We start from the raw sequence: 72,089 nt of genomic DNA, 5'->3' as shown, positions 1-72,089 counted from the left end.
TGAGTACCTTATTATAAGTATTTAAAATGAAGTTATTTTTTATATAAAGTGTTTTGATTATTTTTTTGCTTTTGAAGAAGCTTTGCAAATCATCATAGATCGCGTTTGTTTGTAGAGTTGCGTAATATAAAATGCCCCAAATATGAGACGGATATCTGCACCAGCATCACCAAGCAGCCTAGGATAGCTGAGCCAACTTCGATGATGACTTCTACTAGGCATCATCGTCATCTGGATATTTCCGTTTAGTAATTGATGAGTGGCATGGTGTTTTATTTTTGGTCACCGATCATGTCACAGTTCAGAGAAGTCGGCTGATAAAATACATTGAATGTAACATCTACTTGTAGACCTCGTTTGTGGTAGAACTACGTTACTGGTCGTGAATGTGTTAATTTTCGCTTTAGAGAAGAATTCAGTGGATTGTATAATTGCTTCGCGTCGATCGATATTCGTACAAAGCTTTCGCCGCGCGTAATTTTGTACATCAATTACGTGCAAATAGTTATTCGAACCAGCGAACAAAGGGGTAATATATTATATCCTGCTCGTAGTTTCTTCCGTGGATCATCCTTGCTCGTTATAGAGTCAGGCCGTATTTCTTCTTCTCGTTTCACGTCGTAAAATAAAGGAGCCAGTTTTCCTCGATTCTCCTAACTTGACGCGATGCACTTGGAGCAGCAGGAAGTAGTTAGAACGCTGCGTGACGGCGTATCAGGGCTGCTTCCGCGGAAGCAATTTTCTAAACCCCCCTCAATTACTCCAACTCGATCGAGGGAATTTACTTTCGACTATAAGTTCAAATTTTAGGACGGCACTGCCATAGATTCGATATTTTTCCCCTGCGAACCTCTATCTTAAGAAAATTTCCGATCGTGTCCGTCTTTCGTCCGATAAAATAACATATTTTATTTTATGACCTCAAGGTCGATTTCAAAGACGCCATCAAGTGCATCACTCTAAACTGTACAACTCTGGCTCTAGTACTTTTTTCAGAAACTGTATCCTTTAAGAAATAATTAGCCACAAACGTTTCCATCTCCAGAGGTTGAGGGGTGCTTTCTACCCTTAAAAAGCGCATTGAGCCGAAACAAAAAAACACGTATTTAATATTTTTCGGTGTTTAATAAGTACGTTAAATTTCATTCAAATCAGTGAGTATCAGTTGGGTAGTGTTACTTGTAAGAATGGTGTACCATGGTTGACCGATCAAAGGAATATTTGATCGATGGGAATAAAATTGTTGTTGACGCATGGTTCGTTTCTGCTTTTCGCGACAGCGGCTCCGGCACGAGGGGGAGGGTGGGGGGCCACCTTTAGCAAACGATAGTGGCTTTGTATTCTTCAATTTCGCGTAAATATCGTTGAAGCGCGAGATTTGTGACTGAAATGGAAGAGAAATCAATCGAACTTTCTCAGCGTGCATATTTGAATGGGAAAACCGAGGCAGGCATCGAGGACCGTGGGAAAAATCACGGCGATTCTATCAACGAAATATCGGCTTAGATTCCGTTTGCTCCACACCCCCGTTCAGCAACGCCGTTATTTTTTCTCCTCGATTTTCTTCCGCGCACTTTTCACTGAAATCTCGCTTTTGGTCGTTTTGTCTTTCGCGTGTACCCGATTGTCGACCGTGCGCAACGTACCAACGGCGCGTGTTTTTGTTTCGTTGGTTGCACGCGCGACACGCAACTCGATATCGGCAAACGTAAATGGGATTGCATTCAAAAATACGGTAGTAGGAAGCGAGAACGCGACCGAACGTCGCTCGCCTCGAGTGCGTGGATGCGGTATAATGTTGTTCGAAAGACTCCTCCGTGTGGTATAGCGTGCCCGTATTCATTCCGACCGGTGGAACATTCGAAGCACCCGGAAATGATCCGACCATATTTCTTTCATATGCCTTTTGTGTCACCAGCGAAATTAAAACTCGCGCTTCCAAGAATATTCAACCGTAACGCGCCACGGATCATTCCAAGCCGAATCGATTATTTTTCTACTCGATGAAAGGATATTTTTAGAAAGGACCCCGCACAGATCTTATGGAAAATGGCCCCCGATTAAATTAGCTGAACTTTTCATACGATGTAGTTCATGATGTCTTGATGAAATGTTCCAATAGGCCTAAGCCCGTAAATTGAACAGTTTCCGAGATACGGGGGATCAAAAGTCAATAATAGTGCGCCTTATTCTAGACTACCACGTTTGAGCATATTTGAGTGTAAGAAACACTGTTGTACACTGTCTTTTTATTTGACCCCTTAAAACTCAATAGTAGTACTGTGGGTCTTTAAATATTACCCCTTGACCCCTTTACCCTCTGACTCCTCTTCAGGAGTCAAAATAACAAAAATGCCAAAAAGGTAAAAAATGGTTCCCTTTCTCAATGTACAAACATGATGCACCGTCGACATTTGCATTACCCAGTGTGCACCACGAAGAGGTTGCTCCATCGGATTTTGCACACCATGTGGCCCTGAAAAGGGCCGTTTTTATAGTTCTCTCTATTCGGCCATAAGAATTTCAACATTCATATTGTCTCGATGCCCTCTGTTAGCGGCATCTCTGGTCGTATTTAGAAGATTGCCATCCGAATATTGGGCATGCCTTTGATGACGAGCAAATCCTAAAAACCTTAAAACACTTGCAATATTTGCGCATGTACCCAATGTTTTGGCATCAGATTGACAGGTGCAGTAGTAACCATTTATTACTTTCTCTTCTAGTGCCAGTTCATTTTCGGGAATGTGAGAAATAAGAACTTGATGTTAGGTACAATTCCGAAATTGTGAATAAACTTTTAGTCTTGTAAGGCTGCTATCTTCCAAAGGAGTGTCAATCTGTAATTCATCATCATCTTTTTGCAGCAGAGGGTCAGGGGGTCAAGGGGTAATATTTAAGGGCCCACAGTGCTACTATTGAGTTTTAAGGGGTGAAATAAATGGACAATGTACAACAGTGCTTCTTACACTCAAATATGCTCAAACGTGGTAGTCTAGAATAAGGCGCACTATTATCGACTTTTAATCCCCCGTATCTCGGAAACTGTTCAATTTCGTTCAAACTGTTCAAGACGTCATTAACTAATACATCATATCAAAAGTTCAGCTAATTTAATCGGGGGCCATTTTCCATAAGATCTGTGCGGGGTCCTTTCAATACGTTGCCGTCCAAAATCAAAGATGTTTTTTTCGACTCGCATCATTGTATAGTTCGATCGACTTTGGAAAAAGATATTTCGACCAAGTTGCATTTTATAACATTTAAAGTCCCTTTGTTCCCATATGGACCGCGACGTAGATTTCAATTTGAACAAAATCCCTGGTATTGAGTACAAAAGTGATCGATTTGGTGCGGAATGACCCGCGCGCGTTAACAGCGGATGCGTTACGAAGCGCGAGGAGGACCGTACACGCCCAATAATATTGAATCGATCCAGTTTGACAATAATATTATCAGTCCACTTCAATGCTTTTTACGTCCACACACGATCAATATTATCGACAAGATTTTGAGTTCAATTTCCTTCAAAACGTCACGTTGCGCGCAACGTTGCTACCATTTAGCTATTATAATCTCCCATTAGATTTAAAATGTTACGCGTTAAGCAAAACATGTACACTAGGATTACTGTTTAGAAATGTTTCTTTTTTGCTGTTTGTTCGAAAAGTAAAATATATTGGATTGATTTTGATAAGTTGAAACGTGCATTGTCCGTTTCGTTCGATCGATCGCTGTTATATGTTCCAACGTAAAAAGTTTGACGTTGAGAGCGAATCAGTTATTGCCACCATTCTGTAGTTTCTATCAGCGGGAGTGGTTTTAAGCGACCGACTGCGGTTCTGTTTTAATGGGAAATAGCATTTCAGATTTTATATGTAGCCATCGAAATAGTACAAATACTTTTTAACATAATGTTAATAGACGAATACGTACCGAGACGCAATAGTTTGATCAACCCTGGGAAAAATTTTAATGGTAGATTCTAGAGGCCAAAATAAGACGGAAAACAAAAGGACTAATTTGTTGATTGAGGCTTCGTTAAAAAGTTATTAACGTTTAGAGTTTCGCCTGTAAAACGGCAATCTGCGAATTTTTTTTCTCGAAAGTACATAGGATTTCGGGGGCATGTCTATTGACCAAAAATTATTGTAATTGATCCTTGCAACCGAAAATCATTTTTCCAGGCTGATTTGAAATTTTTTAATTTAATTTTTTAATAACTTTTTAACGAAGCTTCAATCGAGAAATTGATATTCTTGATTTTCATCTTATTTAGGCCTCTAGAATCTTCCATTAAAATTTTTCCCCGGGGTGGCTGAACACCCTGTATAATTATTTTCTATTTACTCGAGTGCATCGTTGCAATCTCCCTTTTTCTCCTTCTAGCTTCGCGACGTCGTCCTAGCTGTTATTTATTAACCGACAAGCTAATCCCCAATACGTATGACTCTTGTCCTCGATACGAATGGAACCCGTTAAAAGTATACACCTCGAAGCATCGCAATCTCCAGAAATTCATAAATCCGGCGCGAACAGCTCCGACATCGAACGAATTCGTTATTGTTTATGATCGACCATTTATTTGGCTAAACCGTTTACCCCGACGGAGGGTGTCGATCGGTTTTCCAACTATAAATTACGATCCCGCAAATTCCCTTGTAAACCGGGCACATTGGCCCGGTTCACCGTCGACGAACCGCGAGAGGAACGAACAGAACGATGGGGGACAAAGTTGAAGCCTCATCAAGTGTTCGATTCCGATGGACCGATGATACCGGCGCGGCTTAATAAGCTTAACGTTGTTATGCAAATGTTACGCTACACGAGTTCCCAAACAATTTAGTATATTACGCAACACGTGAATGGCTTCCGTGCCTACGTACTTACCGCTTACGTCGCGTCGTAATAAGTTTAACATAGTTTCTCTACCCTGTATACGTACAAATACAAAGTTTCGCGTGCTACGAGTGCTGCTTAACGCCCTTTGAAGTCCCGGATGTCAGATATTTTGGTTATCGGATCCATTGGCTTCGAAATTTATCCGTCGTTAACAAAACGGATCGTTTTCTACATCGAGTCGTAACGTACGACAAAAAATAGATCGTGTACAGTGTGGTGGTAGTAGCTTGAAAGACTGGAAATTATGGGGCCCACGGGCGACCGGTTCCCCAGGCCTGATGTACGATAATCGAAAACGATCTGCTTGTAGGTTAAACTTTGATGAAGCCCCGAAACATACCGTATAATCTTATCTTAAAGTATAGTCCTGTCGAAACGAAACAATTAACGCGGAACGATATTAACGATACACTTTTATCTCGGAGTTGAACGCGGCGAGTTAAAATGCAAAGTTTCGAGGATGAATTATATATGGTATTTAGAGAATGAAAGCGGAACACGGTCGTTTCGTAGGCTGGGAGAATCGCGACGAAACTTTCGAATAAGTTGTTGCAGCTGGTTCAACTCGCGTAGAGAAAGGCGAAAATTGTGTGCCTTCCGAATGATTCCTTGGTAGTTTCCGGTTTCATTAGCTTTTCCTATAATTTTAAAAAAATTATCAAGAATAATTTCTTTGGTACATTGTTACGAAAACGCGTTCCATTCATCTTACCGGCTCTATGCCTCGTCACTGATTGAGATGGTTCAACGAAACGTTAGTCAGCTATACCTTTCCAAGTAAATTTCCGTTTCTCTATTATTCGATTCGGGTCAGATTTGACCCAGTATTGTCTACGGACTGACAAGTAAGGTTCACTGAGGAACCGGTAGGAGCAATAATTTGTTTTGACCGAAGGCTGTAACTTCTCGCACGCCTGGAAGCACGGGCTAAGCTTGGCGACAGATGGCGTTCACCAAGAATCCTCGGATTTCCACGAGCCGTGATATAATCGCTCGGCACGACGACTCCAGGCCGCAAATACAAAGCAGCTGCGTTTACACGCTTAAGTTGCAACCGAACGCGGTAATGCGGATGCCGTTGCAGTAACTCGTGGCATCGGGATGCTTTGCGCGAAACCCCTTCCGCGGGTCTGCCTTTTCTGAGCAAATCGAATAACCCGACCCGGGAAGATAATACGGAAGAACGAAAAAATACTTGCGTTCCATAACTTTAAGAAGTTGTTGGAAATGCGGTAACCCGAAACTGAGGCAACGCGAACGATAGAGCTCTTGAAGTAACGGTTATCCTGACACAGGATCGATGCAATGTACACTAATTTTCAGGCGCAGCAATGCAATAAATACGTAAGGTAGAATATCTCGGAGTTGTAACATTCGTGACTTTTATTATCATTAAACACACGCAGAATTAACCCAGAAATTAGTAACCGTATATGCTTACTGTTTACGTAGAAACAGCCACGGTCGCGTTGCATACAATTTCATTAAAGGCACGCTACTTGAATACACGACCGTAGAAAGGTGATTAATCACAAAGAACAACGTTAATTGCGAGGCCCACCCCTTCGCGGGGCGCAACCGTTGAGAATAATCCGGGCACACGGTGTTTGAATAAGAAGTAAATATCGAGCGTTACGAGTTTTCATGCGGCGGCGGTGTAGTTCGCATTCCTTATTTTCTCGTTACGGCCTCGCGACGTGCCGCATAAAAATGAAAATGAAAATGAAAGATGAAAGGTAAAGGTCTGTTCAGGCGCATCGCGGGAAGAGAAATGACAGTGTCCGGAAAAAGAGGACGGAGGGAACAGGAAAGTAGCTCGTTTTCTTTGTAAATGGATTAGGTTACTATTGTCCAGGTGCTCGAAGATAATCCTATGCATACCGTGTCGTGATCCAGCAGTCACAGCCGGAGAATAAATCCCTCGCCGTTCTAAATGCTAATGAGCCTCGCGTGAGCGATCCTTTCACATCGTTTTCGGGTAAACCGATGAAACGGATAGTAATAGCAACTCATTAAATTCATCTTTATACAATTTCTTTCCTTCTCTTTTCTCGACGAACTTGACTCGTCGAGCGCACCGCCAACGAACGATAAACTCTATTCTTTGTATTTTGCGTGAAACGTATAACGCAATTATCATGGAGAACCGATCGGGACTTCTCTCGTTGTCGCTTCAGGATTCTCGTACGCTTGAATCTCGCGTTTCTCACCACCTAGGAAATTTTCCGACCCGCGGACTGCTAAACTTAGGAATAGTCGAGTCACGGACACGGAGACGACGCGTCCCGTTCTTAGATAAGAGCGTTAACAGGCTAGAGAGTTGTGATCCTCGATCTTGGCGAGTTGTAGGCCCGCGTAAGCCTGCAGTAGTTAATCTCGCGAAGACTGTCTGCTAATTCCTCGTCAGCGACCGTGCCGGCCGCGAAACTTTTCCTCCTGCCCATTCTGTTCCCTAAGCGCTAATGCGCTTAATTGTTGTCGCATGCTGTTCGTAAACTACTTTAACCGAACGCCACGTCAGATTCTTTGAGGAATTACTTACCGAAATAGGATTGCGCGGTTTGTGCTTCCGGCTAATATGAAAGTCACAGAGAAAATCGAAAAGCACTCGAAGCTGCTTAATCGGATTCGTTTTAAAACTTTGGTCGGTGGATCATAAATTTGAGTTGAAATTGATGTCGAGGCAAGCGAGCGTGACAATTCGCGTGGAACTTTGTCCATAATGATAAAACAATAACAAAATTGTGATGGTATAAAAATTAAGTGATCGGAAAGAAATCGTTAATAACTGGTAGAAGAAAAGTTCGCTGGCGCTTAGAGAGTTCGCGGCGAGATATACGTTCTTACCGAGATCTAAATTTTCTGAAAATGTATGCGAACCAGAGCTCGAGGAAGAGAACTATGAAATATTCTTTACGGTTAAACGAGGTCATCGCAAAGTAATGAGCATCGTTTTAAGAAATTATTAAAGAGATAGCCTACTTTTCGTATACGTACAGCGAAACGCACGAAGAATTACGACATTGCACTACACCGCAGAACTGTAATGCTATAAATAGAAGAACATTGCCAAACGCGCTAATAAAGTCTCGTTTCTCGTCAGTGCGCGATATTAAAAGCGGTAAGCTAACTTCAACTTCGCGCAACTTTCCACCGATACAAGAGAAGCTTCGAAGCGATTTATTTGCAATCTGCCCTGTGCTGCTAAGTAAATCCTTCCAAGACTTAACTGTGACCGATAATGAGCTCAGTTTAATCTCAATTTAGAGATTGAACGGTCTTGGTATTTATGAACTCACCGTCCACGCAGTGCGCCATAAACGAAAATTCAGGCCAGTCGAGTAATCTCTGAACGCGACAATGATCGATAATCACGGGAATCGTGTACTTTTTGCGACGATTTACGCCCTTCGTGAAATATTCCATCGAATGGCGCCATTACGAAATTTAACGCTCGACGTGATCCAACTATTTCATTGGTAAAAAATCAGAAAATTATTCGGACAATAATTCAAAACGCTTCGCCTGCTGTTGGCGATATTCGTGGCTCTTCTATTTGCCGCATGTATTATTTAGTATTGTTCGGATAAAACGGACGCGCGTCGATCATGATTTGTATAAAGGACCCCGTACAGATCTTATGGAAAATGGCCCCCGGTTAAATAAGCTGAACTTTTGATATGATGTATTAGTTAATGACGTCTTGATGAAAAGTTCCAATGGGCCTAAGCCCGTAAATTGAACAGTTTCCGAGATGCGGGGGATCAAAAGTCAATAATAGTGCGCCTTATTCTAGACTACCACGTTTGAGCATATTTGAGTGTAAGAACCAGTGTTGTACACTGTCCATTTATTTGACCCCTGAAACCTCAATAGTAACACTGTGGCCCCTTAAATATTAACTCTTGACCCCTTAACCCTCTGACTCCTCTTCAGGAGTCAAAATAAAAAACGCCAAAAAGGTAAAAAATGGTTCTCTTTTTCAATGAGGGAATGTTACATAGTAGGTGCGCGCGGGAGCGCGTATGCTGTGTGTGTGCGTGAGGACAGTGGACGATCGTCCTGTTCGTCCGCGACGAGTCAGTCGCTAAGGTGGAGTCAAAGAAAAAGCACGTGTGAAGTCCATCAGATTACCTATTGTATTCTCATTAAATATTGTTCCTCATTTAAGTGGTTAGATTACCGTCTTTTCGTCACCCCTCTCTACCACATCCTACATCAATGTACAAACATGATGCACCGTCGACATTAGCATTACCCAGTATGCACCACGAAAAGGTTGCTCGATCGGTTTTTGCACACTATGTGGCCCTGAAAAGGGCCGTTTTTATAGTTCTCTCTATTCGGCCATAAGAATTTCAACATTCATATTGTCTCGATGCCCTCTATTAGCGGCATCTCTGGTCGTATTTAGAAGATTGCCATCCAAATATTGGGCATGCTTTTGATGACGAGCAAATCCTAAGAACCTTAAAACACTTGCAATATTTGCGCATGTACCCAATATTTTGGCACCAGATTGACAGGTGCAGTAGTAACCATTTATTACTTTCTCTTCTAGTTCCAGTTCATTTTCGGGAATGTGAGAAATAAGAACTTGATGTTAGGTACAATTCCGAAATTGTGAATAAACTTTTAGTCTTGTAAGGCTGCTATCTACCAAAGGAGTGTCAATCTGTAATTCATCATCATCTTTTTGCAGCAGAGGGTCAGGGGGTCAAGGGGTAATATTTAAGGGCCCACAGTGCTACTATTGAGTTTTAAGGGGTGAAATAAATGGACAATGTACAACAGTGCTTCTTACACTCATATATGCTCAAACGTGGTAGTCTAGAATAAGGCGCACTATTATTGACTTCTAATACCCCCCTATCTAGGAAACTGTTCAATTTACGGGCTTAGGCCCATTGGAACTTTTCATCAAGACATAATGAACTACATCGTATAAAAAATTCAGCTAATTTAACCGTGGGCCATTTTCCATAAGATCTGTGCGAGGTCCTTTTATACGAATACCAGAATCGTTACTTAAGAAACATGCCTAAACAGGAAATGAACGGAGCTATTATGAAGTTGTTTAATGCATATTAAATTTATTTTACTTTAAGATCAGTTTCATGGATTTCTCTCGTTTCAAACATATTTTATAGGATTGGAGACTTTAAACGCGCGCACTTGGTGAAAATTAATATTGTGAATGTCGCTGGAACTGTTTGCGTGCGAATTTAATAACCGTTCCGTAAAATTATCGTTTCCATGATACCTTCTAATCCTGGATTTCCAAAGGAAAGTTTCCTCGTAATCATTCGCGACGATATTCTGAAGTGAATAGAAGTTTTAACTCAGACGAAACGTCCAGCCGTGTTCTCTCGACTTTGTGCAATCATTAACCGTGTATTACGAGCTGCCTTTAATACGTTTGGGGTTTACAAAGTTATAATATCGTTTTAGACGGATACGAAATTTGTATAATCAACTTATCCATTCTATAATTAGCAATGTGGTTTTGGTGTATTTTAATCTCTTGTCGTGTATAATTAGGTTCAAATTTTAAAAGGTTTTAACGGTCGAATAGCATCGTTAAACTCGGTTGTTCCGTTCTGAGGGTTTGTTCATCTTCGCGTCGCTACAGCGATATCACGTTTTACTATTATCGTAGTGGCTGTGCCGTGCATCGACCAGCCTTGTTACGCCACGAAAGTGCGGTGAACAATAACAATAGGAGACACAAGGTAGATCGAACCAGTAATAGCGCGTGACATCGACTACTGGCTATGATCTTCCTCAAAGTGGCCAGGATTGCGGCAATGACACTGAGGCCGTACGATTCCCAGTCGATAACTGCCTGCAAAGCGAGAAGGTTATTCCAGAGAACACTAGGCTACGTATCGAAAGCGATAAAACGTGGCCGACTTTGCCTCGCGCTACCTACAATTTCAATATCGCTATCGAAACGCGAACCGGCGTATTATAAAAATATGAAAATTTTCTTATACGTTCGGTCCGAGAAACTTGACCGTTCTGAACCGTTCTCTCGAAATGTCTGTCTACGTTACGATTGTTTTCATTGACAATGTACCGCGAGACTCACTCTTCGGTTGCAGTTTCGCTCTTCGTACGCTTCGGACATGGATTATTCGTTGAAAGGTTTTAATACGAGTTCTCAACACTTAATTGTTCGTTAAAATATTATCTCCTGTGCTCATTATCGTATTTCAATGTTTAAAAAAGTTCAATTTCTTTCGACTCTTTATTCTTCGACAAACTATTTTACCTATTCTCTTGCGAGTTAACAATCGATTTTAATAGAGTTATCGCCCAAGTTGCACATCGATCTCGCAGCACTCTTAATCCATCGTGCATACACACGTCGAACACTCGTACCACGTATTTCCTTATGCCCGTAACTCCTCGTGCATCCCGAACTGAAACCCATTGGGATATAGACTTGGTACTTAACTGATCCGGAAACTCGAACAGCCACTCGATCTTTGCCGCACACTGCCAAATAGTTGTCGTGCGCGTCTAATTCGAGACGTTAATCCAAGATTTATCCGGAGAATCTTGGTCAATTGGATCTTCAAGTAATTCAGGAAACTCGTATTGATTGATTTTGAATTTGAAATTTCCCATTTCGTATAGAATGTCAATAAGCTGTAAGAAGTTTTCGAAAGATCCGAGAAGACGTTGAATTTTCACCAGGTTTTGGGGGTTTTCGAACGGCTGTGCATCGGCGCGAGGAATAAGACGGTAGCTCGCAGAGGGGATCTTGGGGAATAGTATCGGCGAGTATCGGGTCCTGCGACGGGAACGCGTAATCGTAACAGGCAATCGCGCTATCGAATTTAACAGGCAACGGAGGCGTCGATCACCGCAATAATAATACAACCGCTATCGACTGCCGTTAGCGGCACCGTTGGCATTGCTGGCAGAGTTGCTGGGAAGGGTGCGGGCGGACGTGGGGCGTCGAGCGTTGGGCGTCGAGCGGGAAGCGGCGGCGGGGGCGGCACGGAGCAGAGTAAATCGCGTCGCGGAGGGCGGAGGACAGAGGTAGCAAGAGTCGAGGGTCGTCGGGGGCTGATATCTGGCTAAGCGCGGGCGCAGTTGGATCGCGGTCTCCAGCACAGCAGCATTTCCCTCGACGGTCTGTTCGCGCAGCGCCCGTCTCTCTCGATCGCTGCTCGCCTCCTCTTCCCTCTTGTTCGGCTCGCGTCTCCTTCCGGCCGTCTACTTATCCACCTATCCATCTTACCGACCCTCCGCGATCTTTTTCATCCTTTCCGCGTTCTCCGTTCTCGTTCGATCCGTCGCGCTCTCGCTCTCCGTTCGTCGGGTTCGTCACGTTTCAGTTTCCCGTTCGGCGCTGCTCGCGATAACCGGCCATGCGTGGGTGCACGCGACGAGTCGTGTCCACGCGACCGAGTGTGCGTGCCGAATGACGAACGAGTGGCAGTTAAGGAAAACGGAAACGGCCAGGGTGATCGCGGGCTGCGCGAGTCGCCGCGAGTCGGATGCATCCGTCGGTACATCGGCGCGCTGGATGCGCCTACCTGTCACGTGGAAATTCGATCCGATCTGTGCTCCCACGACGTCCACGACGAATCGCCCAAGAGGTGTCCGCGAACAACTTGATCCCAACGTTTCCATCCAGTGATTTAGGACGACCGTACCGCCCAAGTCTCGGCTTTGCAATCTCTACGCGATCGAACCTCGTGTTACCTAACTATGAAGTTATTGATAAAAGTTGCGCCCAGGCCAAACTTTTCGTTCCTCTTCTCGATCCGCTCGCGTCTTCGCTCGTACTTTTGTGAGTTTGCCAGTTGAATAGATCTGGACCATTCGCGCATAACGCGCATCCGAACAAATTCATTAAAATGTCGAATGTCAATTGTCTCGTCAACGACCGTTGATCCACGCAACTGGAAAAAGCTGTGCCCCTAAAATCACGCTTTAAAATATTTGTATACACGAGTCTCCGCCTAATAAGGATCAGTGTTAGAGTAACTTTCTCGTTGACAACTCTTTGCATTTAGAAATATAGCTTTTCCCAGTTGCATGGGGCACCCTGTATATGTATACGTATATTCTCGACTAGGAAATTGTATAGATTGTAATCCGATTCTTGATAGAAATTCGCGATCACCTTTTCATTGATCTTTATCACTGTGCGGGCGTCCTGTCGGCAGTCATGTTGGACATCGCGCGAGTAACTCGTACGCGTAGTGTTTCATTGACCAAGTGAAAGGAAAGAGTAATTAGACGAATATAATAATGATAACCGAGGTGTCTCGAGGTGGAAGGTGATTGGGCCGAGACGGTGAACGTGGTGAAGTTACGCGAGAATGGACGGTTTCGCGCAGAGTTCCGCAAATTGCGTAAAAGTTGGAGAGATATTTAGGGGAATGCACCGAAGAGGAATGAGACACGTGGCCCGAACGCGGACGCAATAGACGCGGTTTATCGGTGACAGTGAGTCAACAACAACGGTCCCGCGGTAACAGTACATTTTTTGCGATAAAAACACGCGAAATAGAAAACAGGGTGGCTGGCCTTTCCCGTGGTTCGTTCGTTGTCCAGCGACACCGTTCCCGTACACATGTATTGCATTTGCATTCGCGTTTGCATAAATTCCAGTAAATTTTCGACAAGAATTACTCGTCCATGCTCGAGCGGAATATCGTTAGCTTGCTAATTGAAACCCAAATCTCGTTCGATATCGATCGTTTCGAAGAAACGATCCGTTTCGTATATTAATGTTTAACATACATTTCTTCTGTTTTTCTTTCGACCATATTACTTTCTTTGCCAAAGGATACGGCCCGTATAAATGAATTAAATTAAATTAGAATTACAGTATTAGACTCGAGAGTTGTATAAATTTAGCAATAAGTTCTTCGTTTCAGATTCTTCATTTTCAGGTTGTCCAAAATAAGTAATTTATATGATAATTCGACTGAAATTTATTCCGAGACAAATTGCACAGGCGACCCTGTAAGTCAGCTTAGGACGAGGGTCATTTATTAATGAATAATCGACGTTTGATTACAGCTTCAGAGGGTTTCAAGGATTTTTGACGAACGATTTTATCGTCGAGCAATTTTAGACATTTGAATAACGTATGACCAAATGCGAGTCGAGCTTCAAAGTAACGCTCCTTTGTGTGTACGCTGCTAGTTTAATTGTTTCTTTAATTTTTTTTTACAGATACCCCCAAATTCGAAACATTATAAAAAATTGTTCGTGCACTTTGCTCCGATAGATTTGCCGCGCACGTAGTATGTATTATATAACGCGAGTATATTGATCGATCGGAGGGGTACAAGATGCATTTACCAATTCTCGTTGAATCATCCATATCCGTGTAAAGAGAGGAATCAATAGGCCGCGATAAGTTCGCCACTCATTCGCTACTATTTATTCGACACCAGCGAACAAATACGATCCATAGAGCGTTCAAGTTCCGGACGCTGAAGGTACGGCCGGAAGCGTACCGACAAGTGAAATTAATATTTCGATCATCGTATTGTGCACGATCGCAATTAATCGGCTCGATTGTGCAGGTTGTTTCGTTATCGGCGAATGCATGTTAGATTTCAGCGAAGGCTGATGGACATTCGTTGTAAATGGTAGCTTATATACTTAATGCATAATAATTAAATCGTAAATATTATTCCTTGCAGCAGGTAATAAAAAAGCACCCTCGTAAGGAGCAAATTACTTTACACAAGTGGATACCTGTAGTAAGAAGTAACCAATTATTTGATCTTATAGCACAGGTATTTGTTTGTAAGTGAAAATGTGGTAGGTATGAGCCGCGATGAAATAGCTTTATCGATCCTATCAATTATTTGAAAGGTACTATTTCGCGCTTCTAGCTCTCGTCGCGCGTGCGTTAATTTTCCTATCGGAACGGATTAATTTTTTATGAGAGAAAACGCGCCTCGAAACGATGCGGAAACGAAGCTAAACAGATTCGCACGCGGTTCAAGCGCCGCCTTTTAAGCGATTATCCGGCCGACGATGGTGTTATGTTCGAGATTGATTTCAATTTGCGCGCACGCCAGCTTCGCAGAAATGCCGCTCGATAGTACAACAGGCCGATTATTGCCGCGTAATAACCGACCAGTAATAAATCCGCGAATAGGTAATTGCAATTGTAAACATTTCGATATCACTGGCCGCGTTGCTTTCGCGTCGGCTACTCCGGGATACAAATTGCATTACAAATATTATTACTCTACATATTGCTGCAATCAGCGTGATACATCTTATGCACATAAATGTCCGCTATTAATTTCCATTTGCGCGAGTTTATTTTCAATTAACCTCGAAATTTAATAAATTGATAAACGCGTAAAACTATTCGCGAGATTACGCGGCAACGAGTACGCGCTAAAGGCAACTTGTTGCATGTTTTCTGTCAATATCTTGCTTCTGTTCCTTTCCTCGCATACCTAGTTGCAAGAATCGTAATATACAAGCCTGTCTAGCATTGCCTGACACGAGTAATTCTTGTTCGTCGATGTAAAGGTGGAAAATTGCCATTGACCGTTCGAAGATGGTCACGCGAAATGCTGGCGTGTAAAAGCGACGAGTGTCAGGAGGTAAATTCAGTGTGCGAAGCGAACTTCTGTTTATTGTCGGCAGAAAAGACGTATCGCTTCGGTCGGGCTGGCACGGCTTCGAAAGTGGTGTCGCGAAATGTACCGGAAACGATGGACCGTAAAGGTACTGCGAATGGATTCACGGTATGGCGGGAATGGGAGCGGCTGGGACACACTGGCCAAGATGATCTGCATTTTCTTCTTCGCGATACTACTGCACGGTAAGCCGATGCACAATTTATACGTACCTAGACACGTCGCGATAAGGAACCATTTCCTTCCCGTTTATTGACTTTCCTACTAAACGGAAGCCAATTTCCACGAAATATAAAGATTTTGGATTTAAAATTTAGAATTTGAACCGATCGAATCGATAGTAGTTTTAAGGGGTTGTAAAAGGTTGTAATCTTCAAATTTTGTAAACTCTGAACTCGTAGGATCTTTTCGAGCGTCAGTGAGCGCGTAGGCGGGAATATGTATTTTGAAGGTCTAAAGGTCACCGTGGGTCCTCGTCGAATCTACATTAGATATACGTAGACCCAGACGATTGGTATCGGTTCGAACGTAGACGATAAGTCATAAAGTCGCCAAGAAGCCATACCTTGCAAAGACAAATGAGTCGTAAAAAGAAATGTCTCGTAAATTTGGTCGGACAGAATTTTGAAGAGCGACTGCTGGTACATCGACTGGCTGGTACATGACTTACGAGTTCATCGTTGACGTGCTTGCCAAACTGTTTCTGGAATCAGTTTTCTTCCTTTCGAATTAGAAGGATATTTTTGGAACCGTATAAAAAGCCGTGATACATCTCAAATCACGTTACGGTTAACGAACTTTTCCTTAATTTTTATTAACCACAATAGCAACGTAGATAACCTTATCCACGGTCGATGGAGTATCGAGTAAAACGAATGTCATTCGATGCGGCTGACATTTATGTCAGATTTCAGTCTTCGTTCAAATTGGTGTCGTAAATGTCAGCTTGCAAACGCGTTTCGAACATGCGCTGTACAGTGTAATTTGTTTGAGCACCAGAAATAATTACCTTAAACCGATAATGTCGAAGGTTATCCGATTCATAAAAGAAATGTTCGATATTTTGGAACGTGGATGGGGCGTAGAAAATGTCGGAAAATCATTTTACCGTCAAACGATCAGTGAATCGTTTAATTCACCGCGAATCGCGAAAAATCGAATACTTTCGTCCGGTACATAGGCGCGGCGTTCAATTACTTTTTTGTCATCGGTTCCTGCTTGTTTATTGGAATTGTCCGCGCGCATTTATTTGGAGGGCGAAACGCGCCAGCCGCCCCACGCTTCTCGTTAATTAGAATCTCTCTATCGTTCGATCAGCTATCGATGCAACTATTGACTAGCTGCTCTCATTACGGTAAGTCTTTATTATCGCTTTAATTCTAGCAAAAGTAATTCACGCTATATCGATTCGTTAATTAGAACTCTCGCTGTTGATTTCCAATCTGTTCGACGGAAATACAGCTAATGAAGTTGTCATCGCGCGGTAATTATTAAAACTCGTCGATGAAACCCGTTCTTGCTCCGTCAACTTCCGTGGAATTGTTTACGATGCATTGTTTCGTGATACAAACGCAACTTTCGTATTATACGTATAATATAATCATCGCACAAAGGTGTATACCGTACATCCTACACTCTCTTCATACTTTGGCAGCCGTTGTCGCGCGTATACTTTTGTCTTAAATTTAAATGAAAGCTCTAATACTATTTACACGTCGATATATCCTCTTTAAGTTTCATTTCCAATTTGTAGGCTTCTAAGATGATTAAGGACCGTAGAACCTATTCAAACTTTGATCATTGCACGAGAGCCTCGTTCATTACGTGCCGTTGATAAGTAGAAGGGATTGTCTCTTAGCAACGAGTAAAGTTGGAAAGGGGAAGTGATTAGCGCTAGTGAGCATAGATAATGAAGATGTACTATATAAGTGGGACTCTTCATCGGATTGCGTATATTGACTGACGCGAGGACTTTCAGCCCCGTTTGCCTACGATAATTCAAGTTCGACTGTAACGATAAAGATTGAAATTTTTTGTAATTTTATCGTTCCTCTGTTCGCCACTTCGCAATACTAACGATCATCTCTGCAGCAATCAATACGGAAATGACTGGTTCGTTATCTGTTGCAATTTCGTAGATAACAAGCTGCAATTCTTTTCCCGACAACTTTCCTCGAAGGATCCTGAAAGCGGCGAACACGTCTACAATATCGTAACTAAAATTTTACTCGACGATAGGGTAGAATATTTTCCAGCTGCTAACGCACCAGCTTGTTATTTTTTCGAACGGTCATTATATTTGTACTCAGAGATGACGTTATCTATTTATGCAAACGATTTTCAGCAATTTCGTAGCATTTAAGTTGGAGCAAGTTTCGAAACGTTGCTCGAAAAAGTGTCCGATCTCGCGTGGAATGACCCAAATGTAAAGCTTGAAAAACTTTCTTTGGAACTTACCAACAGGTACAAGTACAAAGGAATTCAAAATTAGTCGGGCGCTTTAGTAATTCAAAAGCGATCCTGTAATTCCAAGAGTGGCATTTTCCCGGGAAAATCGCTGCCGTTGAACGCAATTAAAAAATCCAGGACCAGTTCTTTTTTCGAGTAGGCAAAGAGTGGTTCCGTGCACGAAACACTTTGTCCGCGCACGAGTGACTCGCGCGTCCCAGAATTTTCGTAAAAGCTCTGCTCGCGGGACACAACGGGCGACGTTGAAAACTCGTGGACCGAGGTAAAAAGCACGAGGAGAAATCAGAAAGTGGAAAGTAACGGCGTGGCTCCGCGCAAAGAGACAAAAATGCGTCGGCTGGAGACAATGATCCTCGACTACTTTGCAAACGTTGTTGCGGTCAGCAAACACTGTTAACGCTTATGCCCGTATACGCGTACGCAACTAGTTTTTATCTATTCGGTGAAAAAGATTGCTCGTTGTCGTCAAATAAAACTACACTGCTTTTTTTATTATTCAACGTTTAAAACTTGAAACGACGTTTACTTTAGCTTTTTTCAGAGTTTCAAGCTTCAAATCTTCGTCGCGTTAGAAACTTCCAAGTCGAGACTCGAACGATCTATCGCTAACGAAGTACAATAAGGAGCATAAATGAACCAATAACGACAAGTTTTGTATACATTTTTATTTATCGTTAAGAATGTGGATGAATATTAAGAACTAAATATTACAGTAATTTTTATCATATTTAGAAGTAACATAAGAAAGTTTTTCAATAATTAATGTCTCCTGGTTTAGCAATGGCAAAGAAAATGGATTGACTCGGTTTTGCACCGGTCAGTAAAAGGAATGTTTACGTGGAATGTTCTAGCAGTATGTTTACAGCTAGCAGCTTGGAATGTTTACAAAATGTTATTGAACGTCTTAGCACTCAGTTTACCGCAATCAGTCGAACGGAAAGGCACGGAAGTGAAGTAAGAATAAGTATGAAGCCAATTGCTCCAAATTGTTTAAAAAAAGTCATTTCTTTTTTGAATGGCGGTTTGTCAACGCGTCAGACGGCGAAAAATTGTAGTGTTAGTCAATCGACAGTGCAGAGAATAAAAAAAAAATACTGTAAAGGTATATTACTTAATGTTGGAAGAAGACCAAAAAAGTTATCGGCGCAGGATGAACGAAGAATTATATGGTTTGTCACATCTGGTGAAGCTTCAAGTGCCATCATGGCTACACAATTATTAAAAGAAGATACGAATATAGAAATAAGTAAGTGGCACGAAGAACCCTCAAACAAGCTGACTTTAGAGCCATTAAGGAGAAAAAGAAGCCAATGTTATCAAAGAAAAATATTAAACTTCGTTTGGAATTTGCAAAAAAGTATCAAAACTGGACAACTACTGAATGGGAACGGGTTATTTGGTCAGACGAGACCAAAATTAAGAGAATTTGTTCAGATGGCGTGTCTTGGTGCTGGATTCGTAAAAATGAAAGGCTTAAACCACGACATGTAAAGCAAACGGTAAAACATGGCGGCGGATCCCTAATGTTTTGGGGGTGCCTAACAGCATTTGGTGTTAGATCACTGCACCAAATTAATGGCATCATGAATCAGTATATGTACAAAGATATTTTACAAGATCATCTCATAGATGCTGTTGAAAATATGCCATTCGAAGAAGAAAATGTAATTTTCATGCATGATCGAGACCCTAACCACACTGCTAAAAGTGTGAAAAATTGGGTCGATACTAAAGAATTTTCTGTTTTGGCTTGGCCTGCACGGAGCCCCGATCTCAACCCCATAGAGAATCTATGGGGGTTACTGAAAAGACGACTTCGGGATTCATATGACTCCCAACCAACTTCAATCACGAATTTGCATAACAGAATTCAAGAACAGTGGGAACAAATATCTCCAGATTATTGTACAAAGTTAATAGAAAGTGTGCCAAAGAGAATTAGTGCAGTTTTTCAAGCGAAAGGGTTGTGGACGAAATATTAAAAATAAATAATATATTAAGTATTATCAAATATTGGACGTGGTGCAAAACTGAGTCAATCTATTGTTCGTATTATTCATAAACAACAAGATGTTAATTACTGAAAGACTTTCTTATGTTACTTCTAACTGTGTTAAAAATAATTAAAACTTGTGGTCATTGGTTCACTTATGCTCCTTACTGTATGTACCGCGTATGTAACGTGTAATTCATAGTTGGCCGTGTACAAGAAGCGTGCATGGACAAGTAAAATGAGCTTACTAGCGTAAAGCTCGGTACGCGATACACGGCGTTCTCGGATTCCAAAGCAAACTCACCGTACGGTTGCAAACGTGCTTATCCGAAAGTTGTCGCGTTTAACGCGCGTTCGTGTGCCGCGTATCGCGTATCGGGGATTGCGTATCGAGATAGCAATATCTGCTGGTGCAGCGTCTGCATTCGTCGACTGGATGCGACACGACGCAATGACACGACGACGCGACGTACATATGTATGTAACTGCGTTAGCCCGGACCGTTCGGTGCAAATGGTGCCCCTAGCTTACGGGCCAGAGGCTATTTAATTTTACCAGTTCCTGTCGTGGAACCAGTAAAATGGCGAATTTACGCCACGCGAGTTCTACGGTGCACGAGACGTCATTAATAATTCACAATGTTTTCCCTCCGCAACTTCGTACGTACTTACTTTGTACTCGTTCCCGACGAAACGTTTTCCGGATTCGTTCCATACGCCGCAAAATCCTCGAACGCGTGCGCCCGACAACGCCGAGGAGCTTTCTGCGTACACGCGGAAACGACCTATCCACAAATTCATGCAGATGCTTATGAATAAACATTAAATTCAATTATAAAGGACCGTGTACAAAATATTATATACGCCGGACCACTCGACAAACTTCGAACGCGACTGTTGCGCTCTCAACCCTTTGTTTACTCGACCGTTATTGCCTGACTCTACGTACAGCTTGTCAAGTTTTTGCAAGGTGTGCTGGGAATCAGACGTTATTTCTGAATCCGTGACAGTGCCATAACAGATCCGAGGTCCCTTCTTCTAGCCTATTCGAACTCAGGGTAGCTCTTTTTTAGATTCGATTGTCACCGTTGATAGCACCGCCGTTTCATAAAAGAACCTTTCTGATGCGCCCCTTATGCTATTAATAATACTACGCTTAATGAAATCGCCAGACTGAAAGATCTTGACATTATTTTTTCACTCCCATTGTCCTTTGTGGAACATTATCAAAGGATTAAACCCACAGCCTCGAAAGCTCTGATTTTTATAATGAAATCATCCGCAGACTTCAAAGATCATAAACTCTTAACAACATTATATTCTGCTCTCGTACTTTCTCACCTAGAATATTTCGCCATCTGAAACCCCTATCTCCTTGTTCATATTTTCTATTCAGAAAAAAAAAACAGAAATATTAAGTCGAATTTCATATTCTACACCGTAGCTATTATAATATTATAATGTAATTATCTCGAAAATGTTATCTTCCACCAAAGGTATTCGATTTACTGCTGATAAAGCTTTGTGAATGAAAACTGGCTCAATAATTCGTGGATTTCCGCAAATGTTCTCGTACCCAGGCAAGATAGCACGAATGAAAAGAGGAAATAACGCGCATAATGAAATCGACGTTGAAGGAAAGTCAATAGGGACCTCTCCGTGTTACGATCATTTCTAATTCAAAGAATTTACGTTAAGGGGGAGCATCGAATCGTAGAACCTCGCTGTAGGTATCTTCAATATTTAACAGCTAGAATTAGGTTTATTTAACAACGCAAAGGCAGTATTACAGCCCCGCTGATGAGTCATACACGACCAATGTGGTTTACGCTTGGCGTTTCAATTTCTCTTTGACGAGGACTGCTACGGTGCAAATACCGTGTGATCGTAGCTCTACAAATATCTAGATAAACCCGTTTTCAAAGATACACTCGCTGTTTAAAAAATGCTGGAATAGGAAGGGATCTCTTTGCCCGATGATCGCGATTCTCGTTCGATCGTTATACGAAACTATCCAAACGTTCACACCTGCGCGATTTATTAGTACGCCAATATAAATACGGAAAATCCCTCTTTACAGACTGTGTTTGACGTTTAGAGAGGCCCCATACAATTTGTGCCTTGTAACGCGAACGCAGTGGACGCGATGCAAGCGGGGAAGTTATTGAATTAAACGGAAACGCAAACAATAACGTTCTGGTCCCGTTTGTACCGGCTTGTTGCTTCTCGTTTTGTTTGTTTCCGTTTTAAACCTCTGGCTTACGGGAAAAAGTTTGAATTAATCTGCGGCTATCGACTGGTCAGCGTTAGCTGAAACACCTGTCGATAGATTCATCGTGGATGCTTTGGTCCCGCGAGAGGAAAAGGATCGGATTATGAGTCGCGTAAAAAGACGAAATCTCAGGATGGCGCGCACGGTCCACGATCGGTCTTTTCTTGCCTGGAACTCTTATCGGATCGGAAGTTCGTTCTACAGTAACACCCTCGCGACGCAGCCGGAAGTTTCTCGCCTCCGCGCGGTCCGCATTGTTCGAACTCTGCAAACTTTTATTCGACCGCGGCTGCTAGGAACGCTTGACCGCGGAAACGTCGCTCGTTCGAGATTTAACCAACTAAGTATTCGAATTCCACCGATGAGAATTTGGAATATTTTTCAATGAACGCGATCCCACCGATACGTCAATATTTCGATCAACTTTTCATTATGCGCGTAACGTTACACACCGACCGATAGAAAGCTTTCACCTCCTCGAATCTCTCTCTATCGTCGCTACTGTGGTTTTGCTGACTGGACGCTCGTGATATTCAACTTTTTGCGCGCCTTAACGCAATTTTGATTAGACCGCCCGTTGAAAGGATACTGCATCGTGCTCGAGTTCTGTGACATCCGAGAAAATACGATCACGACGGAAGCGCGGTATTGTTTACGGCCCTATTGTTAAGGTTACCCTAGAATTACAGATACCAATTTAACATCGTTTCTATCGAAGGAGTAGAAAGACCCTTTTTAAAGCATCCGTTTCTAACGAAAATCGCTCTCGATATAAGAATTGCCGAGTAAACGCAGAATATTTTCCTACGGACGAAGCACTTTGTTCTAGCATAACAGAAGTATCCCTTTAGTCCTTTTCGACTACAGCTTTCTCGTGAGGTAACACGATCGCGAAAACGTATCCAACGGATTCAGGATATATACCAAAGACTGCGCTTTCGCGATTCGAGTTGATCGAATATTTGGAATTCATTGATTTAACGGAAATTGGCTGAAGTTTCCCCATTTGTTGGAGCTGTGCTTTAGCTCTACCTTTCGGGGCTATGGAAATTCAAGTTGCAATCCTGTTTGGGTCGCTACTATCGATGAGTTTATCTGCGAAACAGAGACAGATAGCATTATATTCCTATCATTTATATTATAAACTGTGATATCTACGAAATAAAAACCGGGAAGTTGTATCTCGTCGAACATAGAGGAGCGTTTCGAGGCATCTGGTTCGATTATTTTAGTAAAAAAGTCACGAACTCGGCCAAGATACGACCGAGCTAACCGGCGTACTCGTAATATTCGATGCAATTAAATATAGAGAACCCGTAGCGATAGCTGGCTGGTTCGGCGCGCACGAAGACGGATTATCCTTTAAGGCGACTAATTAATTGGAGTCCCGCGCTAATTTAATATACCGAGTTAGTTGCAACGCGTGGCTTCCAACAGGCAAATGACCCACTTGCGGACGGTTCCTCGCAGAGTCGCGAAGAGAACTCTCGTCGAGGCAAGATCAATCATCCAAGAAGGTTCCTGACTCCTCCACCTGCGAAACAATTAGATCGCACAATTGAAATAGAATGGCGACGCCGGTAAACTCTAAATGGTTCCAACGGATCCGGGATTCTGGCTCGAATAAAGAGCTTTTCCGGCTCAATCCGATTTCAACCGCGAGAGGACAGGTTTACTCGCGATAATGGAAAGTCGGGCTCGCTAAACCATCGACGGTTATTTTTTTGCTCGACGTGGCGGTTCATCGGAACGGGAGACATTCGCTCGTCTCGATTGTCCACTCGAGGTTATCTATAAATTTCCAACTGATTGCTTCCTCCGTCTCCTCTTAACCCAGACAAAGATTCATTTTTCGTGAACCAGCTAACAGATTCTAAAGATTCGAATCATTTAGAGAATTCGACATTTTTAACAAACATCGAACTTACTTTTTTTCCATTAGAAAATTTTTTCGAGAGAGGTTTCATAGACACACTTGTTTGCCGCTAGCAAGGTAATTACCATACTTTGGACTTTGGGGCTGGAAAATGCACTTAACATCCAACACGAACGGATAGTGTTATCCTCCATCTCGTATTATGTTACACTATCGGCGCAACACAGGAGATCCTGGTACGAAATACGATGTCGAGTTTAGCTAGACGTAGGGTTGCAAAGGGTAACGTTCAAAGTACAACCGGCGATTAAATTAAATTCGAAATTCTAGACCGTGAGGTTCGGTATCTTCTGTCTGTAAAACATTCAAAAATTTACGGAAGCTCGAAGCATATTCGAACGGTCCGCGTTCGCGCGCAAAGTACACGTAATGAAATTTTCGCGTCCATCTGTATCGATTGGTAATGTCGATACGTTGTCAAAATGGAAATTATCGCGACCGATCGCAATGTTGGCGCGAATGGAATACATTCGCAGGATATAAATATCCACCGACAGGCTTGCGGCGTTTTTTACGATGGCGAGAAAATACGCATAGATCAAGGCGACAAATAACGTCGCGCACCGCAATATCCAAGCTAGGCGATACATCAATGCGCAATTTACGATGTTACTACGTCACCGATGCGAAACAACCCTCTTTCTCTCTTCCAGCCAGCCGGGGAAATAGGGACCAATCGCCCGACAAATCTGAAATTTATAACGGAATCGGCCGGTTAAATCGATGACATTCCCTCGCGGGTAATGTTGCTCCAGAATACTCCAGAATTCCTCGTTCGCATTCTAGAAATAAAAAATGCCACTAGTATATGCGTCGTTGCGTTGCCTATTCGCAAATGTGTACGATCGACTGAACACCTCGAGGAGTAATTTTCGGTTACCGCGCGTGAACACATATTCAGCGAATGGAATATTAGTTATTACCCTGCAGCTTTCCCATCGTATTCCAATTAAACAAATATCGTTTTCTAATTTCTTCGAGCGTGCAGATGCACGTTGTACGATACAAGGTACGATTGCTTGCGTATCCTTCAGTAGACGAAAAGTTGTACCTGGACTTTTGAGTGCCTCTCTGGTAAACGCTTTACGAAAGCGTTGTTCGATCGAGAACCACGGGAATTCCTTATGCAGGGATGCGTTCCCGTAACCCATTTCCCGAACAACATGCGATTCTTGGGCTTCCTCCGGCGAAGGAAAGAATGCGAATGGAAATGGTACGAAGAATTTCGTTTTACCCGGTTGAGTGAACTACACACGCGCGGACAGCGACATCAAGCCGCGCTCGACATGTTTCTTCGATCGGAACCGAAACGATCCGTCAAAGAGACATAACGAAAGCGCCAAAAAAATAAAACCGTAGCTTCCGTGTCAACGAACATTCGTTATCAATGGACAAATATTTCGCGTCCACGCAGCCCTCGCGCGCCGGGGTTATTAATTTGTACGGTGGCTTGTTTGTGTTGTCGGAACACTTGGCCTCGAGCAAGCTGCCAATAAAACACGTTGCGTTTAACAAACTTCACACCATCTGCTTGCAACCGATTAAAAATACCAGCGAATAGGAGATGTTTGCATTAACGTTACCGTGCAAAAAGAAAAGATTTATTTCCGTTTTTTTAAAAATGAAAAAAATTCGTAAAAATTTGAGATACATTTTCCGCCCGATGGTTGTTCCGTCTCTTAAATTAAAATTACCGTAACCGAGGAAGGAACAAGGGACACGCACGTAAAAACCAACAATGGTCGAACGAAATCAACGTCAAATAAATCGCGGTTGTTCTTTGTTAGCTGTACGATTTTCAATTTCGCAAAATCGATCGCGCCGATGCGAGAAAAACACGAGCCAGGAAATTTACGAGGCACCGAAACGGAACTCGAGGCTGACTGTTACCAGACACGTAAAGAATCTTCCTTTCGCGGTTAAGAGAAGTTTCGGATGTTTAATATTCATGTTGTAGCGTTTGGCGTCGCGCGCGCAGGCGAGATTTTTTGGATATTTCTGTACTATGTATCGAATGGACGTGGAACGGGAACGAACGAGATGCAACGGAAACTAGATTCGCGAAGGTGTTCCGTGAAAGGACGAGCCGAATAGCCGAAGCACGCTTCAGAAATTTCCATATTTGTACAACAAGCGTACTAAAGGGGAGCTTTTTCGATACTGTCGGCAGCCTCAGCGGATTCCTTTCCGAAAAGTGAATCGCGAAACTCGCGTTGACGCGCCAGAATTTCTACTTTCGTCGACGTTCAGCGGCTTTGAGCGTCTTTCGAAACTTCGAAACAGTTGGTACGATGAAAAACGTGACTCGCGGATATGGGATTCGATAACTCGTATCGCCCGTTAGACTCTCGTCCCTTTGTTCTTGTCGTTTATCGTTCGTGGCATTGACGCGTACTTTGCAAAAAATTATCGACGACTGCCAAATAAATCCGCTTGGAAAAATGCATCGATACGGCGATACAATATTCTATCGTGCTTCGCAGCAAACGCAGTATTCATTTGCATGGAGACGAGGTGATAAAAACGAACGTATTTATAAACAATCAGTGCCGAGATTAAAAGTATACAGACAGCGCGGGCAATTAATCGAGCATGATATTTGCAAAGCGACTATCGACTCTTCGCTCGGTTTATCGTTGGTCGCCGATGAGTATCGATACCGATGAATCCTTCAGACAGATAATTTGCCAACAAAAAACAGGGGACTCTGATTTACACGGGCAATAATCTTCGAACGAACGTATAGCTTTTTTAATTAGAGACAGTTTTGGATATTTGAATCGACGAATGAAAAATAATAAAAAATGTGTCACCTGATCGCGAGGATCATTCTCTCGTAAAGTACATAAACTAACCAGAAAAGAACCTCTCCGCGTTTCTGTATCTTCTTCTTAATTAAACGGCAAAGCTCTTAAGAAGCTTATGTGCTTAGATTGCCGGAGTCTTATCACCCAGACACGTTTGCAGTTGTCAGCAATTTTCTGCAAGACCGTCTTACTTCTAGAGCCGTTTCCTTCGTTGTCGATAATAAGAATTTCTTTCGACTCGTTCGCGATCGTCGCAGCGATGATTTACCCATTCCGCGCAAAATTACACCTGAGCTTTCTTATTTAAAAAAGTGAAAAATTGCCAGATACCTTCTAGAAAAAACTGTATCATTAACTAGGAAAGCACTCTTCCAAATTGAACTACAATTTACACATACAAGGTAGGCAGTGAGGGGGCTGGGGGTTCAAATAACAATCCCACGATCTACCCCACAATTGTTTGTGTTTATTTCCGCGGGTGTGAGTGTGTAGCCACACGTAGGTTAATGTTGTTAACGGACTGACTTTACGAACGTGACTACGTCTTTACCAGACTGCGTTCGACCGCGTCTCTAACAGGACTAGGGCGTCTATAATAGACTGGGACCTTTCTTCAAACGTCCCTTCAATATACATACAGGGTGGTCCACGCAATTGTTACAAGCCATAACTCCGTTATTATTGCATTTCCGAAAAAATGCCAAAGGAAAAAGATAAATGGTTCGAAGAGCACTACATCTGTAGGCCTTTAAATTTTTTTTAGATGCAACAGTGCATGTGCAATTAACAATTGCATCATTTCTTTAAATAGAAATACATATTTCTTTTTACACAGATCGATTCTTTTGTTCATTCTACGTAAAAAATGATTTGGGTACCATGGCCAAAAAATTATTAGATCTCGAGATATTTTCAAAAAATGTCTTTATTGAAGAAGATACTCAAACTCTGGTCGCCAAGTGTTTAACAGGACGACCAGGCTCGCACGAGACCCTGGGAAAATGTAAAAATAGAAAGCTTAAAACTATCCTTACATTCAATTCCCATTTATACCCTGGCAAGGGCGTAATGGCTATACAATGGACGCGACAGCAGTATGCAGTTGTATGAAATTTATTTTTTTACTTTCTGAATGCGTATAATTAAAAGTTAGTTTTAACAGAAGTTATTTTCTACTGCGCAATTTTTTTAATTAAAATTCAATCGGATTATTCCTGAAAAAATTTCAACGTCTAATTAAAAGTAATTCGAACATCGCGTTCGAACTATTTTCATCGGGAAAACTATACGATTTTATTTTGCATTGGTAACAGCGGGTTTGCTATTGCAGCTGGAGATATACAGTGCTGACCGTAAAAAACATATGCCTAATAAGAATGTATTTTGAAATCATCTGATGTACGGACAAAAGTATTGGCACATATTGAAGTTTTTACTAAGTCTGACTAAAATAATTCGGCGAAACAGTTCGCTATGGATGAATTGTTATATACGAGCATAGTGTCAAAAGGAAGAAGCCTGATCCTGACCAGGAAAGACGTTACGACACAAAGTTAGCCGTTCTATTGTAGGGAGATCGAGTGAAATTCCATCAACGTCAAAGAAAAAAAGGAGAAGCTAGTAGTCGACGCCGACAACAGGCCATCCAAGTGACGTATCTGTGTCTGGCTTAGTAGTTGTGTTTCAAGAATGCGTCAAAGTAGATACGCATCCTCGAGGCAAGGTACTATCGACCGAATAGGTGATGCTCTTTATGATTACTGCTTGACGCTATATCCAACAAAGGCGGTGTCGAATAATCAGGTTAACTTTTTATTTATTCGAACAATTACTTAACCCCCATCGAGTTGGCTGGAATATTCAACAAGATACTTCCGTAATAGGGACGCAAAGGCTCTACAAATTAAATTATCGTAAAAAATTGCACGAGGGAAACAAGCTTGTAAAGATTTTAATTAATACCTTGTAAAATATTTGTACGAAGTAAGAACAATACGGGGATTGCACCGTCGTAACGAAGTATTTGCGAAGGAAATTCGATCTAATTATTCGAGCTAATAAACGTTTAATTAAACCTTATTTCAAGCATCCCTTTATCATCCGCTTCGAGATACGTAAAATCTTGTTCGGTAAAATCTCTTTGTCAGATTTCGCAACAATCCAGACTTTGCAATCTGTTTTCACACGAATGCTTGCCTTACAATTTCGTGTAAAAGGCAGTGTCTCGGTTCACCAATACGAGCAAAAATTGAATTCGTTACTTGCCACTAATTTATTTGCATTAAATCCTCTTTCGAATTCCACCTCGATTACAGCCCCACGCCCCTGAAAAGCTAATATTTAAACATGTATCGAAGCAAAATGCGTTTTTTCTGAAATTCCCAGAGAAATTCAACACGTAGAGATAATAAAAGGCAGGGAATAAAAACGCAATCGTTCGTTTAAAAGTACGGTTTCGGTGTGAAAGGCAAACTCGTAAAAACAGTCGACTCTGGCGCGTCCTGTGCGCCTCGACGCAGCGGAAATGGCTTCTTCGAGAAGAGTTCGCCGTGACAACAATCTAGACGTAGACCAATCGTAGTCAGCACTTTGCGAGGTTAAGGTAATTGGGTGGGCTGAAAGAGAAACGCGAGTATAAGTTTTTGCACGGTAAAAGGAGCACTCCGTCCGCCTAGTTTCGAGAACAGAAACGCTCGCTGACGCTATTTCGTCTAATTAAATCGGAGCCCCTTTGAGGGTCTTAAGGCTGGCGTTTCCAGTCCTATCTCGAGTCATTTGCCGCTCCGTTATGTAACCCGCCGTTTCTTTGAATAAACGCGCCGTCTATGGGAAGACCGACTACAGTACTCTTCTTCTCCTTGGTCGCATCCTTTTTAGACCACTACAATTCAAACGCAAGCTTTCGCGACGCTGCTCGCTGCAAAAACACCTTCCGTGTTCTCCGAACCGAACAGCTTTCCAAATACTCGAATCAATCTTCACTGTATATTACATAGGTCAGCAGTTCTGTCGATTAAAATGCGGGACGATTTTAACACTTTGACTGCCACGTCACCCATATATGGGTGACAAGACTTTCCCACCATGGAATTAAAACAATTTATTCTGAAATTGAAATTGAAATGTTAAATAAATTTGTACAGGACGAAGTTAAACGTGGTTATGAAAATAAGTACCGCAGACAAATTTTAAGTTATGCAGTTTACAATTGTCTAAAATCCAAGTTTTGGACTCGTAGAAAATTGTACGGTTTTGATGTGGCAGTCAACGTGTTAATTTAAAATTAGATCTCAACTAAGAAAGATAAAAGTAGGTAAGGGTATCATTTTATCATTGAACAGGATGATTCTACATGTGAAAATTATTAGAAGAGAACGAATACGAGTGGAACATATAGACGTTTGGTCTGACGCGCCTGACCACTAATCGCTCTTTCTACTTACACTGATATCCAAGTAGTACTCCAGTGCCGACATATCGGATAAATTTTCAAAGTGCACGATTACTTTCACTTTGTACGTTTATCTCGAAGATTATTATTATCCAAAAACTTTCTCTTTTGACTGAATTTTAATTATTTTTCACTAATGACGAAAAGTTACTATCCAAGAAAATAAATATATGAATGTAATAACGGAAGGTGCATCTTGTCCTTTGGGTTTCAATAGCTGTATAGTTTGTATTTGAAACGAACACCGGTGCTTCTCGATTTAAGGGCTCGAGATAAATTGGATATGAACATTCATGAGCGGGAGGAATTGGTTTCAGGAACATAACATGGTGTGCGCTCGAAATTGAAGACATTGTCTATTCTCTTACGATGCAACTATGCTCTTCGAAAATATTAGTATCGCTGTTCGTAGTTTCGAAGCTATTTCGTTAAAATGTTCATTTTTCAATGTTTTTTTAACCCTTTAATGCTGACGTCCGTGGCATACTCGGTCACAGCAAAATATCCAATTTGTGGAAACCCGTGGCAGTCACGCGTGACAATGGCATGGCAAGCAATTTTTAATCTATCTACGCGATTGGAACAAATTTTTAAAATCGATTTTCTCGAAAACAAAGCTTCGAATAAAAAACTTGTTTGTCTTTCGATGAAAAATCGGCAGACTTCTAGATCTGATTACGAGATCCAATATCTATTTCCGTAGGATGAATCAAAAATTGACTAAACGGCGAAAATGTTCGATGCATTTCCACGAAGTTAAAGAAACGGAAACGCAGTTAAATATACAGGTGGTCAAATCGAGTTAAAAGTATATTAATGCGAGCGAAGGAAACGCTGACTCGAAAGTAACGAGCGTTTTTAGGTTCGACGAACTTTCTGCCAAGCGGTTCTTGACGGAAGAAGACAAATATTTGCGCGTAGAAGTCGGCTTCCAAAAGTTCAGTTCGTAGTGAAATCGTTGCCATAATAAACGGGTTAGTTAAAGTAGTCGTTGTCATGAAAAAGCTTTCGCATCTTCGTTTCACGCTTTGCCAGAGAATCCACAGTTCCTTATTAAAATGAAGGCCGTGATTTCTCAAACGAAATGGAAAGATGTTTGTGATCTCTCTCTTTCGCGTTCGATCTCGTGGCAGCCAACGAAGTCAATGGTCGCGTACGAGACCTTTAGCCGATAGCCAAACAAACACGCGAAAAGAAAGAACGGTGATTGACACGAGGAAATATTATAAATACAGCCCAAGGCGTACGAGTTTCTCGGTACAAAAAGAATGCAAATATTTCGCGATCCTTTCATACACGATCATGCAAGTAAATCTACATAAAATGTCTACGCGGTAAATTAATATAGCGCATGGTGTATGTGTACTGTCAGGAAAATATACAGTATGTACATATACCTTAACGGGAACGTGTCTTTCCTTTTGCCAAAGTATGTTTCTTCTATCGCTCGAAGCATGTGCGATTCTATATACATATTATTTTGTACCTAGTTTCTTGCAGTATACCATGCCAAACAAGCGAGTAAACAATTCTGTTTGCAGCGAGAAGATTTCGTTCGTTAATAATGCTCCGTTCAAAGTCTGTAATTTCTGAAAAACGTTATCCGGTACTCCTAAAGTAGGAGTAATGAGCATTAAACAGATTAACAGTGTCGAAATTATAAAATATATCGCGAGTAACTTAAACACTAGCAACGTACTAGCAGGTAACTTGAAACATCCGTTAATGATAAAATGCTACGTGAGAATAAACAACGAGGTTCTCGTTCCAGTTAATCCATGTTCCTCATAGTTTGAACATGCTTTGCTCTTGTTTACCCGGATTATTCAAACGCCGTCATATTTCGATGACTCTAAACAGAATTTCGTGCAGCGTTAGCGAATGAATGTCATCGGCAATTTCAGAATTTACCGCGAGATCAAAGTCACCGGTCTATTTGCAGTACCTAATTTCCCTGCCATGTGCTGCCGTGTTTACGTCTCGCGTCAATCGATAAATCGCATAATTACTAAGTGATATTTAACGATATACATATAGTTGAATTCTTTCGATACCTACGTGCAAAGGTATCCGAAGAAATTCAATATCGCTACTATTTGAAGTCGTTAATTACGTTTATAAATGTACTCCAAGTAATATGCAGTGGAAAATTGTAGAGATTTTCAACACGGTTGAAATATCATATGGTTGGTATCGTAAACGACACCGTGACTGCGTCGTAATGAAAACAGGAACAATCTCGCGCGATGATAGGAAAAAGGACGCGTTCGCACGGATGGTAATTTCGTTCTTACGTTCGCATAAAGAGAGATCTGGCATCGACGAGTCCTTTGATGATCGTGTTCGTGGCTTCGTATTGTTGCGGGGAACGTAATACCGGCGGTAACTGCGCTCCTCTGGAAAACGCGCTTCGAAATGCACACTCAAACGCTCCCATTAAGCGAATTCATTGGACCAATATGCCGGTACCAGGTTTCCAGAGGAGCATGCACGTTGTTACAGCCGCCGATAAAAGATAAACAACTGTACAACGAAAATCCTGCCGTCGTCAAAATCCATTCTATCGATCAACTTTCCGACAGATAAATTTCATCCACGATTTGTTGCGATCTCGGTGGCTTCGGTGTCGCCATAACGTTTTCGCGAACCAACACGATTTTGGCTCTTTGTCCTGGATGACACGTCCGACTCGAAACTTTCAGACCGTCCTCCCATCTAACGAGGAGTGGCACGGCCGTGAAAATCGCCTTTTAAACGACACTATGTGGAAGTTGTGCCACACACGTAGCGTTGCAAAAACCGACATAGTTTTTTTCAAAACGTACACTCGTTTTTGACAAATTTTACACGATGCTGATAGTTCAGTTTCGACTAGGTTGCTGCATCTGTAGGTTTTCTGCAGCTTGAACAAACGTATTATAATTACAAACTATATCGTATAATGTACTTAATTTAATTTAGTCCAGAAGCTTTTATTTTTATCATAATTACTACGTTTTAATTTGTATTCGTGTGTTCTAAAAATTCTGTGGAAAATTTCTTTTGATAGAGGCCGTAAAAACAAACGAAGCACAAACTTGTTGTACACCGCGGGAATGTTAATAACGCTACATTATTACATGCGTATGTTTTTATTTTAAGTGGGAGGCACGCTGCATTTGTGTTTATAATATTTTTTTCGTATTTCATTCATGTTCAAGAGTGTCGACTATCATAATTGAATTTGACTCGAATAGAAAAATAATTATACATCGGTACAAGAATAAAATTCAATTCTGGTCCACTGTGCGATCGGGCAGCACCCAACAGACTACTCAAACGATAAAAGAGGGGTCTGAAAGAGCAGTCCTAGTTTCAACGGGCGATAGAAAGGTCTCTTTCGGTTTTAGAAAAACTATTTATAACAAAATGGTAACGCGCGAGAACGACGCGAGTATGGAAATTAAATTTTCCTCCTCGAGATGAAAGAAGTGGCAAAGAAACCGCGTCTGTCCGTCTCCTAGAGGTCGCAAAAGCACCATCTCCTCCAGGAAGGATGCAAAAATGTTACTCCCTTATCTCATATTCTCCTTATGGCGGAAGATGTATATGTATTTTTGACATACTGCTTCGTAGGATGGAATCGGCCGCGATTCCAGCGCTCGATCCTCCTTAAATTAAATATACACGCTGGCAAGTTCAAAGGAGAACATAGAATGGAAAACATAACGAATTCATAGAACTCGTCACATTTGGGAATCGCAACGTGTACCATTTGTTAATATTTTTCTTATCTGTGCCGTTCCAGTCATTGACTTTGTAGAATTTTTCTAGTTTGATGATCGAAAGAATCTGGTTTCGTTAAATTTTCCCGTCGCATTTTCGTGTCCTGGCGACTGTGTACAGTGAAAAAATATTGACTCCGTACAGTCTGTTCGCGAAAGACTTCGGGCCATCTCTTGACCGTCACTTTCAAGAACTCTTTCGTAACACTCTACCATCTTCGTCTTTGCAGCGCTGCAACACTTTAAAACCCTACAGTGTGCACGTACAACTCTCACGGGCGGCACCAAGTACAGTAAAAGGATTCGTACAAAACTGATCTAATATTAACCAATGAACTCTCGTTTCTCGAAGGTATCGAAGCATCGAGGTCCTCTTCTTTAACTCAATCTCTCTCGTAGTTCTTGATAATTTAAAACGACGAAGCTGCACCGTTCGTTTAGAATTATAAGTAAGTAGCTGTTTATTAATGAGATTCTGTTCTGTAAAATGGAACTGTAGCAGCCTTGCACCTTTATTCTTTGAAAAAGCCTTCGAACGACGTTGAAAAAGTTCAAGATAAATTATCGAGACATTTCGCATTTTTGTTTGACGATAAAAGACCGGAACTTTCCTTAACGAGGCACGACACGCTTTATTTCCCACGAAAGTAGAATCATTTGATGTCTGGGAAATCAAGTTGGCTGGAACTCTTTGACGTAGCCCGGAGTATAAAAACGACCGATGAAAAACTACGAGGGTGCAAACGACAGCTTAATTACCGGCACACGGGATAGGGATGCAAAAGTAATGCGTTTTCAATTATCTACGAGTCAGATTCTAATTCTTGATCTGCATAAACAAACCGGCCATCCTGAACGACGTCCCCCTTTCCCATCCGAAAAACTTTCGATAATTATTCTCGATATTTCTCCCTTTAATTACCACCGAAGGAAGAGTCCACGATTAGTTTGACCGCTACTTAATATTTTGGACGGTTCTGTTTATTAAAAATATTATTAAAGCATCAGGATGTTTGCTGCGTAAAAATAGTTGATCGTCCATGTTTGCGCCAACAAGCTCCGCGAGCGTAAACGCTTTTCCGCCCGGACCTTTAGCAAATCTGATAAAACTTTTTAACCAGAGATTTAACAAATAAGTTAAATACGTCTACGCGTCGCACGCTTCAACGAAACTTGTTACGCGAAGATTTTAAGTTTACTCACGTTGAAGTTTCACGTATTTGGCAATAACGTATGAGTACGTAATATATCAAACATAAAAGCAAACCACTACGTTCGATCGCGTAGTATTATTGATGTATTCGGAGGTATCAACGTATGATAACGTCATGATCAGCAGCGTCAATCGCTGGAACGAATTACCTATATGGGTCGACGTACAAATTCGATGCCGTCTGGAATGATTTAGACGCGATTAATGTGGCTGTTGCACCGTACCCCCTCCCCCCATAGTTAGTTAGTATTCATATTGCTTTATATTTGCACGATGAGCGTAATTACCATTATAAATTATATCGTACCCGGTAGTCGAATCGTATTAAACATTCACGTGACTGAGTAAAATTCTCGTTACGCTCTTCATACCCTCGAAATAAGTCAATTTCGATGTAACGGGTCCCACGTAAATTGTATTTCGGAATGTTCGTCGCTCGTTCGAAATCCACACTGAGCTGATTTCCACGATTGCGTCTTTGTTCCGCGAAATCTAATTATGCAGCCGTTTTGCATGAAATTTATTATCGGGTGTAAGGTATCGTTGTTTATGAAACGAAATTATTTACAATATTTCGTCCATCGGGGATCCTCGATGCACACAACAGTTTGTATCGTTTCCCATATTACCGATTATTGAAAAGCAGCAAACGTACGAATGATGAATGTATTCGTTCGATGAATTAATTACAACGGCAAAGTTACAGCGACGAGTTTCCCTGTTAATTATAGTAGCATTACAGAATCGTTTAAAAATAAATCAAGGTAACTGTATATAACCGTAAACACTGCTCGTTAATATTTTAATACGATAGAAAAAATGTGTATCAATGATGTACCGTGGTGATTAGTAACGATTAATACTCGACGCAACCGAAGTTTGCTTAAAGGCAAATAAAACGCGAGCATAAAGACCAACGAGCGGAGAGTCTTCGTCCGTTCAGAACTGTCGTGCAACAGACTTTTCGTAAACTTTCCATCGGTTGATTACCGTTACTCGTTGTCGTTGGAATCTCAATAAACGGCAACCCTTTTACCAGGGGCAGGGATGTTTTGCACAGACCGATCGAGACGAAAGCGTACCGGCAGTAGTGCTTGAAAAGTTTTAATTTCTACTGGACAGGGGATGATCGTGAGGTTTCATTAAAACCTCAAAGCCAGGCTTAATAAGGTTCGTTCGCGAGATGGTACCGACGACATCCGTTGCACGAAAAGGGGATTCTGGATTCTCGGTGTAAATTCGTGCCGTATAACCGTTTAAATTTAAGGAGGGTTAAGTAAGTGGTTATTTATGGCAAATCCGTGAAACTCGTGTTGGTGTAGGGAGGACCTGCTCTAGGAAATTTTGGTCCCTCTCAGGCGGATCAGCAGCTGGAGGGACGGTTAGAAAATGCTTGATTGCCACTAGAACTTGGGGCAATTTTACGCATAAGGCAGTGCTAAAGCGGTAAAAGGGCCAACAGCAGTTTCATATTAATATCAACCCCTCGGTGTTCCAGATTTTCTCGTCACCCGTGACAGTCCCGTCGGTTTCATTCGATTAGTCTGGGTCGTCTTCCCTAAATTGCACACCGATGCTTTATGTCGTTCAAAAAAGCCCACCCTTCTAGCTTCGGGCTGTACAAAACACCCGCCGAGTGAATAATCTGTTGGCTAACGCTCCTCCATAAAACGCGTCCTCTTTATTTCACACCTTCCCTTTAATTTTACCGCAACTGCAAACATCGACTATTCTCTCGGTCTTTTGTCCCAACGTTATTAGATGCCTGACCATAAAACGTTCCTTTTAACCGGGTGACCAGAAAACGTGTAAAGTTTTTCTAAACTTCGTACATACATTTAATATAGTTTAAACGTCATAAACGATTTCAAGTTTAATTCGGTAAATAATTTCTCTTTACCCATAGATTTTATTCGTTCCTAGAGTTTTGAGCAAAAAACAAACTGTGAAAGTAATACGCGCTAGCGATGCCATTGATTTCCCAAATCTGCTGGATAACTGGAAATTTCCGATATCCTACCAGTCGGATTGCTTTTTACCGATGTGGATGTTCAGTCGGATATGATCTAATATCCGTTGAAATGACGGGCCAGTAATTCGACTGTAATTCAATGTCCGTTTAAGATGCGTTTCGTATCACACGCGGAATATCGAATCTGTCGCAAATACGACAATACCGTGTCGCGTCACGACTGGATATCACGCTCAAATAATTTGTTAATTTGTTAGAAACGTAAAAGAGAGAAGAATCTTTCTAGGTTAGCGAAAATAGGTTTCTCGCGTGAATTTGGTAAGGCGTGGCGACGAGCAGGAAAAAAGATTGGTCGATTCGCGCGACGCGGCAGGCCGAAATAACACAGAAGCGTTAAAAGTCGTCGCGGAAAATGGAAGATAAGCACAGACTGGTGGGTTTTTAATTAGCAATTATTCAAATTGCTTAAGAAATTTATAGAGTAGCTATTAGAGGGGGGTTAATTTGTTCGAGTCAGTCGTTTATTTCGGGCGTTTAAGCATTCGCGAGGAACGCGGTCACGCGTATGTACGCGCGCGGTTCGACCTGGCAAGAAGGAACCGACGAAATAATTCATCCGGTGTTCTCCAGCTTGTGAAGTGTAATGTGGAATAATGTTTTACACCGTGGCGGGTCTTGGCGGGAATGGGTTGGGGCGCGATGTTGCCTGCAGCCGCAGCGACGAAATGAATTTTGCAGTATCAGGGGGAGCGTGCACTTCATCCGTCATAGTTTTTGCTCGGCCGCGATGGCATTGCGCCAATAGACCGACTCGGCCCCGTTATCATCCCCGACGAGATACTGCGTTAACAACGATACGATAAGGAACGAACCGTGAAACTTCAAACGCTGGCTTAATTGCATCGAAGGCTTACCGTATATCCATATAGAAAATACTGGTAACGTGAGGATCGATAGGTAGAAAAATTCCTGTTAAAGGTATAGAAGGAACTATTGTGCAAATTGGTTTCGTTTCCGGGAATTAGGTAGCATTGGGTTCCGGGAAGTTGTTTCGGTTGAACGGGACTTTTAATTAAGTGCTTTCCGTTCGTGTCTTTAGAAGTGAATTATTGCTACGTTTCCGGCGATAATGAAATGGAAATTTCATGAGTTTCGTTTTAAAAGGAACACTTTAGCCATTCGAAGGGGAACAGAAAGTTATTAAGAAACAAACCGGAATCGGAAGTTGGAATTTTCTGACTGTATAATATGGTCCTGTATAGCTTCCTTGCGAATACGATGCAATCAGTCGAGTTATTTGGAGAAACGATTCTGGGAATATAATAAAGTTTCATCCTTTTGAGAACATAAATCGTAGAAAATTTCGCCGACGTTGCAGCGGCGCGAACATCGATTTTTAAGAATCAGTGTTTTCTGCCTTTCGCTGGAGAGAAGTGCAAACTTATTAATATTCATTTCACATCAATCTTCCGTTTCCATTTGGCTCTGTTTGAAACGCGAATCACTGGTAACAGGTTTTGCATGTTCACGATCGTCGAGCAACATGGCAAACAGTCCGGCAGCAGAAGCTTCGAAAACAAGTCGGTCAAAAATATCGCGACGAGAGCGAAGAATATAATTACTTCGTTAGCGTGCGTTTTTCCCTTGCTCTTTAGCGAAAATATCGCCTTGGGTTACGAACATATTTCCCCAGGAACCCGGGGAGTGCGTCGGTCTTGGCGAAAACTGGGTTAAATCTAAATGAATTCGGCGTTTTTTGCATAAGACCGGAAAAGTAGTTGGTAACTGCGCCGTCGTGCGAGAATTTCGCTTTAAAATTACCGTTTATGAAACCAGTTCTATACAGGGTGTATCGTATCGCGTGTGGCCAACTTTCGCAATCGATCGATAAAACAAAAACAATATGTATGACGTTGCTAGAGGAAAGGAGTAATATAGATCTCGAGAGATACCTTGGAAAATTCAGTGACCGCGGACGAATTGGTCTGTCAAAAGCGAGCAACGAGGAAAAAAGCAGAACGAACGACAGATGTCGGAAGTACGGCTCGAAATGCGAAAGTTCGTATGAACGCAATCGACGGCGTACGTCGAAAATCCCAGAAGCGGAAATACGGCTGAAATTCCGCGGAAATAGACGCCTAGGTTGCGCGACAGGTGACGTTGACGATTCAAGTCGACACATGCAGCGCGTTCGCGTCAACCCCAACCTTTTCGCAGCGTAGGAACCGACTCGCAAAAAGTGCATCGGAAGGAAAAATGCCACTTACGGCTTCCGCGACTGTGGATGACACTTCCCTATCGAGAATCTCGAGTTTTCTCTCACAGCACAAACAACCTCAGCGTGTCGCGGAAACGTTTCCAACAGACTTCTCGAGAGACAGTTGCAATTTTCATATCTTCCAATTGCACGCCGCGTTTCTTTCCATTAATCAACTTTTAAACATGGGAAGCACAGGAGAAACCGAATAATCTCCTGTCTTTCGCGTTGAAGCGCACTGAAATAAATTTACACCGAAGCTCTTTTCGATCGAACGAACGTTTCAAATTCTACGAGCCCATGGAATTTACTTAAAAAGCAAATAGAGTGCGTATCGAACAAATTTTCTGCCCAACTTCTGTTATATTTGCGCAGTTTGCGAAAATAGGAACGCTTCTGCGACAATTCTTCTCGGTTTATCGGAAACTCGCTATCTTTCCGGCAATGGCTTCACCGTTATTTCGAAAGTTTTATTCGTAAACGACGTTCATATGGCGGACGCGGCAAGCCAGCTATTGTAGTTTTTTCCTCGACCATGAAAAAACATCGTTGCTCTTTGTTTCGAACTCTCACATTTCGGCTCGACTTTATTTTAGGTATCGGTGTTTTGCACCTTTGGAAATATGTGTTCTTTTCTTTTCGATCGTTCGTTCGCAATTCCAAACAAAAATTATTAGGTAACGTTTCCATACGATGGGCAGAGTACAGTCCAGTAAATGCAACTTTAACTAGCATTCGAGGGCCATGACTCTATCCATCGTTTCTTGCGACGTAATTTAGAGTCGAGTTAGTGGCATTTAATGGCCCATTGAATTTGATACGACTACAATCGCCGCAATCATTAATTAGAAAGTCGACTGGTTCGGTTCCAATTCAAAGATGTTTTACCTGTACGTTGTTACGGAAGACTAAAATATACTAAAGGTTCATTTTGTGTGAACTACATTTGACCACAAAGTTCTTGCGGAACGTCCGCGAGTAATTGATGAACTCGCTAAGTGGTCTTCTAAAACTCCATCACCAAAAGGGTCTACTACAACTCGATAAGGGTGGTCTTTCGAAAACTGGTATATGATTGCGAACACTTAGCCTCAATACTCCCTCGGGACGCCAAAAGTATCTCTTCGTGCTTGTCTCAGTCCGCTTTTACAAGAACGGCGATATACGTTCGTTAATGCGTCTAACATCCTGGCCGGTTACCGGATGTATCAACGAACGACCAACGAGGAATAAAATAATTTAGCGAACTGTCTCGGTGTCCTGCAGCGAATGAAATTTCATTAAAGTTCCTTAACTTTCCACGACGTATCACTGCACGTCGCATCAGGCGAGTCATTAGTCACGTCGTAGGTAACGTGGCAAGCTGTTACTCGACGTACCTTGAAATTTATTATTAAGGCGAGGAACTGCTGGCTGTCGGAGTCGGCGAATCTAGGATAACGGGAGCCCTCTGTTGGAATCCACGAAAGGGAGAAGGTCGAACTCCTTCCCCCGTCCGGGCCATCCCAAAGTTTCCTCTTTTCTTATCATTTGATGGTTCCTTAATTTCGCTTTTACACTTAGTACCGTACACTTAGTCACACGGTACGGAATGATTATTGCGAAACAACCGATTTGTTGCAGGTCTCTTATTCTGTGCGTTGTATTACGCACCCTTACCAGAGAATTGTCCCATCAATAGTAATAATACGAAGTTTTTGATAATGATAAAATCAACTACCCCGTTGCAGTGTTAATAAAACAGACAACGGGCTTGGCAAGTAAGTTCCGCGCTAGAAAGTTTTACGAAATAAGGAAAAATGATAAAACTTGGGAACGAAGCGGACGGTTCTCGGTTACAACGCCACGTGACATTGTTCGCGCGCTAAAAGCCGAGACATTTTTCTAGCCGTGCATTTTCCCATATTTCCTCCTTACAACGATATATGTTGCAGCTTTACGATGTAAAAGTCATACGAAATTGGACTCTGTCTTCCGCGCGAACGATATTTCTCATGAAAATTTTATCGATCGACGATGATCGTCTACGAACTCGAGCGCTATCAATTTTCTAACAATATTTTCTCTCAATTTTGAATCGATGTCTTGCGTTCTTTGCCTTTCCAGTCGCGAAACATAGCGTTCAAAATTTCCGTGACTATCGAAGAAATAAAAACATGACTACGAGGACGTGCGTAAAAAAAAAAAATTGGTTTCGTGGTTATTTTCAAGTCTGCAAAGTTTTTTCGCGCAGTACCGTACGAGCCCAACGAGCTATTACACCATGAACGATTAACGATTTACTCGTGAGCAAATTTTTTTTACTATAATCATATTCGTCCACTCGAACCGTACAACTTACCCTCAGTCATTTTTCATACCTTCAGCAGCAGCGAGGATATTTCACCCGGTCGTGATAAATGGGACCCCATATATTATAAAGATACTTGAAATAACAATTTCTGAATACTGCTGGTACGGCTTTGGCTCGCATATTCCCGCGAGTAGCGCAATTGTTACGCGTTCCACCCACTTCGGAGCGAAACGCCAGAACCTTCCTACGAACTAAACGGACTTTTCGCGTCTACGAAAAATTTAATAAGACAAGCACTTTTATTAAACGCGTCTAATTTAGTTTTTATGTATTTTCGCCGGGCAGATCTTGTTTTAAACCTTGGAGTCGCCGTCCATAAAACGCAATATTACCCGAGTTATTTTTACGTAAAATTCTGTCATTCGCCGAGACTTCTTATACGATCGTACGTCAAGGGTTGGGTCCAAGCACGGACGTACGATAAAGAGGTTGGTCCGTCCTTTCGTTTTCAGGTCAATCGTTTCGAAAGGAAGAGGGACGGTCCTCGTAAACTGTATCCACAGTATTGAGAGCCTCGAAATCGCTGGTTGCGAACGCTGTCATCAAACGCAAATAATATCTAGCTTCCACCAAACTCCTCGTGCATCGAAAATCTGTAAAACCAAGAGCATCGTATCGCTTCGTCTCGTACTGGTAGATATTCCGTGTAAAACATTTTTTTATTTTTAAGCTACGATCCGCGAGTATTGACAAGTTCCTACTCGAGTTGGAGCTTCGAAGGAAACGTCGACGCAAGAACATCAACATGTTTGCTGTTCTGTCGTCGGAAAATTGCCATCTTAAGACACCCGTTTACCAGACTCGAATACCTACTTTTCCAAAGAACTTGTTCGTGCATTAAAGACTACTTGACTGCCTATGTGTATGTAAACTAGAGGTGTTTTCGCTAGAACGTCAACATCTAACCAAACATCCGCGTCTGCAAACTATGCTACATACTTTCCTACAGAAGTAATTCTCGCTCGCACTCCCGTTCGTAACCTTGTTCGCATTGTCCCTTTCCTTTTCCCATTTACTCGTGCAAGCAGCCATGTGGCATAGTTCGTCGGTGCAGATTTTAGGTTCAATATTCGCGTTTGAGCGGAAATGCACCTTGGAACGTACCGTAAGTTTCAACAGCTCTATAACTCCGTTGCACTTTGTGCTAATTTACTTCCTGGGTTGGATTTCTGGAATATTATAGACTCAAACTAGAAATAAAAGTAGCATGCGCGCCCATATTTGTGTAAGTATAGCGATAGAAGACAAGAGGGAAACATTTTCTTCAAACAACTTGGTCGTCTTTAATTTATTAATGTAATATCGCGTACTATATTGGAACGATTCGGACATCGTACGCCCAACCATTTTCCTCCGGAGGATTTGCAACGCCTTATGATGTACGTAGCAGCCGCGAGCCTGAACTGTTCATCTTTTGGCAGTTTTTCATCCCGTTCGTCGTTCGGTCGGCAAGTTCTAGTCGTTCGAACGGCCAGTCGAGTATTATTCCCTCGATTACACTTAGTTCTCGCTTTTCTCTTACAATTTTTCACGACCCCGACTGGCTCGTGTGTGCGCTGGACCCTTCCGGGTTTCTCCTCCATGGACCCATTTCGCTTTTATTACGACGAGAGATTTTCGCACCGCCATCCAGCTAATAATTTATCACGCGCGTCTGCTGTTTCTTGTTCTCCCAAAGGTCTTCGATACGGCAAACCGAACAGGCGTTTCTTACGGAATTTGCCTCGTAACTTCCGAAAATTGAAATTGTTTTTCGATCAATTTGCGACATCGGGGAGAACGGATTCTGCCATCGCCCTTCGTCTGTCTCGAGCAAAAGCCCTTCGTCCGAACAACTACTCGAATCGAACATATATAAAACACAAATCAAATTGTTCTACGTCGACTAATGTTGTACGATCTCCATAAAATATTTCTCCAGAGAGGATGGTTATATAAAAAAAATTTACTGCGACGTTTCTCTACCTTATAAATTCTCGAGGTTATACGAGCAACCTTGCGAGTCTCGGAGACCACCTCCGGTAACACTTCCAACTTCTACGGAACATCCCCAGTAACACCTCCGCATGCCGTGCACCACCTTAACAAACCTTCAAAGTTCTACGGACCATCTCATTTACGCGGGATTACTTGCGGTTGAAACTGTTAAATGAGATATGTCATTAATAACGATGCTCGCTAGCTATTCCGCCGTACTTAATTCTATGGAAACGACGGTACCTCGGATCCTCGAGATTTTAATGCCGAAAATTTCTCTCGTAGTGTCGTGAATTATGCTGAAATACCTAATACTTTTACTCGGAATTGTTTGTGACAGAATTATTTGATGAAAGAGAATTTACATGCGTAAAGCTGCTTCGCTCTACTCGGATCAGTCTCGATAATTGTCTCTGAGAGCTCGTGTTACGTGTTCCTCCTGTTGTCAATGTGCAAACAATTTTCTGTACCAACTATACAGGATGTTCAGCCACTTCTGGGAAAAATTTTAAGGATTAAGGATTTTAAGAGATTAAGAGATTAATGATACTAATTTGTTCATTGAAGCTTCGTTAAAAAGTTATAGAAACATTTTCGGCCATACAGTACGTATATTTTCGGGAAAGAATTTTTTTCTCGGAAGTCCGTAGGATTTCGGGGGTATGAAATTTTTTAATAATTTTTTAACGAAGCGTCAATCAACAAATTGATATTCTTGATTTTCATTTTATTTTGACCTCTAGAATCTCCCATTAAAATTTCTCGGTGATCTTTGTTGGAACGAGATATGCAAAACTTAGAAAAAAGCAGTTTGATCTAAAATTTGGTAATTCCTTCAAAGCGTCGCGCTAAATTACAAGAGATTTGAAAACGTTATTAAACTTTTATTGGAAATTTCAAGAAATATGTTTTCCAATGCGAGGGGTAAGTGCTGGAAGGACTCGTTTAAGGAACAATGGAAGGAGGTCAATTGAACGCGATTGGTCAATTCACGATAACGGATAACGGGTGATCGATCATTTGGCATATTCGACTATTACTCCAGTAATCGAACGTTCCTTTAATGGATATTCCGATAATCGGCATACCACGGACATTCTTCGGAAATTCTGCGTCGCGTGGATCGAAGAACAAAATCGTAACAACTGACCAACGTAGAGGGTGTTGAGAAACGAGATTCAAATAGTATATCCATGGTGAACGATACATTTTCCTCTAATTATCATGAGATCGAGACAAAAGAATGGCCCAGTAACGAAATATTTTATCACGTTGTATTTGATCCTTTAAACCATTTAACTTTTAATACATTTTTTGGTAGCACCCACGCAACGAAAGATATTAAGCTACACCGAGTCGAATGCCTTGTATGTATAAAACGTGCCAAATAATTTTCTTACAAATTGCCTTCTCCGCTCGTTTCGAGCGAATCTCCGAGTGCCTTTCATCCCGTTCCAATGAACCGACGAAATTCCAGCAACCTTAGGATTCGCACAAAGGGAGGGTTAGTTTCTTCTGTAACAAGCAAACACAGCCGAAAACACTTTGAAGGTGGCTCGACGAGGTGGAAACAGCGCGAATAATTCAAGGGGTCGTAAAACCAGTAGAATTAACTCGAAAAGAGGAAGGGTAGGGATTAATTTGCGAGCCTCTGTTCGATTCTTCGAATGGCTTGGAAAGCTTATTACGGTAAAGGATCTTAGAAGAAGGTGGATTGTATCATTCCCTTGTTTGCTCCGAAACCCTTTTGGCCGTGATAAATGTACACCGAGGGGCTCTGACGTCTCGATGCAATTTCGAAGATAAATATTCCTAACCCAAATTCTGTGGCCCGGTAATTTACTTTTTTAGCCGATTTCGTATAAGCGTGGTAGCGCAGGAGAAAAATAGGGTGTAATATTTTTTTCTGAGAGTCCATTAAATCCACCGAGACGTCACCATTCATCGTACGTTCCTCTATGAAATATTCAATTGCTTAGCGTCGACAAAACTCACGGTTGGAAGGGCTTGAGAATACTGGCCGTTCTAATACGTTTGCATTGGTCCTGCTGGGCGAGTTAAGCGCACGGAAACACCGAAAGGCTTTTCCGCGCGAAAATTGGGATTGTCGAGAGTTTCGGAGACGCTTGCACGAATTCTGTAATGTATCAGTCCAACGGTCGCCGCGTTAATAACAATCGAATTCTTGATGAAGTACCGTAGAGAAAGGGTAAAAATGTCGCGACCATCGAACAAGAAAAATTTGTCGAATAAAACAGCACGTCGCACGTTCCACGATACGGTTAGCAACGAGTCGTGACTTTTGTCGTTTCCGTGATCGATTAATGCATCCTGCGAGCGATATTTCCTCGATTAAATCGTGCCGTATATCGCGACACTACGGTCAGAAACGAGGGATACTTTATAGGCATTTCAAAACGGTTAATCCCCGAGGTTGTCGCGAGCACGAAGCGTGGAAATATTTCGCGCGAGCTTCGAACCTCGAGCCCGGCCGATCTCGTGTAAGAACCAGTCAAATAAACAATATTTCACATCGAAAGCTCTGACCGGGAAAGGGAAAGACGACGGGAAAAAGAATATTTAACAGCCTGCCAACTGGTTCTTTGTTTCGAGGAACGAAATTGCGAAACATTAACGTTGCTCTCTCTCTCACTCTGCGTGCCGTTGTCTCCGAATAATTTGATACTTTCATGGATGTATTCGACTTCATTAACCGGAGGATCTGTTCCCAGCGTGTGACGGTCTCAAAGGATTTTTACCGTATAACATTTCAACCGAGAAACACGACAACGCTTCTAACGCGCTTCCATGGATGGACAAAACGTATTTCAAAAAGTATTCGAATTACGAGTACCGTAATTTGTATTCTGTTTCTAGTTCGCACGTAGATACGAGCGAAACACGTGTGCCTGCGCAACGACGCGTACGCTCAAACAATTCTCCACATAAACAGATACAAACACGCTCACCGACACGGACGTCAACGTAAAATAACGCTCGACGAAAATATTTGGAGCCTCTGTTTCTCGTCGCTTTATATATAACAGGCATTCTGAAAATAATACAACTCCTACCGTGTAAGGGACAAAAATGTCAATTAATTTTTACTCGTATTTATATTGTTGTCCTAGTGCAGCCCTTAACTTTGGCCTAGCATACTTTTCACGAACCGGCAACACGCATACGAGTATCCTACTCGATTCGTTACGAGTGCGTCAAGTATTCTTGTGCGCCATTCGTTGAGGTACCTAGAACGAATGCCGAAAGCATGGCGTGTGCGTGATGCGTGGCTTGTTGCAGCAGTGTAAACGTACCCGTTACGGGCACTCGTGCGGACGAGATCGTATTTGCCGCAGTGCAGGACTACAGGCAACAGGATAGTTATGCGCCAGTCGTTCCACCGTGTACTTTCGGGCCACTCTGCTTCGCGAGAACCATTCGGATATTCATGCGTTTTGAAGTGATCGCTGCCGCGTTGTCCGATCCGGAATTGCTCGGATAAATTGCGCGTCTCCCGAGCCTCTGTAAACGAATTCGCGATTACACTTGTAATTAACTTTCCTACCAACCTTGCTCGTTCTCCAGTCGGTCGAAGCTGTTTGCCTAGTTCGAAACGAAACGAGCATCGACGCGTGCGCGCCGTACGGTTCTAAAAGAAGCTAGTTTTTTTAGTAAAATCTTGGGACGAACTTATGTGAACAGTGTGCATAGCGTAATCTATATACGTGTCTATACGAAAGTTTCAATTTTGCAAAACAAAGGACAATGTTAAGTCATAGAGGGGTTTACTGACCCAAGAGCGTACAGCCTATGCTATACACCGTTGGAAAGGTCTCGCCAAGGCGAATCGACTGATACCGTTTTTAACTTCGATATCAGATGGGATCATGTCGAAAAATGGCCTCAAAATTCGAGATTTTGCGGTTTTGAACAAAAGAATCCGGTCGTAAAAGCCCATCCGGCCCGAGGGACCTCGGGTAGGCACCTGAGGGAAAACCGAGCGGTGTAAGCGATACTCTAGCAGATTGGGACGGCAAATGTGCCCCACCACCTTCATTTCAGTGCCGTGTTGGGCCTGCGTTTGCCGCATGGGCCCCGTTCGAAATGCCCAGGGCGAAATCGCCAATGGATCAGTTGTTTTTCATGAACATAATATATTCATGATAGACGATTCGCAGGTATAAGTTGGGAATGTGCAGGTTAGTATTCAGACTAATGCGTCACTTACAATAGTGAATGGAGTGACATTTTATTGATTGAACGAAACATAATGATGTGAATACTGAATACTAACCTGCACATTCCCAACTCATACCTGCGAATCGTCTATCATGAATATATTATTCATGAAAAACAACTGATCCATTGGCGATTTCGCCCTGGGCATTTCGAACGGGGCCCATGCGGCAAACGCAGGCCCAACACGGCACTGAAATGAAGGTGGTGGGGCACATTTGCCGTCCCAATCTGCTAGAGTATCGCTTACACCGCTCGGTTTTCCCTCAGGTGCCTACCCGAGGCCCCTCGGGCCGGATGGGCTTTTACGACCGGATTCTTTTGTTCAAAACCGCAAAATCTCGAATTTTGAGGCCATTTTTCGACATGATCCCATCTGATATCGAAGTTAAAAACGGTATCAGTCGATTCGCCTTGGCGAGACCTTTCCAACGGTGTATAGCATAGGCTGTACGCTCTTGGGTCAGTAAACCCCTCTATGACTTAACATTGTCCTTTATCGACCCTAAGTTGAGGAATAATTTCTCAAAGCTGCCTCCTGGAAACGTTATTTAAGTATAGCTGCCAGACGCGCGGCTTTAAATACATTATCACCTTCTGCTTTCTTTTCGCGCGTAGTAATTTTAATAAACGCGCCTAGAGGCGTATACATTGTTCGTGTAAGGATTTTATCGCAGTCGTCTATTTATTGTTTTCAGAGGAGGCTGTGCACAGTTCGCGACTGTTCGAGGCGGACGCCTCGAATGGGCTGCAAACGCCAGAAAAAGGCCCTTACTTTGACACGACGGTTCCGTCGAACGTGACAGGCCTCGTTGGGAAGACCATTCAACTCGTGTGCAAAGTGAAGAATCTTGGAAACAGGACCGTAAGTGTTCTTTCGAAAATTTTCTTTCGGAAATATAAGCGTAGACGTTAGTAGATTCGAAAGTTCTTAACGCATGGCTAGGCAGATTAAGCAGAAAAGGAAGAAGCTCGTGGTGGGATCTTTCGGTTCAGACGTCGACAGTATGTTACAATTTTAATTCCAAAACTCATCTCTATGCAAAGCACGGCTCGGCCAGATACGCGTGCACCGACTAATATGTTTCGTTGATAACGTGCAGTCGCGTCCACGCGTATAATGTCGCGATAGCGCGGGTAAAATTGAGATTTCCCCGACAGGGTAAAATTACACGAAGTCTCGAGGCCGAATGAAAGCGCCGACACGAGCCCAGAAGCGATATTCCGCGAAAGAAAGTTTACCTAGCAGTGCTTCACCTGTCGTCGCTCTTCGAATTGTATTTGCTTTAGGAATTGGTCTCCTCTGCCGACTACAAACTCGTCTGCTTCTATACACGCCACGTTCCCAAAGGAAGTACAAATACTTTATCGAACAATTTTACAGTTATTTCAAAACGAACTAGAATCGCGCCCATGCGCGCCTGTCTGTCAATAGTTCCCTCGAACACGAGCTGCGTTCGTCGATCGTGTCTATTTTAAACCATCCGAGTGTTAAATCGTGCTGGAGAAAACGATTTAAATTGCCTATCTAGGTTGCAGAATGGTCGTTATAGCACTGCATAGCCCGCGAAGAAATAGCTCGGTTTACGACTGTTATGACTGCACCGGGTCGTCGATTGGATTATGCGCTAACTAACGACCTCCAGAAGTTTATGGTATCACCAAAACTTGCCTTACGTCGTTTTGTACGCTTCGTGTTGGAACTTTGCCGATTTGCTTATCCATGACGTAGATGGACGTGATCGTAGCATTTGTTCTACTCGCCAGTACGAGATTTATTATCGAACATTTCTTTGCACATCTTAAAATGACTCGTACTACGAGTGGAAAAAGTTACCACGGTTCATGGCACCAATCGTGGCACCTACTCGAAGGAAACGGAGTTTGGGTTGCTGCCAAGCTGGTTGACTCTTGTCTTTCACGGGAGTAATCACTGTTCTCGAGTTTTATCGTGTCTTTAGAAAAGGGGAAAAATATTTTTTACCGCATCCAAATGTCTGAAACTTGGAGCTCGTCAAATCGTACAATAGTCTCGTTACCTTTTTATCGATTCAAACTTTTCAAAATGTAATAACCACGTTTCGAAATCGATTCTGTATCGACGGGTGTATCGTAAGGATCTTATTACAGTTCGCTTTTATTCCACTTCTTTATTAAAGACGATTCCGAAGTTTCTCAATATTGAACATTTTTATTAAAGGTATACCGACGACATAAAAATCTTTGGTACTGTGAATATATTGGTAAACGTAGTATGTAATAATATATTAACGTTCAATATTTCAAAGAAGATCGAAAGAGGGAGATTGAAATTGAATGAAAAGGCGACCTTATTTGGAATATTCTTAGAAGAACTATTGAAATAAACGTTCGCGTAACAAATAGAGATCGTTCTTAAAGTACAAAGCAAGGGTAATTTATTAAATGTAATTTTTGGTGTTGAAAGCGACGTTCCTGCAATTCGTTTTAAAATGGTCCTCAAGTTGGAAAACGGGTGGCGTTTGCACGGAACGTTTTTCGTAAGCGAAAACTGAAGAATTAACTTGATGGTAACAGAGTCATCCAGGCGGAGGAATCCATTTGAAAATTTAGCGCAAACGCTCGAAATTGCTTAACTCGTGCCCGAAATAATCTGTTAGACCGCAAATGTACTCCCGTTGTAAATTAACTAGCAAACGTGCGGACACGCGTGGAATAGCCGCGTATTCGACTACTCGGTCCTCTAAAAACATCTGGTCGTGCGATACGAACGAATACGCGACGTTACAACCTAACCACCGCTGTTAAAGAGTAAAACGATTTGGTAAACAATGGATTATATCCGTAAAGGGGGAACGATGCGCGAGCTTAACGTTGCCAGGGCGGAAAGTAATGATGTAACGGCGCGAAGACGACCCATGGGGATGGAAAAAAGGAAGTAAAAGTTGTATCATCCAATGTTGTAAAGAACGAAGTGTGAGCGGTAATAAACCGACACCGAGGGCGTCGAGCGAAACATAATGCAACGTGCTTCGCGCGGTGCATTATCTTCGGATACGACTTCCTGGCGCCAACATCGTCTCGCTCGTAAACAGTCATGGAGGAACAGAGGTCTTTCGACCTAAATTTCAAAGTGGCAATTACCCGAAAAAAAATGTCTTGCGCTACGTTACTCCTCCATCGTGTAATTAATAAGAGGACATATAAAAGATTTTTGACTTGTTTTTGTCTGTAGGTATCCTGGGTTAGGCATCGGGACATCCATTTGCTGACAGTTGGTCGTTACACGTACACGAGCGATCAGCGTTTCGAAGCTATGCACACCCTCCACACCGAGGAATGGACCCTGAGGATACGATATCCTCAGAAGAGAGATTCCGGTATCTACGAATGCCAAATATCTACCACTCCACCCATGGGCCATTTCATTTACCTGACCGTGGTTGGTAAGTCGTCGATCGCCTGAACCCAATTAAATTTCGTTCCCTCGACTAGAATTTAGTCTCGGTCCAGTTATCGATCACAGTTCTCAGTTTCATCACGTTGGTTTACGTAGCTGTTAAAACTAACGAGGATTCCTCGTTTCGCCAAACTTGTATTATCGGTGTACACGCTATACAAGTTAATCCGTGTCGTAAAAACGGAATAACGTGTCATAAAAGTCTTCGGTTTGCAACAACGATCGCCATCAAGCAATTGCATGGCCCATTTTCTGGCAGAAATGTTTATCCTATAAGCATGTATTCGACGTGGTTTCCGTATGAAAGATCGTCTCCCATTATCGTCGCTGGATATAATAACACAATTTCTTTTTTGTGTTCCCATCGTCTTTGGGAATCGTAAATCAACGCGAGAACTTTCGACCTGTTTCGTACTTGTTTCTGGGACGAAGCGTAGGTAGGGTTGAATTTGTATGCGTTCCGTGCACACCAATGAACAGACGAATTTAAACGAGTTCCGAAAGTAGTGCCAGTTCCTCGGTGCATTTTTTCTCACGGTAAATTAAGCGCGAAAGAGTCGAAGACCAACGAGAAGAAGCGAAAGGTAGAAAGGGTGAAAAAGAAACGAAACGAGGGTCTGGTCTGATAGATAACGTCGGAAGGGGGCAAGGGACATCGAAGGACGGAGAGCAGATTCCGGCGATTTCTCTTCTTCCATTTCTTTCGAGGAGCAATAGCTTCATTAGCTTCGGCGATAATTGGCTCCGTTCGTGACTCGCTTTCGCAAAACACTATTCGATCCTTGACGTCGTTATCCTTCGAAGGCCAACTCCGAGAATCCTTTGGTCGTCCCTCGTTCCAATCGGCCACCCAAAAGGAGTCTCAGTCCTGGATATCCGTTCTGTGTAGAACTCGAACGAATTGCTTGATTTCTCTGTTCTCCCTTCCGCCGGATTTAAGACTTACCAACTTGCTTCGAGGCCCGATAATGACCCTGGACATTGATGCCGCTTTGATCAAAACCGCGTTCGATGATGCAAAACTGCCAAGTGTTATTTTTTTTTGAGATAACTGCTTTCTTTAACGCTATATATCCAAAGGACGTTAGGTGTTAATTGCTTCGTAGAAAGGAACATCCTCGTTTATGCTGGATTCGTGTTGATTATGAGACCCTGTATAACGTGTATACGTTTAGAAATACACAGACAGGAGTCTTTGAAAAAGGTAAACAGAAAGGGAATGACGCACTCTTCGTTAACATCAAAGCAGACAGCGACGTAGAAAAATAAAAAAGCAACCACGGACTTTGAAGAACCGGGTAGGCGAATGCTCGCTCGATTGTCCTGACGTTTCGTGTTTCGTGCAAACACACGTACACGTTGACAGCGAAACGCAGCAAAGCCCATCTCAAAGGTTTCAGAGCGTCTTCGTGAAAAACTGAAAAGGTGTTCGACGAATTGTTCCTAGTATCCAGCTTCTGTCACGACGTCTAATAAAGGTACAATGCTAGGACGAATCGAGAAACAACTGCCTGGCTTTCAGCGGCATTCGAAGCACCCAATATCCGTAAAATTGCTCCAACGAAGCGGATCTTTTCGACGACGCGATAACACGAACCATTTCTCGTTCGTTTCGTAATCGAATTTAATAAAGTCCTAGATCCAAATTTTACTTTCCTTTGACAAAACATTACGCGAACGCAACAGTCTGTAGCGTTTGTTCACTATCATTGTGAACCACGTCGGTGTGAAAGTAATAGAGTCCACGAGATTAAAACGAAAGGGCGAGGAACGGTATAAAAATCGAAAGTATATTTTTCCGGAGTTTTCGCGTCCGATTTCGAGCCCCGACTCGTTCTACTTTCCCGCGAAATTGAATTTGCGGAATTGAGTCAAGACGACATTTGTCTGGACTTTTTTCCTCGTTCCTCTATTCCCGCTTTTAATTCCATAAAAGGAACTTCGTTTCCGCTGATGCGGACAAAAAGGGGTATTTAAACATTTTAACCTCGGAGCTCCATTACAGGAATAAAGTTAATTCCTCGAACGTCAAGCGGGAACGCATTCATTGTCCCGTTCCTCTATATTCGGAAATAACATTTCAAGTGAAAATCTTAATTACTAAGCTTTGCGGGAAGACTTTACTATTGCCGGAAAACAGGGAAGATATCCATCCGGAGTTGAATGTCTTAAGTTGTTCGGTAAAATCTAAAACCATTGCTCGTCAAAACAGTGGAACCTATAACGCGTATGCAGCAACCTAATAATATTTAAGATAGGAGTATTTCGATGAAATCGATAGAACGTTACGAATGCTTTCAATTTCGTTAAGCGTGTTCCTTTTCCTTCCGCGAAGTAGCCGGATGCGGAAGACTTACGATTGCCCAGAAACGAATGTTATTTACTTTTATAGCCCCTTCGCGAGGGTCCTTTATGTTGTTTTTACCGCACGCATCGCAATTGGAACGCCGAAACGGCTCGATGTTTCAGCCAACCACAGGAAATTATTTACCGTGAACGCCACCGACATCGTTGACTTTGACGATAACACTATTTCCTCGAACGAATTACTTCCTCTCGGTAATTTGTCCTCTTTGTGTACTCAAAGATCCACTTCACTTTGATGCGTATCACTGATTTCTTTGTTTCTAGTTTCCCTTCGTTTCTAATCGCCGCTAGTCAGATTTACTACAGCGAAAAACATTCCGAGATAATGTTTAACACTGCTAGCGTTAATAATATTTGACAAAAATTCTAGATTAGTAGATTCCATTAGTAAAGGAAACAGGAAAGTAAACAGATTTCGAATCTAGCGAAAACCACTTCGATGTAGTATACCATTAGAAATATCAACTTATATGCACGTAGGTCGAAACGATTTTCATTGCTCGGGTCGTGCAAGTTATCAGCGATATCGACGGCTACCAGCTCGCGTCGAACTCTGCGGTAAATTCAAATTTGATGTCTCTGCGGGTACCTTTGCCATTCGACGTTCGTTCCCAACGGTAAACCAATTTCCTGTTTTCCCCATGAATCAATTTTCCAACCATCACGTACGCGACTGAGTCGTTTCTCATCCATGAGAAGAAGGGATACAGAGGTAACGCTACGCGATAGATAAAGGCTCCCTTGAAAGCGTACCCTACGAGGCGATGGTTTCTAATCTATCATAAGAGATATTGCCGAATATACTTGTAATATCAAAATATTCCAGGTTGAAATTATACGAAATAAATCACATAAATTGGTTGGCTAGTTGTTTGAAACCCCCGCATCGTACAGATAGCTGGCGAATACGAATGAATGCCCCGCGGAAATTAGTCAAAATAGATACACGGCGATTTCAGCGAAATCATTAAATGGCAATAATATGGCTGTATGGTATAAATTAATTGTGATATTTAGACGAATCTGGGCTAATTGATAAATCCTCTATTGAAATTAATGATTAACTCGGCGAGATATAAATTCGGACGATTGTAAATACGAATCGAGTAAATGTACGGTAGGAAACGTTGAATTTTCTGATTATCTTGCGTGTTTCCTTTCTTTACGTGTTTCTTTTTGTATACAAAACAAGTTCTACCCGGACAATGAATAAATATATAAACTAATGGAACCTCCTGGAAGCAGTTAGCGTTGGATGGAAAAAGGGTAAGAGAAGGATGGCTTAGGAATACAGGCGTATCGTGGATCGAGCGTGCGCCCCCGGTATTTTCGCGAAAATAGCACGTTGCACTTGAAGCACGAGAGGTAATTACAATAGCACGTCGTAACGGCAAGGTTCGAGTATTGTTATCACGATGATCCGACCTCCCCTTCTACCTTGTAATTATTCAGCCAGTGCTGTACACGCGGCCCTATAGTCATTGAAATTAAAGCTTTTTGCATTTTCAACGGCGCCTCGTTAATCCGTCACGATGACGGCTTCGTGGCTCGTATTAGCAATAAATTGCACGGGGCTACGACGTGCCGAGGCGCGATTTTATCGAGAAACAAGATTCCCCGAGGCAAACCACTCCTCCAGTAACCGACGCGAAACAATTCTCCTCGAATTAAATGCTTTCTACGTGTATTCTGCGGAGAATTAGGGACCTTCCTCGAGAACGTGACATGTCCGCGAATACTCGAGCTCGTAGCTATATTTTCGAAAGAGGCCAAAGTGCAACGGCTGTTGGATAAATCCGTGCACGCGCGAAGAAAATCGGAATTTTTAACTTATTTCTTAATGCGAAATAATCCTGTTTCCGGTAGTAGCAAGAATTACAGAACACTCTGTAAATTCCTTGGTTCTTGCACGCGTCGTGAACAAGCAAGCCAACATATCGTAGAAACGCTGGACCCCATGGTCTCTGGAGTTAAACGTAATGGTATTAAATCAGACCGAAAACGACTATCGGTCGAGTTCACTCGCGACCCATTCTCGTTACGTTCGCTTGTAAGCCCCTTAAAGAACGGAACGTTCTTTGGTAATGGCACGAGCTTTTAACGACTAAGAACCAACTATCGAGATTTTCGTAATCGTTACATATATTTCCCTTGTTTCTAAAGCGACGCAATGTAGTGGCAAAATTTCATTCTGCTTTGAGCAGGACATAATCCTCTCGTTATCTTTATCGTTTATTTCGGTACAAAAGGGATTTTGAAACATTTTGTTACTGCCTTTGAAGCTTATCTGGAAAATTTCTTTTAAATATTACCTGGTTGGAGATTTTTGATATCGAAGATTACAGTGGTCCTCGAGGGTGAAGTTTGCAAATTTTCGTACCGCTCTTTCGTACATTTTGAAAAGGGTGGATCAGCGTGGCGGCCGCGATGAAAACGAGAAAAGCTTTTAACGACTAAGGAACAATTGGGCATATCTGTTGCCGTATCAGGTGCAGCGGCAGGAGTGATTTCTACGGAAGCATTGCTTAATCCTGTTTCGATAATCCTCTCATCGCCACTGGTACATTCGACCAAGCAACTCCACCAACTAAACCAGGTGGGCTCGAAGCGATTTCAAAAGTACAATGCCGAATCAAAGACGAGATTAAAATAAATTAGCTCGCCTTACGGCGTATTCTAATTTCTCGCGGTTTCGGGCCAGGGTCAAAGATCTAACTCGAAGAGATTCTAGATCTTTGTCGGATACCTGATTGGAACTATGGACTACAGATATCGGAGGGAGGAAATTTTAATAACCGGTTATTAAGAATTTTATTAACGAATACCTATCTTTGCTCAATTTTGCAGGAATATTTCGGGACGTAATTGAATTCTTCGTCAAATTGCTCCCGACGACCGATGCGAACCGGCGCGTCGTCGCGATGAAAGAACTTATCGTTGGCGCGTAAGCGAAAAATTCTCAGCAACGATTGTATCGCGATGATTTTATTACGGATTTGTAAAATTGGTACGCTTTACCGGCAACAAGATAATGGAGAAAAAGTTTCGAGGGATTTTCAGCCGAGCCAGTATAAAGAGTGACAATTCGTATCCCGCGAACTTTAATTTTACTTTAAATATGCCAATGCTTTACTTGGAAACTTTAAAACAATGGGACAAGTTTTAATTATAAGCGAAGAAAAAAAGCGAATAACGCGACAATTTGAAAAATAATTTAACTTGCACGACGAAATGAACTTTAGGCGGAAAGCACCACCGCCGGAAAGTCACAATTAGTTTTGAATAATAGAAAAGGTTAACCGACGAAAGATTATACAAGTATTTAGACGAACGTAATATTTTTGGTGCGCGACAAACTGTTCTGCATACGGTTTGAGAACCAAGCCTAGCGTCTCGTGTCCAGCCATATACGTGCACGGAGGCTCCTTTGATCGTTTCAAAGTCGAGGAACAGTTGGAAAGTGACAATAAATAATTGAACGGGTCGTTTTATCCGCGGCGAGGGCATTTCCCACGAGCGAATCTATTGTTTTTCTTCGGGAAAGCTTTTTGAGAGAGGGGTGAATATTTCACAAACTACTATCTTATTAACGACGAGATAAGACGATAGTTTGCTGGGTTCGATGAGTATGCGCGATCAAAATGTGTGCTCGAGCATAAGCCTAGGTGACCAACCGTGTTCCACGTTACGATGCCCTTCTCTGGATTCTCTAATACCCATAAGGGAACTCCGGCTGAACTGTTCTACAACAGCCATTCGCACAAAGGATCATAATAACGGTTAAGATGCCTAGTCTAAACGCTCGCACGAGTTTTAGTCCCGCGTGAAAGGCTACTGAATTATCCATACTGCGATAAGATGAAAGCACTAGAGAATTCATTTACGAGTATAAATATTTGACACGACGTTAGATAGAGAAATCGTTATCACGATTTGCTCCAGTCTGCTCTATTTACATGTCGTTGAATTTCATTTTGCTGTATGCAATAAAGTCGTACTAAAAGTAACCGTGCATAGAATGACGCTCGATGCATCGGTACGGTATCGAGCCGGACAACTTTCGTAATTATTCACGGTACTATGAAAGTAGCCGATCGATGGATCGATCGATCGCAAATATCCGTTTACCTGGAATGCAGTCGGACAGGCGTTTGTCGGCGGTTTGCCGGAGCAAGCCGTAATATGTTTTCGGGACGGATTAATCACAGTCGAACGATAAATTTCCACGAGACTCCGCGTCGTTCGACCGCGGGTACAATCCTAATGGAAGCCCCGGTAAAAGCTCGCGGTTATTTTCGACCGCGATCGACTAACAACCCACCGGATCGTTATTCCCGACCGCGATGACGGAGCAGTTTTATCATCCGCGATAATCCCGGGAAATAACGTTTCCGAGGCAGCCGGGCCTGGGCCAGCCTATGCCCGAGGAACGTCACGGTGTGCTTACAATGCTCGAGACATTACTTTCGGCAAATTCTCAATATGACATCCTTTATTTCGGTTAAACCGTCTGGAAAGAGGTTGGCGCCCGGCCAGGATTGGAAATCATTCGCTGCCGTATTGAACTAACGAAACTTTGTATCACCCGTATCCACCGCCGCCCCCGTTAATACCCCCGTCCTCTGTTTTATACGAAACGTCTATACCGATCTAACCTTCTCTCTAGCTCGCTCTCTGGATCGGCCCCCGGTTCCTTTCAACCGAATCTCCACCTGGCCGAATCTACCGGCGACGATGAGAGGATTATCGAAACCGGATTAACCGATGCTTCCCCAGGAATTGCTTGCCCACTAGACGTGTAACGATAATCGTCGCTGCGCGTCCCGCCCCATCCCGTTCGACCTGCACACGCTTTCTGCGGCGTTTAACGCTATTCGCCCTTCCTACGCTGTTCATTTCATCAATCGAGCCTTCCAACGAACGGCGGCTTAAGGCCCGTGCGATAGAACCAATTTTCGCACCACAGCCACGATCAAACGGTTCAGACGGTCGTTTGAATACCGATCCCTCCTAACTGAACAGCAATTTCGAATTAGAATTTTTTCACCGCGGGAGAACAAAAATCCTTACTACCATTCGACTCGATATTTTTCTATTCGCTGTTGCATTTTATACTCGATTAAATACAATTTCGTTTCAGCGTCTGACCATTGATTGTTTTCTCTACTTGTTTTACTCCATTGCGCGCCAAGCTAGGAAACGTATGGGAAAAGGTTATAGACTAAGTTGTTCCGTCGTTGGTCCCTTCGCGCGGTTCTCCGTAAAACACGAAGGTTACGATTATTAGGAGGATCGGAATCGGTACGGTGGAGTCGAGCGGATTTCCATGTTCGAAGACCAGCCACTCGAAGCACGCAAAAGCGCAGCCATCGATAGGCACGCATCCGAACGCAATCAATTTCTATCGGTAATGGCGTGGACAGAAGATTATTATCGGGCAGAGGAATGCGTCCCGGTAATAGAACGACGGGTACGGCGGGCTGGTCGAGGATATGGCGCGTAACATATGGAACCCTTCTCTCCCGAAACCGGAGAGCCAGCCCCGAACGGTTTCAGCCGACGGTAATAATGCATGCGCTGGTTGTACGCTCGTCCCACGTTAAGCCACACTCAATACCGTCAGCTGTGTGTATATCCGTCGGGGTAACGTCCTCGATCACGATGAAAGGACACCACCCGGAGTCCGGCATTATTGTCCTTTCGAACGCCGGTCACGATTTTCAGCCGCAATGGAAATCGCTTCGCGAGACGTTCGGCCTTCCCGCTTTCCGTCGCACCGGGGAAACCTTCATTATCGATCCCCAGTCTCTTTTCACGTTCCGGAATATTTTATCACGGTGCTCGAAAGGGGTTGTTGGGACCGGTCGCGTCGAAACTGACGGTCCAAGTGTTTCGAGGTGAAACGCTATACCGAATCGAACCGTTCCCCTCTTCGCGTCAGGGGAAATTCAAGGTTGGACACTGTTTGAAATTGGGGACTGTGATTTTGAGGATGCCGGTTAGGTGGATGGGTTCGCGAAAAATGAGTATGATGCAAAATGTTGAACAAGGTCTTTAATTTGTAATTATTAACACGACGTTCAAATATAATCGACTCATGAGAAATGAGCTATGCGATCTTTAAGGAAATGAAGATATTATTGATCGCCATTTCCTGCAGAGTGTGAGAGATGAGAAAAACTAGTTTTATGTGTTGGACAAGTACATAATGCCCTTGTAATTATATTAATTGCAAGGGGCCTTTGAGCGTAAGCGTTAATTAAAGAGTGTGAGTGAATTACATGAAACAAGATCAAAGAACTTGAGAACTGAGAACAAACTATAAAGCACACTTGTATGATAAAGCACTCTTGGCCACCACGAGGTTTCGACCGGCAGGCAAATGGATCGATACGCGCGCATATCAATTATGTGCAAATGCCCAAAATTGGTTTTGGGCGCATCGCGCAGTGAGCGGGGCCAGCTATCCTTCTCGAGCACAAAGCGTGCCCGAGAGGTGCTGTTGATGTAGCGTCGTGGTGACCAGAGAATGAGTTAATTCTTGAACAGACACGTTCAGAAAAATTTCGCTGACGGATCGCCGTACGCATCGACATTCGCCGTGTTTCGGCCACGAACAAATATTCGCAGGTTTACAAATGTTGCTCGTGGTCGTTGCGTATCGCACAGCCACTCTGTGCCCTTAACCTGTACCTTGACCCTCAGAAGTTGTTGCTTCTGATACGCAGAACTGAATTCTTGCGGAGACTAACTATTGACGAGGTTCCTCTGTTCGAATTAATCTGCCTTTCCGTTCTGAAGTTTCCCATAGGGAAACCTCGGTTTCTCCTGTCAAGGTGACAACGACGAACATTGTCTACCGGAGGGAGGATTGGTCAAGCCAATCCTCATCATGCCGTCCAGCGTCCAGGTAGATCATGCAGGAGTAAGCGAGAACGCTGCATTATTGTTAACTTTTGGGAAATGCCCAACGACTGCGAGACCCCGGTGGTCCGTAGCTGTGCGCCAACGCGGGTTTACGATACGTCAATCGCTATTGAGGCAAGGAAGAGCTGATCCAAGGATTCCAAGTCCCGTGTGGAATTTGGACCGTATCCTAATTTATCAAGTAAAAATGTCTTGAAGGCCTAATCCTCAAAAATAGCGGAGAAGTCGCGTCCATATCATAAACCCGCTCGCTGTACCGAGCCTGAACACTCCGCGAAGGTTCTTTTTCTTTTTAAATTAATTATTTTGCATTTATTATCATCGCGAAGAGGAAGAACAGTCGGGGTGGAAATATTATCGAGAATCAGAGGGAATCGCTTTTCTCAAAGTCTGAATAAAAAAGGTACAATCGTTCCCCGGGGGAACCACAGAAACCACTTGATTAGACTTCAGGATTTCGGTGTATCAACGTCGAAGGGAATTCTATTCTTGGTGAAGCGTCGATTTACTATCCTCGTGCTTGTTGGCCCTTTTTTGCGTCCAACGGGGAACAGTGGTGATTCAATTGCGGCGGAAGTCGCGGTCGAGTTACGTATCCGGTGCCTCCTCGATTTATTTCCTGACGCTACGAGGGTCGAGCAAAGATCGATTAGGGACGGTGATCGATGGCTCGGTTAAATATTAATTCGCCGAATTAATCGAACGTTAAATCGATACAGGAAATAACACCAACCAGTTTATCCTGCGCAATTATTTCGCCGACGTTCGTAATACGAAGTACGGATAAAAATCGAGCGACAGATTGGGCGTTAATAGTTCCTCGGAGCAGCTCGGGTATTCCCATTACAGAAGCCATAAACTAGGCAGAAGCGCGTGCGTATACTCTCGATTCGTAAATAATCGAGGCATTTCGGTTTGCCTGTTTCTCTAAATGAATCGCAGGCGACAGACGCTCGACGAAACGTCGAATTCGTGAGATAGAGCGCCGCGATCGACAGAATCGATAATCGATGGATCGTGTTGGTTAAAGTTCACTGGGTCAGTTCGTTCCGTTGAACTCTCCGAAGCGTAATCGATCGGTTACTTCCATCTAAAAACTGTCGAATCTCCTTCGAGGCAACCACTAAGGAACGGATGGATTATACCTTAAGGAGTGAATTGTCGAGGTGCTGCTAGTACCTTGTAAAACGTCTGCTACACCGGCATCTAGCTCCTTCTCCTCTCCCGTTCGTTGAAAGTTCCCGCAGGAGAAGCAATATGCCGTTGAAGAGCCTCGATGCCGCTTAGGGACGCGCTCCTCCAGAGGAAGCGAAGATCTCTTGCTGCTGTCGGATTACGCTCCAACGGACACCGGACGACGTTATCCCGAGAAATGCAGAAACTCGTCTGCTAGTCCATACAACCTTAACGAATACCCACGAATCGTCGATGCAGCGATTCGCTGACGCTTTTACTCGATCCTCGATTCCCATATCCGTCGGTGGTTAAGATTTTTATGCGATCGAAGACCGTCCGTCTGTCGTTCGTTGCGACCCATCGAACTTGCGATCTTATTTTAATCCTATCTAACGTCGTTGCAGCAACTTTGCAAGGAATGTTTCCAGTCCTTATCGACCAGTCTCGTGAGAAAGAAACTTGGTCGCTTAACTTTCTTAGGGTATTACGCGTGTCAGTAGAGTACTTAACGGTGCAACGTAACTTGCACGAAACAACGATTAATTCGTTTTACCTCGGCAGTAGCGCAAACGACTCAATTTTCACCCGAGACGTATTTGTCCAAGAATGTACGACCCTCTTAAGCGAGAGACACCGAAAATAGAACGGAGGTACATTGGAACAAGGTTGGTCGGCAAATCATGGCTGACCAAAGAGAATTCGAGAAACTCGAGGAATCCCCTACGGTCGCGCTTCTCCTTCCTCGCGTTGGTAAACTGTCGCGCGGGTAAACCTGTTATTCCTTGCTGCAAAATGTCACGGGAATAGCAAGACTGGACTACCCAGATGATTACAACGCCAATGTTTGCTTCAAAACGAATGTTATACGACAAACGTTTGTTTCCTGTCCCTTAAAACCAATCGTGGACAAATTGGGACCTTTGGGCCAAAGTTCTCGGTTATTTCAAACCCAAAGTCGAATTTTGTTCGTCTAGTCTATCCTAACATTACGTTACAGCAGCCAAGTATACTTGTCCATATTGTTACCTTTCGCAAATGTAATTTCAAGAAGAGAAAATTTAAAGGGTAGTCGATCTTTTCATTGCTTAACCACGACGTCTAAAGTTCATTTCGTATCGAAAGTCGTAGAAGTTTCATCGTTGTAGAAGACGTCTCATCAAAACGGTTCGATAAACGATATACTTTCCCAGTCAAGTAGATACATTCTGTAGTAGCCCGGCCTTCTGTTGATTGTACGCGACGCGAATTCTTTCGAAGCAAAATTCCCAGCCATGTAGAATTGATCCAATCGGTATTCCCTCGGTCAAGTCTTACTCTCAAGGAACGGTATCAGATATATATCGTATCGTGAGATCTTCGTCTGTCGTTATTGGATTTTATTCGGCAGACCGACCTTCTCTTTGTATCTAACGCTAAGATTGAATTTGCGCACAACCGGGCAAAAACAAAGTTCTCGCTCAACCAAACAGTTTGTTTTCTCCATCTACGGAAAACATCCGGACCACTGTTTCTCCTTTTTATCGATTTGCTCGATTCAAGTGACATTTGCTCGTACGTAAATAAAAAGCGACGATAATTGTTAAGTTTGGCGAAGCAAGTTGAACACGGACGATTGAGTCGAACGCGTGCCCGAATAAGTCTTCGGAGCCTGAAAAATGTATCGAAACCTTAAGTATCTACTTCCACTTTGTTACCTCCTACGAATACTCTCTTCGCTCGGAATTCCTGTGGCGCGTTGCAGAGAAACCAGGTCTCCTCGCGGTTCAATTTCCCGTAGGTTTGCAACTTTGGAGCTTTTCCAAGTTCAGTGCTAGATTCTCGAGCGTTGTTTCCAGCCACGAAATGTTTACAATTATTTTTAAAATAACGAATAGAAACTTTCTGTTCGCAGAACCAGTCACGGAGATCACGGGAGGCCCAGATCTGTTCATCAACAAAGACAGCACGATAAACTTGACCTGTTTGGTCAAATATGCCCCCGAGCCACCAACTGCGATCGTTTGGAGCCATAATCACGAGGTAATCGACCGCCGGAAACGCTATAAAAAGATACCGAAGAATACGCGAGTTCGTTTAAAACCCGACAACCTCGCGATTGTTCTTGAAATCGCGTATAAAGTAGGTCGTAGAAACACAGACAGCCAGAAGTAAAGCTTCGAACGATCGAAGAACGAGAATTCCCTTTGACGGTGTATTTGTTAAGGAAAGAAGTTTCGTGCCTTTCTCTGTCATTCTACAGGAAACGATCTAGAGAGTAGAAGGGTTAAATGCAAGCTCGTAGAAAAGGTTAGATACGTCGATAGTATTCTATTTTCCTTTCATTCTATCCGCAGTTTCGTTAGACTCCCTTTTCACTCGGAAGGATTAAGTATATTTTCTATTCGTTTCGACACGGAACGTTCTTGAAAATGGTTTGTTCTGAAAATACGGAACGAACAATCAATTTTTTCCAGTAAAACTACGTCTCGGGTAAAATATTAACGCGTCTGGCATCGATCGGTGTGCCCGTTTGGGTAAAAAACGCGAGAGGAAGGTAGCTTCGGTCCGTTGTCTGAAAACGTGTTTCAGAGGGATTTGTCCCGCGATGCATTTCGCCACTTAGAAGAGACACTTGCCGTCGCCGCTTGTCCCCTTCGCCGCAAAGTACCTTTATTCGTAGCTAGTCACGTCAGAGTCGGACAATGTGACACGCCGTCCGTCTTGTTTCTTTCGCAGGCGATTAACTTCGACTCGCCGAGGGGCGGGATCAGCCTGGTGACTGAGAAGGGACCGGTTACATCGAGCCGTTTGCTCATTCAAAAAGCGATCGAGAAAGACTCCGGTCTATACACGTGCTCGCCGAGCAACACTCATCCGAACAGCGTGCGGGTTCACATTGTTAACGGTAAAGGAAAACATACCACTGGCGCTCGTCAACCTATTTAGACGAGACACGGTTTCCCTGGGAAACCGATTCTCACGAGTGTGCTCGATTGCTCCACTACACGCCCTCCTATTTCTTTCTTTCCTCGTTTGTGCCGCGAAACGAACTCCGGATTAATCTCGCGATCGCGTTTGACACGGAATCGTTCGAGCGTGCTTGGCAATTCTGGCAATTGGCACGCGCGGAAAGACTACACCGACAAATATTTCTGTCGTTTTAAACAAAAAAATCATAAAGAACGTTCCGATACGGGCGCAATTAGTTGTGTTGTTGGTTAATGATTCACGCAAACGGACCGTGGAGAACGAGTTCCGCAAGTCGCATAATCAAAATGAAATCTTTGGTTGCGTACGAGTTGGCCCCTTTCGCACGACAACTCGAAGGAACCGAGAAACTTCACGGAAGAGTTCGTTGCGAGCGAACGCCGCGTTGCAAGCAGTTTCAGGAGTTTCCGAAATTTCATTTACGTACTACTCCGGCGTATTAGGAGACGCTGTTCGCTCGTAATTTTATGTAATTACGCAAACTAAGTGGAAATGTTGACGCGTTCACCTGCCATCAGGCGAACAGGGAATCACCTTTCTCGGGAACAGGAGAGCTTCCCGGTGAACGTCATTTTAGAATACCGTAGGGCGAAGAAAATTGAAGGGACGAGTACTCGACGCGTCGATTAAACACGACTACGAATCGTACATCCGATAACGAAACAGCACTTTTGATAAGTTCGCTTTAATTCTGTTTCATATTATCGTTAAACTTTAATAGGTCAATCGATCAAGGAGCATCGAATTTCTTTAGAGATATCTCTAAAAGTGGTAGACAAGAACCGCACCTCGTATTGTTGTAAATTTACGTTTGTTGCAGAACGTCCAGCGGCAATGCATCACGGGAGCGGTGACAGAATGTCCGCGACATTACTTACTTTCGTTCTGCTTCTTTCATCGATCATTTGATGATCACGAACGCCTGTGAACAGAGAGTAAGCTGTTCGATCGTTACGAACCCAAGTCGACGTAGTTGCTCTTCGTTCGGGAAGGTTGCGCGCATCGGAACGAATTTGTTTTGCCCAACAAACCATTATTGACGCACGTTCGTATGCCTTTTTTCATTTTTTTTATTTCTTTATTAACGTGCAGATTCGACTACTCGATAATACGAGGACGAAATTGTTGGAACGATCGCGCGAAACAAATTGGTGCAAACATTTCTTTCCAGAACGATGAACGGCAAACAACGCGCGGCGATCGTATCGAACCAACGAAACCGCGTTCATTACCGTTCGATACTCGATCGTTGAAAGCACCCCACTGGTTCGTCTGGTTTTTTTTAACGAGCGTTTTCTAACGATTAGCCACGAGCACGCAGCCTGACGTAACTCCACGATCGAGCCGGTAATCGAGTTACAACGGGATCCGGGATTTAATTAAATGAAAAACACGTTCGGAGCACTGTTGGGAGAAACGTCGCCGATGCGTTCCGATAATAAACTCGCTTCTCCCTGTCCTCGAAACTTTCGCATTGTTCCGGCGTTTCGATACGCTCGCCTCGACGAGAATAAGCGACTTCGAAGCAACTTGGTATCACGGCAAACTTGTTACATTCTGTTCCTTCTCGTTGGGAAATAGAATCAACGCGTTCCGGGAAAACGTGCTGTAGCGCGTGTCCCGCGCGGGCAATCAGTTTACGAGAAAAGAACGTAACTACGCGATACGTAACAAGTAATTGATTTATCGATCAACCTTTTCAGCGAAAACGGTGTTCCAAGGGGGGGCGAAACGATTATTTATTGACCGAATTTGCAGTTCAGTTGCAAAATATGTGAACCGAGAATACAAAGTAGGCACATATCAAACAGAACAAATTGCGAAAGTTTCGTGGCACGAGTCGAGTTGAATTACTCAAATTTCAATGAGACTTTATCGCCCTTTTGAAGAGGCATATTGAGAGAGTGAAGAATAAAAGCGACCTTGTTTTACTTCCCTTTCTAAAAGACTGATATCTCGCCAATAGCCTGTAAAACGCAGCAAACGTTGCATCCAATTTAAATTCGTTATTGTATTTCACGTTAGAAGAGGTAAACTGAAGAGAAAGAGAACCTGAGTCGATCCGCCTGCCAATTATTGTTAGTAATTCCACGTGGTTGCAACTTGAATTAATTGGAAAAGAATTAGAAACATTCAAACCCTTTCGAGCGTGTACACTCCCTCGCGCGAACGGAATCCTTTTCTACTGCAGAAAAAAAAAATGTGTTTGTTGTTCCGGATTCGGTGGACAGATATTTATAAAGGTGGCACGAAAGTACGTAGATCCTCCGTAACGCAGTGTGAAAAAGGTAAGGAGAATCACTGTAACGCGACGGGACTTTGCGGAGGAACTGTGCTCGCAAGTAAAGAACGGGTTTCCTTCTTCAAATAAAAATGTGTGTTCTTTCTGCACACCGGGCGCAGTAACGCGCGCCGCGCGTTAAGGAAAAACGCTCTTGCCGTGGATTAAGGAAAGAAACGGAGAAACAGCTCGCTCGTAAGCTGTTTCGGACTATACATTCTGATTACTACTTAACTCTGCTCCTTTCTACCGAACCGTTTAAACCGTCGTGATTACGGTAAATAGCAATTACTTTCTTCGTGTAGTTTTGTTTTACGCACAAGGTACCGTCGCTTTACTACACGTATACTCCTGCGTTCTAATCGAACAAGAAAATCCTACCTAAATAAAAAACACTTGAATATCAATCGCGGAATGGTCGATCGAGTAACAAGTTCGTGCGAGTTTTCACAACGACACGTTCATTTTTATTACAGTCACTACAATCCATCTATAAACTCAGATGTCTTTAATCGGTTCAGTTTCAAGCAATATTTGTCTCTATTAATTTAGTATTTCTATGGCAATTTAAGTACAATTAATTAATCTTTCGAGAAACGTGCCTTCGAAATTTGTTACTCTACGTAACGAACTTGTTACTCAACCTGATGATGTCTGGTAATCCATGGAATTGAAGATACGTAGTTTTAGTTTTGCACTTGCGTTTGGAAGGATGAAATTGAAAATTTTCCCGTACCTCCGTATCGCTTCTTTCAAGGCATGCTTCTTTCGCAGAAACGCAGATATAGTTATAGTGTTGCGTGTACTTCTATAACTATCATTACTTTTATACGACACATAGCAGTCGCGTTTTTGTTACACCCGAGGGACCACGAAGGTTAAGCGAAGACGGACGGTCCAATTATTCTGATTAACGAATACTGTTTGGAAAGTGAAAGACAAGTGTGATATCTACTTAGCAACGGAAGACGAAGATACCGAACAAGCGGTTCCTAAACTAAGTTTCACGAAGAAATAACAAAGTGAAAATATCAGTGAATTTCTTGCTAAATTTAAACTTCTAATAATCGATCGAATGCTCTGTTTTCTATCCAAGCTAGCCCAAAGGGTCTAAAATGATCAAAATTTGCAATAGGCATCTACAAAACTATTATGGTTCGTGTTCGTTGGATTCGTTGGAACTGGACGCGCAAAGTAACGTATAAATCTCCTTGCAGTGTTGGGTAAATTTTATTGGCATATAACTTTGCCTTCGCGTAAAGGAAGTCTTTCACTTTCGCCATAACAGCCACGACGATTAAATTGTATTCCACGTTATTCACACGTAATGCGATATCGTTAACTGTAAGCATTTTTTATAGAATCCAAAGAACGATAAGAGGGATGTCTTTTGTAGCCATGAAACATGAACGATAAGCGGTATTTAACGTTGTTAGTTGTAATCGTGAGCGACGTCAAGATTAGCCGTTACATCTTCACCGTTTAAGCAATTTTTTACGAATGTAAATAATGAAGAAACTCGGACTTTATAGCGACGATTCAGTCCTCTTCGTTGTAGCAATTCATTAAATTAAAGAGAAAGTTTACCCTGTCGAATGTTATTCCGAAGAGTAATTAAGGAAATATCAATTTACCATATCTAAACATAAATTAAATTGTGTAACGTGAATCTTCGTTTCTTTTTCTTTTCAATGTTTAGCAAGAAATAAAGTACGTACGCGACGAAGTTTCTATCCTTATCTGCGGACACGTTATCGTAGAAAACAGACAAGAAAAATACCACGCAAAGATCCTCGATCATTCTTCCTATTTCCATTTTCATGTAGTTATCGACCCTCCGTGTATAGTAATAATTATTTTTGTTGTGGAAATTCTCTTTGAAGGGTATCATACCCTGCTCGAAGGTTGTTCAAATACTTCAAAATGTAAAGGGATGAAAAGTTTTCGAAGCGATCGAGACTCGTTTCGGTTTTCATCGTAAACCATTCAATTTATAAGTTTGACAGTATTCAGCTTTAAACGGCTATGAAACAGCCCTTTCCTCTCCTCGTTTCATGTTACCGTAGACGTAGCGTTTTCAAGGAACCGTTTTAATTAATTCGCGTGTCGACTGGCGCTAATTACCGTCCTTTCGCAGCGAGACTTTTTCGCGCGTTCTTCGCTTTGTAACCATCAACCGGTCACCCTCTTCAATCTTCCGTTAGATTTCATCTACCGTTGCCGTGCACTTGAACGCTCTCATTCTCCCCTCCCACGCGCCATTTTTCTGTTTTCATTCCCAGAGTATATAATCTTTTTTCTTCGCGGTTTAATGACGCGAGAAAATGCCCTTGGCTTCTTAATATTCCAATCCTTCTTTAATTGGGTTTCAGACCAGCAAGATCACCGGATAAAAAGATGCCTACTTTTACTTATTAATGTAAAAAACAAACGCGTCCATTATGTTTTTTTTAGATAGCTAAAAAAAACACTGTCTAAGAAGTCTTAACGTTTCCAAGTGACCCGCCGAGTTTCGGAAGTTTTTAGCGTGATTGTATCCAGAAAAATGTCGCGAAAACTTTTAATTGGCTCCATTCGAACGGAGCAGACTTAGAAAATGCGCTGGTTTCTTTTAAAACGTTGGCATCTTTCGCGACAAAGGGGAGAATAATTTTTTTTTATCTCTCCAGAGACGCGCAGCGAGATTTTTGACAAATTAATTTGCAGCCTCGTTCAATTCCCGGCTAACAGTCGCGTTTAATAAACCTTGGCACTTTTGCCGGGACATCTTACGTTCTATCAAGCGACCAGCTCGATGTTTCCATTCCGTTATACACTCCCGTTAATGAATAAAATTTAATTAAAAAGTTAGAGGAATTTCCGGGCAACAAATAGAGCCGCGGCGAAAGAAGTTCTAATTGGAAGACCGACAGATTGTGTTCTATGCAATTATTTTCCGGAATTCTTTTATTTTCGCGGGGAAACCACGGGCATTCTTCGTTTAGCGGCGCATTAATTATCTCGATAAATTTTACCTCGATAAATTTCTCGTACAATGTTACAATGTTATGAAATTGAACGAAACAATCCGACCTTTTAATTTTCTTTCGTTCGCGTAGCTTTTTAAAAAGAAAAAGTTCGAGGCGTGTGCGATTAAAATCGATCGCCTGACCGAACCAGCCTAAAACCAACGCGTAGGAACGCGTGCATACAATTCTGCCATAGATAGCAGATCGAACGTCACCGCCGATTTAGCCAGTTAACGCACCGTTAATACAATGGGTCAATCAGTAGACGCATGCAAACGTCTGCTGCTATTTGTACGACCGCACACATTCCCGTTGAATGGTTGCGTCGCATATTGCGTCCCGACGCTGCATTGTGTCAGAAGTATCCTTCGACCGTTCCGATCATTACTTACCAATCACGCGGTGTTCGTCGACATTCAACCGGTCCAATTAGCGGTTAAGGGCTCGAATCTTCCCCGTTGGTGCGCACGATCGACTCCGGAATAGATCGGCGATCGAACGGATTACTTTTATTAAAGGGATCTCTTGGCTTTTCTTAACGCGACGGTGGGTGAAATTTCCTCATTATAGAATTCGATTCGACATTATCGTTGACAATTTCGAACGTTAACGACGGAGGCCCACGGGCTGAGAGAAGTTGCAACCAAGAAGCGTTCGGTTATGGCAATCGTCGGCGAACCATACGACGAAGTTCGCGGTACGCGCTCCAGCGAAATTTAAACACAGAATCAGCGTTAACGATCATCCGCGTTTCTCGAGGCTGGCCCGAGGATACGGGTCGCTTTGTCTCTCGCTCCGCGAACAAAGCGCCTAGCCGAAATTTCATTTAACCGCGAAATTAGACGCCGCGACCGACCAATTAAATTACTTTTCGGTCGGTAAACGCGCCTGCATACTTTCGCGTCTACATAACCGATCCTCGGGGAATCGAATCAAAGATCGGAGATCGAACTGTTAAACTCGCGTAGATGAAGTTATGTTATATATGCCGGTTGCGCAAATCGGATTAAGAAAGGCTAGAGTTCGCCTGCTTTCTCCAATCTCCGAAGCTGTCCTGACCGCCGGAGCTCACGTATACATGCTCGTGCATCGGTATTTGCAAGTGGAGAGACAGTTTCCTACGAGCACCAATCTGCCGTCTCCTCTTGAAGAAGGATCGATTCTCCAGAAACGATCCCTACCCCCGGCTTCGTGGTTTCTACGAGAGTAAGTCCTTAGTGTCTTGTCCTTGCACGTCTTGGTTGCAACATCTGCGGAGCACTCGAGGAGTACGACGACGCACCCAACAGTGCCCGGAGTCTGCATATCGTTACTCCGGGTATTGTCTATCGCGAGTCGAGCACCCGTTACTCTGGAATTATAGCCAACGAGACGTTGTAGCTCGCAAACAACATCGCCTTTATTGCCCAACGCTTACAACGAGTAGTTTTATAAATTAAGACACAGGATTTTTCACAGAATCGGAATACAAGGTCCAACGTCAGGTAGAATTAATTCGACTATGTACTCCTACCTTTTACACGCGTTTTATACGAACTTTCTTGCCTGCTTTTCTATGCAGAATCCATACCGCGAGAATTCAGAGTCGTTCGCAATTAAAAGCGTTTCCGCGTTCGCTAGGTTTCGAGAAACCGGAATGGAAAATGAATTCCATCCCAGCGGGCTATCTTTTCGTTCCAGTTG

The 72,089-nt window shown here is 42.7% G+C and overlaps 1 protein-coding gene across 1 annotated transcript; it reads left to right on the top strand.

Moving 5' to 3' along the window:
- Positions 1-15,603: 15,603 nt before the first annotated feature.
- Positions 15,604-66,026, top strand: LOC122401444 (zwei Ig domain protein zig-8-like). The gene is made up of 6 exons (XM_043403573.1): positions 15,604-15,727; positions 48,940-49,106; positions 51,456-51,666; positions 64,042-64,169; positions 64,866-65,034; positions 65,938-66,026. The coding sequence occupies exons 1-6, from the start codon at positions 15,604-15,606 to the stop codon at positions 66,024-66,026; spliced, it is 888 nt and encodes a 295-aa protein (XP_043259508.1).
- Positions 66,027-72,089: the final 6,063 nt, after the last annotated feature.

This window comes from Colletes gigas, unplaced genomic scaffold (genome assembly GCF_013123115.1).
Source record: "Colletes gigas isolate AHSC1104 unplaced genomic scaffold, ASM1312311v1 Colletes_gigas_Sc00025, whole genome shotgun sequence".
In the NCBI taxonomy this organism is placed as follows: domain Eukaryota; kingdom Metazoa; phylum Arthropoda; class Insecta; order Hymenoptera; family Colletidae; genus Colletes; species Colletes gigas.
The sequence above is the reverse complement of the archived record's forward strand: the minus strand, read 5'-3'. Positions and strand labels throughout refer to the sequence as shown.

Excerpts from the sequence above, each read along its gene's own strand:
- LOC122401444 (XM_043403573.1), top strand. The coding sequence starts at position 15,604 with ATGTACCGGAAACGATGGACCGTAAAGGTACTGCGAATGGATTCACGG. Across the intron at positions 49,107-51,455 it reads AGAATCTTGGAAACAGGACC|GTATCCTGGGTTAGGCATCG; the intron begins GTAAGTGTTCTT and ends TTTTGTCTGTAG. Across the intron at positions 51,667-64,041 it reads CATTTACCTGACCGTGGTTG|AACCAGTCACGGAGATCACG; the intron begins GTAAGTCGTCGA and ends TTCTGTTCGCAG.